The sequence below is a fragment of the Salmo salar genome, chromosome ssa18, assembly GCF_905237065.1.
Source record: "Salmo salar chromosome ssa18, Ssal_v3.1, whole genome shotgun sequence".
Classification (NCBI taxonomy): domain Eukaryota; kingdom Metazoa; phylum Chordata; class Actinopteri; order Salmoniformes; family Salmonidae; genus Salmo; species Salmo salar.
In genome coordinates this window covers 83,879,712-83,951,800 of record NC_059459.1, presented here as the reverse complement: position 1 = coordinate 83,951,800, position 72,089 = coordinate 83,879,712, and the positions used below count along the sequence as shown (strand labels likewise).

The 72,089-nt window shown below is 41.3% G+C and overlaps 3 protein-coding genes and 1 long non-coding RNA gene across 5 annotated transcripts; 3 read left to right on the top strand and 1 right to left on the bottom strand.

The window, feature by feature from the left end:
* Nucleotides 1–39,633: 39,633 nt before the first annotated feature.
* Nucleotides 39,634–45,278, top strand: LOC123728790 (uncharacterized). 2 transcript variants are annotated; one of them, XR_006760570.1, is made up of 3 exons: nt 39,634–39,812; nt 42,601–42,721; nt 45,127–45,278. It is a non-coding gene; the product is annotated as an uncharacterized lncRNA (long non-coding RNA). The 2 variants fall into 2 exon arrangements; XR_006760569.1 differs by lacking the exon at nt 39,634–39,812 and adding an exon at nt 41,135–41,200.
* Nucleotides 45,279–45,290: 12 nt separating this feature from the next.
* Nucleotides 45,291–46,510, top strand: LOC123728789 (endonuclease domain-containing 1 protein-like). Its single transcript, XM_045701749.1, has 2 exons — nt 45,291–45,384; nt 45,679–46,510. The coding sequence occupies exons 1-2, from the start codon at nt 45,370–45,372 to the stop codon at nt 46,396–46,398; spliced, it is 735 nt and encodes a 244-aa protein (XP_045557705.1). The 5' UTR covers nt 45,291–45,369; the 3' UTR covers nt 46,399–46,510.
* Nucleotides 46,511–59,541: 13,031 nt separating this feature from the next.
* Nucleotides 59,542–63,027, top strand: LOC123728678 (butyrophilin subfamily 2 member A2-like). The gene is made up of 3 exons (XM_045700626.1): nt 59,542–59,572; nt 62,074–62,232; nt 62,699–63,027. The coding sequence occupies exons 1-3, from the start codon at nt 59,542–59,544 to the stop codon at nt 63,025–63,027; spliced, it is 519 nt and encodes a 172-aa protein (XP_045556582.1).
* On the bottom strand, nt 62,997–68,504 carry LOC123728788 (myelin-oligodendrocyte glycoprotein-like). Its single transcript, XM_045701748.1, has 3 exons — nt 68,301–68,504; nt 66,589–66,915; nt 62,997–63,196 (listed from the first exon to the last, which is right to left on the bottom strand). The coding sequence occupies exons 1-3, from the start codon at nt 68,380–68,382 to the stop codon at nt 63,165–63,167; spliced, it is 441 nt and encodes a 146-aa protein (XP_045557704.1). The 5' UTR covers nt 68,383–68,504; the 3' UTR covers nt 62,997–63,164.
* Nucleotides 68,505–72,089: the final 3,585 nt, after the last annotated feature.

Genomic DNA, 72,089 nt, shown 5'->3' with positions numbered 1-72,089 from the left:
AAATACATAAACATAGAACATTGCCCAAAAAACCCGGAATAATAAATCAAACACACCACTAAACACACAACCACCCCAAACCACCTAAAACAAATACCCTCTGCCACGTCTGACCAAACTACCATAACAAATAACCCTATTACTGGTCATGACGTGACAACGTCCAGGAGGATTCATATTCAGTATAGCGTTTTTAGAAGTTTATATAGAGAAAGTTCAAAAGTAACAAAGTATCTAGATAGTCTGGGACTATTTGGGGTATATGGGAAGTAGTCTGGGACTATTAGGGGTGATATGGGGGAAGTAGTCTGGGACTATTAGAGGAATATGGGAAGTAGTCTGGGACTATTAGAGGTATATGGGAAGTAGTCTGGGACTATTCAAGAATATATGGGAAGTAGTCTGGGACTATTAGGGGTATATGGGAAGTAGTCTGAGACTATTTGGGGTATATGGGAAGTAGTCTGGGACTATTAGGGGTATATGGGAAGTAGTCTGAGACTATTTGGGGTATATGGGAAGTAGTCTGGGACTATTTGGGGTATATGGGAAGTAGTCTGGGACTATTAGGGGTATATGGAAGTAGTCTGGGACTATTAGAGGAATATGGGGAAGTAGTCTGGGACTATTTGGGGTATATGGGAAGTAGTCTGGGACTAGTTAGGGGTATATGGGGAAGTAGTCTGGGACTATTAGGGGTTATGGGGAAGTAGTCTGGGACAAGTAAAACATATGGGAAGTAGTCTGGGACTATTAGAGGAATATGGGAAGTAGTCTGGGACTATTTGGGGTATATGGGAAGTAGTCTGGGACTATTAAAATATATGAGAATAAGAGCACACACATAGATTGTAAGATTTAAGTATAAAAAACAGTACAAGCACACACATAGATTGTGAGAATAAGCATAATAACAAGGAAAGTAATTGAATAATATGGGTGGTAAATCCTCAAAGGAGGTCCCGGAATTAAGAGAGATATATTGAATCCAAGGATAATGGCCCAAAATGGAGAAATAAGTACGAATTTGATGGACGTTTAGATGTAGAAAAGCTAGAGTTAATGGTAGAACATAGACATGTTGATAGTGAAGAGGACAGGACAGTCAAAGCCCTGAGAAGTGTGGCGGATGAATCAGAATTAGTTGGGTAACATAGATAATTAAGATGTTGTATTTGCATAATATGCTTATGTGAGATGCTTGTCATTAGAATGTATCCCTTTGGATAATGAATGTTGGCAGTTGCACTTTGCCCTTAGCATTTTCTTGTTTGCTTATGGTGGAATACAGCTCATTCAATGCTATCTTGGTTCCAGCCTCTGACTGCTGTAGTATGTAAACAGCTGCAAAGAATATAGATAAAAACTCTCTCAGTAGGTAATGTGGTCTACAGCTCTTTCATGAGAAACTACCTCAGTAGAGCAATGACTCGAGACTTCCTTACATATCGTGCACCAGCTGTTGTTTTCTCTCCCTAATAAAATCAAATGTTATTTGTCACATGCGCTGAATACAACAGGTGTAGACCTTACAGTGAAAAGGGAGGGGAGAGAAAACATTGGATATTTACAGTATCTCGACAAAAGTGAGTAAACCCCTCACATTTTTGTAAATATTTGAGTATATCTTTTCATGTGACAACACTGAAAAAATTACACTTTGTTACAATGTAAAGTAGTGAGGCAAGGTTTACTTACTTAAGTAGTCAGTTGACAACAGTTAAAACGATAGTTCACTCATTTTGTTTCCAAAGAAACAGGTAATATGGTATTGCCTGAGCCAGAATGTCCCAAAGGGCAAGAGAGCCACTGGACACTGCAAAAACGCCTCTGTGGTGACTGGAGCAGTGTCAAGATAATACTGGTAAACCCAAGGTCTATGTGGTGACTGGAGCAGTGTCTAGAAAATCCCGGTAATCCCAAGGTCTATGTGGTGACTGGAGCAGTGTCAAGATAATACTGGTAAAACCCAAGGTCTATGTGGTGACTGGAGCAGTGTCTAGATAATACTGGTAAACCCAAGGTCTATGTGGTGACTGGAGCAGTGTCTAGATAATACTGGTAAACCCAAGGTCTATGTGGTGACTGGAGCAGTGTCTAGATAATACTGGTAAACCCCAAGGTCTATGTGATGACTGGAGCAGTGTCTAGATAATACTGGTAAACTCAAGGTCAATGTGGTGACTGGAGCAGTGTCTAGATAATACTGGTAAACCCAAGGTCAATGTGGTGACTGGAGCAGTGTCTACATAATACTGGTAAACCCAAGGTCAATGTGGTGACTGGAGCAGTGCCTAGATAATACTGGTAAACCCAAGGTCTATGTGGTGACTGGAGCATTTCTTAGATAATACCATACTACTCCCGGCGCCCGACAGAGATGGCCGCCTCGCTTCGCGTTCCTAGGAAACTATGCAGTATTTCGTTTTTTTATGTGTTATTTCTTACATTTTACCCCAGGAAATCTAAGGTTTTATTACATACAGTCGGGAGGAACTATTGGATATAAGAGCAATGTCAACGCACCAACATTACGACCAGGAATACGACTTTCCCGAAGCGGATCCTCTGTTTGGCCCACCACCCAGGACAATGGATCGGATCCCAGCAGGTGACCCAAAACAACGGTGCCGCAGAAGGGGCAGATGGAGCGGTCTTCTGGTCAGGCTCCGTAGACGGGGCACATCGCGCACCGCTCGAGCGTACTACTCGCCAATGTCCAGTCTCTTGACAACAAGGTAGACGAAATCCGAGCAAGAGTTGCCTTCCAGAGAGACATCAGAGACTGTAACGTTCTTTGTTTCACCGAAACATGGCTCACTCGAGACACGCTATCTGAATTTCAGTACAGCCACCTGGTTTCTTCATGCATCGCGCCGACAGAAACAAGCATCTCTCTGGTAAGAAGAAGGGCGGGGGTGTATGCCTTATGATTAACGAGACGTGGTGTGATCATAACAACATACAGGATCTCAAGTCCTTGTGTTCACCTGACTTAGAATTCCTCACAATCAAATGCCGGCCGCATTATCTACCAAGAGAATTCTCTTCGATCATAATCACAGTTGTGTATATTCCCCCCAAGCAGACACATCGACGGCCCTGAAATAACAATTCGACTCTATGTAAACTGGAAACCACATATCCTGAGGGTGCATTTATTGTAGCTGGGGATTTTAACAAGGCTAATTTGAAAACAAGGCTCCCTAAATTCTATCAGCATATCGATTGCACTACCAGGGCTGGCAAAACCCAAGATCATTACTAATCTAACTTCCGCTAAGCATATAAGGCTCTCCCCCGCCCTCCTTAAGGAAAAGCTGACCACGACTCCATTTTGTTGTTCCCAGCCTGTAGACAGAAACTAAAGCAGGAAGCAACAGCGCTCAGGTCTATTCAATGCTAGTCCAACCAATCGGATTCCACTCTTCAAGATTGCTTCAATCACGTGGACAAGGATATGTTCTGCATAGCGTCGAAAAACAACATTGATGAATACGCTGATTCGTGAGCGAGTTTATTAGGAAATGCATCGGTGATGTTGTAGCCACAGCATCTATCAAAACATTCCCAACCAGAAACCGTGGATTGGTGGCAGCATTCAGCGCAAAACTGAACGCGCAAACCACTGCTTTTAATCAGGGCAAGGTGACTGGAAACATGACCGAATACAAACAGTGTAGCTATTCCCCTCCACAAGGCAATCAAACAAGCTAAGCGTCAGTATAGCAACAAAGTAGAGTCACAATTCAATGGCTCACACGAGAGGTATGTGGCAGGGTCTACAGTCAATCACAGACTATAAAAGGAAAACCAGCCCCGTCACGGACCACGATGTCTTGCTCCCAGACAGACTAAACAACTTCTTTGCTCGCTTTGAGGACAATACAGTGCCACTGGACACGGCCCGCTACCAAAACCTGCGGGACTCTCCTTCACTGCGAGGCAACGTGAGTAAAACATTTAAACGTGTTAACCCTCGCAAGGCTGCAGGCCCAAACGGAATCCCCAGCCGCGTCCTCAGAGCATGCGCAGAACAGCTGGCTGGTGTGTTTACGGACATATTCAATCAATCCTTATCCCAGTCTGCTGTTCCCACATGCTTCAAGAGGGCCACCATTGTTCCTGTTCCCAAGAAGCTAAGGTAACTGAGCTAAATGACTACCGCCTTGGCACTCACTTCCGTCACTAGTGAAGTGCTTTGAGAGACTAGTCAAGGACCATATCACCCCTCCACCTTACCTGACACCCTAGACCCACTCCAATTTCTTACAGCCCCAATAGGTCCACAGACGATACAATCGCAATCACACTGCACACTGCCCTAACCCATCTGGACAAGAGGAATACCTATGCAAGAATGCTGTTCATCGACGACAGCTCAGCATTTAACACCATAGTACCCTCCAAACTCATCATTAAGCTCGACGCCCTTGCCCAGACCCTGGGTCTCGACCCCGCCCTGAGCAACTGGGTCCTGGACTTCCCGACGGGCACCCCCAGGTGGTGAGGTAGGTAACAACATCTCCACCCCCGCTGATCCTCAACACTGGGTCCCCCACAAGGGTGCATTCTCAGCCCTCCTGTACTCCCCTGTTCACCTACGACTGCGTGGCCATGCACGCATACAACTCAATCATCAAGTTTGCAGATGACACTACAGTGGTAGGCTTGATTACCAACAACGACGAGGCGGCCTACGGGTAGGAGGTGAGGGCCCTTGGAGTGTGGTGTCAGGAAAATAACCTCACACTCAATGTCAACAAAACAAAGGAGATGATCGTGGACTTCAGGAAACAGCAGAGGGGAGCCGCCCCCTATCCACATCGGTGGGACAGTAGTGGAGAGGGTGGAAAGTTTTAAAGTTCCTCGCGTACACATCACGGACAAACTGAATGGTCCACCCACACAGACAGCGTGGTGAAGAAGGTGCACTAGCGCCTCTTCAACCTCAGGAGGCTGAAGAAATTTGTCTTGTCACCAAAACACTCACAAATTTTTTACAGATGCACAATCGAGAGCACCCTGTTGGGCTGTATCACCGCGCCTGGTACGGCAACTGCTCCGCCCATAACCGTAAGGCTCTCCAGAGGGGTAGTGAGGTCTGCACAACGCATCACCGGGGCAAACTACCTGCCCTCCAGGACACCTACACCACCCGATGTCACAGGAAGGCCAAAAAGATCATCAAGGAAATCCACCCGAAGCCACTGCCTGTTCACCCCGCTATCATCCAGCAGGAGAGGTCAGTACAGGTACATCAAGCGGGGACCGAGAGACTGCAAAACAGCTTCTATCTGAAGGCCATCAGACTGTTAAACAGCCATCACTAACATTGATTAGCGGCGGCCAACATACTGACTCAACTCCAGCCACTTTAATAATGGAAAAATTGATGTAATAAATGTATCACTAGCCACTTTAAACAATGCCACTTCATATAATGTTTACATACCCTACATTACTCATCTCATATGTATATACTGTACTCTATAGCATCTACTGCATCTTTGCCATCTTGATGTAATGTATCACTAGCCACTTTAAACAATTCCACTTTTTATATGTTTACATATCCTACATTACCTCATCTCATGTGTTTATACTGTTACTCTATACTATCCACATGCATCTTGCCTATGCCGTTCTATACCATCATACATATATATAATTTTTTTAATGTACATATTCTTATTCATTCCTTTACACTTGTGTGTATAAGGTAATTGTTGTGAAATTGTTAGGTTAGATTACTCGTTGGATATTACTGCATTGTCGGAACTAGAAGCCCAAGCATTTCGCTACAAATAAAATTGTGATTTGATTTGATTCAAGGCAACACTGTGTTGTATGGTATTGAAGCTAGTTTGGTTGAAAAGCATGCATTTGGTTTTACTAGTGTTTAAAAGCAGTTGGAGGTTCACGGAAGGAGTGTTGTACTTGGCATTGAAGCTCGTTTGAGAGGTTAGTTAGCACAGTGTCCAAGGAAGGGCCAGAAGTTATACAGAATGGTGTCGTCTGCGTAGAGGTGGATCAGAATCGCCCCGCAGCAAGAGCGACATCATTGATATATACAGAGAAAAGAGTCGGCCGGAGAATTGGAACCCTGTGGTACCCCCATAGAGACTGCCAGAGGTCCGGACAACAGGCCCTCCGATTTGACACAGTGAACTCTGTCTGAGAAGTAGTTGGTGAACCAGGCGAGGCAGTCATTTGAGAAACCAAGGCTGTTGAGTCTGCCGATGAGAGTACGGTGATTGACAGAGTCAAAAGCCTTGGTCAGCTTCGATGGAAGACGGCTGCACAGTACTGTCTTTATCTATGGCGGTTATGATATCGTTTAGTACCTGAGTGTGGCTGAGGTGCACCCGTGACCAGCTCAGAAACGGATTGCACAGTGGAGAAGGTACGGTGGGATTCGAAATGATCATGATCTGTTTATTAACTTGGCTTTCAAAGACTTTAGAGAGGGCAGGGCAGGGATGGATATAGGTCGAAGTAACAGTTTGGGTCTAGAGTGCTCAACCCCTTTGAACAAGGGGATGACCGGCGGCAGCTTTCAATCTTTAGGGATCTCGGACGATACGAAGAGAGGTTGAACAGACTGGTAATAGGGGTTGCAACAATGGCGGCGGATAATTTTAGAAAGAGAGGGTCCAGATTGTCTAGCCCAGCTGATTTGTACGGGTCCAGGTTTTGCAGCTCTTTCAGAACATCTGCTATCTGGATTTGGGTGAAAGAGAAGCTGGGGAGGCTTGGGCAAGTAGCTGCGGGGGGTGCGGAGCTGTTGGCTGGGGTTTGGGTAGCCAGGAGGAAGGGGCATGGCCAGCCGTAGAGAAATGCTTCTTGAAATTCTCGATTATAGTGGATTTATAGGTGGTGACAATGTTACCTAGCCTCAGTGCAGTGGGCAGCTGGGAGGAGTGCTCTTATTCTCCATGGACTTTACAGTGTCATCAACATTTTTTGGAGTTAGAGCTACAGGATGCAAATTTCTGTTTGAAAAAGCTAGTCTTTGCTTTCCTGACTGACTGCGTGTATTGGTTCCTGACTTCCATGAACAGTTGCATATCGCAGGGACTATTTCGATGCTAGTGCAGTCCGTCACTGGATGTTTTTGTGCTGGTCGAGGCCAGTCAGGGTCTGGAGTGAACCAAGGGGCAATATCTGTTCTTAGTTCTACAATTTTTGAAAGGGGCATGCTTATTTAAAGATGGTGAGGAAATTACTTTTAAAGAACGTCCAGGCATCCTCAACTGACAGGATGAGGTCAATATCCTTCCAGGATACCCGGGCCAGGTTGATTAGAAAGGGGCCTGTTCGCAGAAGTGCTTTAGGGAGCATTTGATAGTGATGAGGGTGGTCGTTTGACCGCGGACCCATAAGCGGATGCAGGCAATGAGGCAGTGATCGCTGAGATCCCTGACTGAAAACAGCAGAGGTGTATTTGGAGGGCAAGTTGGTCAGGATAATATCTATGAGGGTGCCCATGTTTACAGGTTTAGGGTTGTACCTTGTGGGTTCCTTGATGATTTGTGTAGAGATTGAGGGCATCAAGCTTAGATTGTAGGACTGCCGGGGTGTTAAAGCATATCCCGTTTAGGTCACCTAACAGAACGAACTCTGAAGATAGATGGGAAATCAATTCACATATGGTGTCCAGGGCACAGCTGGGAGCTGAGGGGGTCTATAACAGGTGGCAACAGCGGTGACTTATTTCTGGGAGAGATTCATTTTTAAAATTATAAGATCAAACTGTTTGGGCAGATAGACCTGAAAGTATGACCCTTTGCAGGCTATCTCTGCAGTAGATGTGCAACTCCTCCCCCTTTGGCAGTTCTATCTTGATGGAAAATGTTGTAGTTGGGGATGGAAATCTCAGAATTTTGGTGGCCTTCCTAAGCCAGGATTCAGATCACGGCAAGGACTCAGGCTTGGTGGAGTGTACAAAGCAGTGAGTAAAACAAACTTAGGGAGGAGGCTTCTGATGTTAACATGCATGAAACCAAGGCTTTTCGATTACAGAAGTCAACAAATGAGAGTGCCTGGGGACATGCAGGTCCTGGGTTTACCTCCACATCACCCGAGGAACATAAGGGTACGGCTAAAGGCTATCAAAACTGGCCGTCTAGTGCATTGGGGACAGAGAATAAAAAAAGGAGCAGATTTCTGGGCGTGGTAGAATAGATTCAGGGCATAATGTGCAGTGGAGGTAAGCCCAGGCACTGAGTAATGATAAGAGAGGTTGCATCTCTGGGTGAGCTGGTTATACTGGGTGAACTTTGAAATATTGTTGTCAGGAAATACAATTTTTAGGGAAAGCGAATATGAACTGGAACTGGTGTGACAAATTAAATAAACCTACAGTAGGTCTACTTCCTGGAACTGGTGCGACAAATCAAATGTAAACCTACTGTAGGTCTACTTCCTGGAACTGGTTGCGACAAATCAAATGTAAACCTACTGTAGGTCTACTTCCTGGAACTGGTGTGACAAATCAAATGTAAACCTAATGTAGGTCTACTTCCTGGATCTGGTGTGACAAATCAAATGTAAACCTACTGTAGGTCTACTTCCTGGGACTGTGGTGATCAGTCCTTTTAACAAGAACCATCACAGACGTGTTTGAGGAATTAAAAATTGGCCCTAACTCTGTCATTGTAAAAGTAATTTCCCCAACCCCCTGCCCCCTCCTTGATTTTTCTTAAAAATAGTGTTTTTTAACATAGGTTTTAGAATTTCAAAATCAAACAACACAGTTTATAAGGAATTTTAGTTTATCTTTAATGTCCCCCTCTCCTTCCCCCGACAGTTGCCTGCTCACCCAAGTATTCCATAGTAACATCTGACAAAAATATCTAAAGACACTGAGGCAGCAGACTTTGCTTTGGGAAAATTTAAATTCGGTGTCATTCTCAAATCTTTTGGCCACGACTGGGCAGGAGGTGAGTCACATGTTATTTGTTACAGCAGTTTCCATGGAAACATACAGAAGAGTTTGTGCAAATCAACCCTTTCTGTCTCACATGAAGGAGGAGTCTCTGAAAACCTATTTAAAGCAGCCAGTCTGACTCAGCTCAACAGTCTCAGTCTACCAACTGGTCTCTGTAATAACTATTTAAAGCAGCCAGTCCTGACTCAGCTCAACAGTCTCCAGTCTACCAACTGGTCTCTGTAACTTCATCTTTGTCTCTGTGGTGTACAGTCTTCAGGTGATGATGGGGTATTGAATCACTCTCTCTACTCTCCTCCTTCTCTCTCTCCTTCCTCCTGCTCTCTCTCATGTAGTGGAGAAGTTCAGTGATGTTCCACAGTGCCAGAATTTCTTCCTGGAGGACAACTCCAAATCTGACCTGGTATTTTGGTTGATGGGACGGTCCAGAACCAGAACCGCTTACAAGCCGATTTGCCAGTTGTTCAACAACATCTACAGGTTTGCAACTCTCCGACCGACCAAAGGATCCCTGTGTTCTCAGCCTACACCTTCACTGGTCCTCCTACAGACCCCAGACCACATCAACCCTGGATGATTGAGCCCCAGGTAGGACTAATGTTTTCTCATATAACATAACATTTGTATTTGTTTACTGCTATAAATCACAGACAGTTATGTTACAGAATATAGAACTACCACTATGGAGGTACTAGAGACTTCGATTTAATCTTGATTGTGAACACCCCCAGAAGAGGGTTTATTGTACAGAAAAGAGGGTTTATTGTATAGAAAGGAGGTTTATTGTACAGAAAACTTGTAAATGAATGTATGACTGTTGTTTCCTGCAGCTCAACGGGAAAACAGTACAGCCCTGAAATGCAGAAGGATAGTAAAGAGATTGAATATCAAAAGCAGGCTGGGGACAACGACTATAAGAACTCAATACCAATTAAAGGGGTGAACAGAGGTCACCTCTTCCCATGTTCACATGCTCATGACCTTGATACTCAGAAGTCCACCTTTACCCTGACCAACATCGTTCCCCAGGTGGTGTCCTTCAACAATGGCAGGTGGATGAATATGGAGTGCAAAGTCAAACGACTCTTAAGCTTAACTGTAAGGATGCTAACGACCAGATAAAAGCCTATGTGGTGACTGGAGCAGTGCCCAGTAACAACAACACACTGAAGAACCGAGTGAACATCCCAGATCTCATGTGGACAGCCTACTGCTGTTACAACAACAACCTGAAACAGTGGGTGGCCTTTGTGCAAGCACACTGGGGGGAGAACCAAAAGGAGGACAATAAAACATTGCCCTCCAAATACCTTGCTTAGAACTGTGATGACATGCTGGACAGGCATTATGGTGGTGAGTGGTGATGTCAGGTGTTCCCAGATCAGTGTCCAAAAGGTGATATTCTGAGAGAGCTTCTCCTCAAGGATGGGGATGTACATGATCATTGTGTCTATGATGATGACTGTGTCTGTTCCTCTGTTAGGGTCAAAGGTTATTACCTACCTGTTGTATTAGTTTCTGTGCTGGTGATGATGATGTAGTGACATAAACCACCAGGAACCTGATGTATTTTCCTTTTTTGACTTTTAAATTAATAATAATGTATCCCCCCATTGATTCTTAAAGAAATATGAGCAGTGCTAGTAGACTATTGACCTGCTTTAGTAGACTACTGACCTGCTTTAGTAGACTACTGACCTGCTTTAGTAGACTACTGACCTGCTTTAGTAGACTACTGACCTGCTTTAGTAGACTACTGACCTGCTCTAGTAGACTACTGACCTGACCTGCTTTAGTAGACTACTGACCTGGACACCTGCTTTAGTAGACTACTGACCTGACCTGCTTCAGTAGACTACTGACCTGACCTGCTTTAGTAGAGACTACTGACCTGACCTGCTTTAGTAGACTACTGTAAAACTGACCAGCTTTTAGTAGACTACTGACCTGCTTCAGTAGACTACTGACCTGACCTGTTTAGTAGACTACTGACCTGCTTTAGTAGACTACTGACCTGACCTCTTTTAACTACTACCTACCTGCTTCATACACTACTACCTACACCTCTTTATTAATACTACTACCTTTTATTAATCTGACTGCTTTAATAACTACTGACCTACACTGCTTTATAACTACTATCTTTTCTACGCTCTTTATACTGAACTTTATAACTACTGTACTACCTGCTTTATAACTACTACCTGACTTTAGTAATACATATTTTATTAATACTACCTACCTGCTTTATTACTACTACTACTCTTTATAACTACTACCTACCTGCTTTAGTAGACTACTACCTGCTTTATTAACTACTACCTGCTTTATTAGACTACTACCTACCTGCTTTATAGATTCACTCTGTATATTATTTATAAGTCTATTTCTCTTGTTAAAGGGGCAATCTTAATATTGATATGTACCCATTGATTCTTGAAAATATAACATAGCTGATTTGGTTAGGGTTTGGTTTGGTAAAGGGAATATTAAAATGTGTATTTCCTGGTTCAAGTGAGGGTTGAACAGGATTAAATTGATCATTGTTAGACAATATGAGTCTTTACATAAACAACGGTCCCTAATCTTTTCTCAAACTTTGTTCCGTTCAGTGGGTCTGCGGGTGTGGATTGAAGCTTTTTTTTAAGGGCAACATGCATCTTGAACCCACAACCTCCCCATTTCTTCAGCTGGTTGTTCAGTACGGCACCATTTCTATACAGTAAACAAACGGTGAGAAGTTCGAACACCATTACCATGTTAATGGTATCGTTGTCCAGTGTTCCCAAATAGCGCCGAAAAGTCATACTCGGCGCTTCCCCTCAAGAGATGGGGATGTACTTGTGATCATTGTGTCCTTGATAATGACTGTGTCTGTTCCTCTGTTGGGTCAAAGTTTTATTACCTACCTGTTGTCTTTGTATCCTTTTTTGACTTTTAAATGTTGATATGTAGCCATTGATTCTTAGAGTCGTAGCTGTTTGGTTTTGGGAATTAATTTGACCTATCTAAATTCCAATGTAATATCATATAATTCAATAACACATCTTTAATCTCAGATCAACTTCCTACAATTACTTTGAAACAAATCTCTAATATTACTGCTTCCCAACCTGACTCACTTTGCTTTTACAATGTTTATTTTTAATGTATATTTCATCCTTGTTATTAAAAATAATAAATAACATTTGAATGTATGTGTGAAAAGAGAATACCTTTAGTCAGCAGCAGGTAAAGTGGACATTAACCTGCTACCCTGGTAATGAGGATCAGCTCTGTCTTTATGTCTTCCACTGAAGTGCGAACAAATCTATTTCATTTAGTTGTTGCTGGATAGCAGCTCAACAATGGGAGCTCTTTATTGTCTTTGGACTTGGAAAAAAAGGGAATATTAAAATGTGTATTTCCTGGTTCAAGTGAGGTTGAACAGGGATTGAAAATGTGATCATTGTTAGACAATATGAGTTTTGTACAGTAAAACAAAGCAGGTCCCTAATCTATCGAAGTAATGATCAGATTTCAAGAATCTTAGTTAACAAATAAACAAAGCAAGTTTGAAGTTTGGCTTCCCATCCATCTTTGTATTTCACTCGATAATCTTTTCTCTTTCTCTGTTTCACTCAGTCAAATTAGGCTGTTTTTACACAGGCACCCCAATTCTGATATCTTTTACCAATCACATCAGATCGTTTCACATCTGCTCTTTTTAAGAGCTCATCTGATTATTCTAAATCCAATTTTTAAATATCAGGGAATTGGTCTGTCTTTGTGTAACCACCTATCACCCTTACAGTTCACCAGGGTCGTTCAGTTTGCTGGAACGTTTGCTGTTGCGAAATGGTTTGTGCTGAAAAACAAGTTCTCAAAATGTTCTTGTACTTTCTTGAACAGACTGAGATAAATTTCTTCCGTTCAGTGGGTCTGCCCGCGTTAACGGCTGGAAAGCATTGAGTGACGTATTTAAACTCCATTTCTATTCAACGACGCTCCACTACGTTTTAATGTACTGAGCAGTACTGAGGTTTATTTTTTTATATACTGACGTTCTATTTAGTTTTAATATTCTTGAACGTTCTATTTAGTTTTAATGTACTAACGTTCTATTTTAGTTTTCCCAATATACTAAACTTCTATTTAGTTTTAATTACCTGACGTTCTATTTAGTTTTTAATATACTGAGCTTTCTATTTAGTTTCAATATACTACGTTCTATTTAATTTTAATATACTGAAGAGTTCTATTTAGTTTTATGTGCTGAGCGTTCTATTTAGTTTTAATGTACTGAACTTCTATTTAGTGTTAATGTACTGAAACGTTCTATTTATTTTCAAATTACTAACGTTCTATTTAGTTTTATATACTGACTTCTATTTATTTTTATGTACTGACTTCTATTTAGTTTTAATGTACTAACGTTCTATTTAGTTCTTATTTAATTCTAATTTTATTACTGAGTCGTTCTATTTAGTTTTAATATAAACGTTCTATTTAGTTTTTATCTACTCGACGCATGCCCTGCATTTGTCTGGAATAATAACCATTCTTAGTCGGGTCACTAAACTATTCTTAGTTTGGACACTCCCAAATGGCACCCTATTCTTATGTAGTGCAGTATGATCTAACGTACTGCACAACATAGGGAATATTCAAATATCCTCTAAGTAGACTTTCTAAAGAATGGGTTTGCAATAGGGTTCAAATAGGTCCTGGTTAAGTAGTTGCACTACATAGGGAATAGGGTTCTTTGACAACAATACATTACTGACCTGGGAAAAACATGAAACCCTGTACTCACCATGTTACCAATCAATCACCAATCACTTTGCTGATCCATCAATACCAATAAATATCTCGAGGTCTGTTGAACAAGGAGTATTTTCATTGTAACTGGAGTCATGCTGTGTCCCACACACACACACACACACACACACACACACACACACACACACACACACACACACACACACACACACACTTTCTGCAGTGATTGCATTATAATATCCAATTTATATATTCATGTTCTATTATTCAGAGTAGTCTACTGTTGTCTTCCCCCCCCTAGTGGTACTTTGTTGTAATTACAAACTTATTTCCTTCCCAAATGGTACCCTATTGTAGTCCTCCTTTATACTGAATATATTGTTTGCACTACTCCTATGATTAGCTCCTGGTCCAGGGTGTACGTGCATCTTGATGGTGCTAACCTCTTGATATATATCCCAACCTATTTTCTTTAATACGCACTCATAATAAGTCCTGTCATCTGATATTCTGAATAATGTTATATTTTATACGTTGTTAAACTGATAAAAAACCAACCCTCCTCCTATCCTGCTCTTTATTCAGTATCACTATCGGCCTCAAGGCCTTCACTCAGAGCTGTGTGAGTGTTTTGTCGTTTACTATTAACATTACATCGAATGGGGTTGGAGTCGAGGGGAAATAAACATGTTTACAATATAACAATGTGTATTTCATAAGTATTATAATAGTGTGTACATAAAACGTATTAAACACTTCCAGGACCGGTCCTGACGTTCTGCCCCCCAAGGTGTTTGGGTCCATTTTTTCTCACTAAAAGTCGGAGGAACAAAACTAATAGCAGCCCAATTAATAGTCCTCTGCTACAAATTAAACACATTTAACACATCTGTATGGTTTATCAGTTCAATGTCATCACATTTTGGCCTGACATATCCGATTACATTGATAAAATCTCCAATGTCATCTGGATGTTCTCCACTCAAAAATATTAACATCTTTCCTATATCCCATACTTTTCCAAAGTGACCTTTTCCATACCCAGACAGAGCTCTATGTCACCTAAATAAGCTTCAACTGCTGGCTTCTCATCTATTGTAAGCCCATCAACAAGAAGTGCTTCCTTAAAAGCTGCCTGGGTTTAAACAAAAATCTTCTCTTTCAAAAATCAATTAATAGGGACGAATGCAATCCATTTTTTGTACCTCTAAAATAATATAGGCTGCCTCCAAGCTTCAATTTCATAGGAGGAATCAATTTACTTATTTTTTCTTAGGTCATCAAGTTAAGCATTATTACGCAGACCGCTGGATATAATCTGAATATTTTATTGTTCCATATAAAGCAAACAATAAATATTCATTTTTGCTATTTTCTTTAACAACAGGACACGTTATACCACTCAGTCAATTGGAACCTGGTTTTATCCAACACACACCCTTCCCAGAGCACGTGAGGTATTTAATCAACCAAACACACCAAGCACCTTCCCGAAACACGGAGGTATTTAATCAACTCAAACACACACAAGCCCTTCCCAGACACGGAGGTATTTTCCAACACACCTTAAGCCCTTCCCAGACAGGGGTATTCTAATCACCCACACCACCTTCCCTTTTAATGTTCCACCCGTTAGACACGGAGGTATTTAATCCACTTCCCCTTCCCACTCTATTTAATCAGAACCAACACCCCCTTCCCCCAACATACACTATTTGTTATATGTCTCTTTGAAACCTACATCTATGGAAGGATATTGTGTCCGTCAACATCTCACCACTTATTTTTGATAAAATAGCTCCAATTATCTTGTATTTTTATACTTTACCTTGCTGACGCGATATACATATAGGAGGTTCCTTCCAGAGGGATTACTTAACCGCTGCATCGAGTTACATGTTGCTGTCACTATGCAGCCTACTACCTACAGTAGGAAAAGGGTTTCTATTAATAATATCACACTATTATACACACTAACCCCATATTTACAATTACAATAAAAATAACTTTTATTAAACATATTATTATTATTCCTTAGAGACTTTACTAATACAGACTAATTTGGCTTTGGAAGCGCTTTCGGCAAATGCATGGCTCGTTTTACGTGTAGCATCAAAATAATCTTTCTGTCATGGCCCGACCTTAATGAACTGATGTTTATTTTCCATATCGATGTGATGATCCTCGCCAATTTATTTATTTAGTAACAGTGCCTCTTTCCTCTCTTTGCTGCATTCAATTTTTTTCTCCTTAGCTGTCCCATGACTAATCATCATGGAGGTTTGCTTGGACCCCTATCTATCCTTCCACCTCTGGAAACTATCTGGGTGATCATACACTTCTCACTCGAGGGCTGAGGAGAGACACTGATTCCTCCAGTCCCTGGTTCCATCCACCGTTTACCTCTTTACCAAAAGTTTGCATCAAGAAGGCTGCATCATTTTTCTTCAGACCAAATCAAGCCTTTCTCTCCACTCTCTCCCCGTTCACCGTCACTCCTATTGTAGTTGGCCACCAAGCTGTCGTTTGCCCCTCATCTCTTGGTAAATTCCCCTCTTATCCTGATGTGCCCATCCTAACCTATCCCTAAAGATCCATTCATTTGCAACTCACCGGGATCTTCTTATTTGTCTGTTTTTGCACCTGTGCACCCGGGACGAGGAGCGGCGAATCTGAGTCTGGGTCCATATAGGATCTTCTCCGGCATTATTTGGAGTCTGCTGGGTCTGGTGCGACCCCTGTTCTTATCCTAGTAGCTGTCATCATCGGTGGAATTTTACTCCTCCGGTTTGTCTTCTTCGCTGTAAATCACAAAGGGCACGCCGTTCTCGGTGAATGAATCCTGTCCTCGTAGGTTATTCCCCACAAGCTGATGACGTTGCTGCACACTATACATTTCCCGTATTTCTTTGTTTAGATTGTGCCTCTTTTCTCATTGTTTTTTTTTATATAGTGTGGCTGGGTGCGGGCTTAGTACCGAACAGGGCCACCGGGCGGCACATGTGTCAAAAAATTCCTCAAATTCAATTTCTGCCACAGGCGACGGTTGGCTACCACGTCTTAACCCACAATAACATCAGTAAGTTTCAAATCATTGGGTTCCTTCCAAGAAAAAAACATCAGAGCGGGCACAAGTAACATTAATTCACATGCTCACCTTACACACATTGACATTTCATCATTAAACCTTTTGAGAATCAATGCTCTGTAAATCCCAAAACATTCTCATTAGCTCAGTGTTCTATCCTTGTCTCAGTATCTTACTTTCTCTATTCTCACTAATCTAAAGGTAAAATATCATGTTTTAGGTCATTACATTCTGCACTATAATCCTGTCTTTAGCTCCTGATTTAACTTCTATGTTCACTCATTCTTATCGGTTTACCTACATAACACACTCAATACATTAATAATGCTAAACTGGGTGGTGGACCGGTAATGATGTCATTTATTTGACTTTTCCTGTATGTGGGTTCACATTCTCTATTGTTGTACTGAGCTCAGCATCTGCATTTATATCTACCACGTTCAAAAGGGGCTAAAGAGCCTGGCTGTTTTCTTTTTTGGCTGGAAGTTTGAATGACCAATTTGTCTCTCCTATCTTTGCAATAATTAGGTTGTCACAAGTCACTATCAGCTGTCTATAACATACGATTTCTGTCTATCTCGCTCCATGCACTTCTCTCATCTGCAACGTCTCTCCCCTCGGTCTTTATCTTCTTCTCCCAATATTATATCTTATATCTATTTTTATTAATTTTTTATCAATTCTTTTTTTCTTTTATTTCATTCTGTTATTATTTCTTTTCTCTTTCTATCTTCTCCCCATTCTCTTATCTATTACTTCATTTATTTTCTATCTATCATTCAATCTATTTTCCTGTCTCTCTGTCATTCTTTGTATATACATTCTTTCTATCATTCTATATATTTTCACATAAATCATGTCATTCTATCTGTTTCTATCTGTCTTTCTTCTGTCTATATTAAAACATTTTACTATAATCTGTCATACTTATACATCTGTAGATACATTCTGTCTTATTCTGTTTCTCTATATCCATGTCTATCTGTATCACTTCTTCATTCTTACACCTATCTATCTTTTCTGTCATTCTGTCTGTGTATCTGTCTGTCTGTCATTCTTAATAGCATCTGTCATCTCATTTGTCTTTCTCTGTCTTCTTCATGCTCTTATCTTACTTCCATCTGTTGTTATCTGTTTTTCATCCATCGTATCTGTATATTAATCTTTCATTTTTGTTTAATTTTTTTGTATTTTCTTGTCATTTATCATGTTATCTATCACATATCTTCATAAATTTCTAATATCTTTACTGTCATTACATATTTTATCTATACAATATCTCATATATTTATCTATCATTCTTTTCATTATCTTTCTCTTCAAACAACCTCTGATCTTACTCTTTTTTTTTTGTATTTTTACATTTATTTTTTCTTTTTTAACTAAAGTTTTGTTATTATTTTTCTTCTTTCAACCCCTACAAACATGTCCTTTTATAAACAACATAACAATTACAATTTCCTGTTCTGGATCATTTTCTTGTTTGCAACTGTCAAATGAACAGATTCTCTCTCTCTCCTCCTTTCTCCCTTATCTATCTTTCCTCTCTCTTAAGACAACTACTCATATTTTTTTTTTGTTCACAATTTTAATGAAAATGCATCTGATCTTCCATAATAATCCATTAAGGAATCCAGGCAGATAATTAATCCAAAACTAAATATGTCCTTTTTATATATACTGCTCCAAAAAATAAAGGGAACACTTAAACAACACATCCTAGATCAAATAAAATAAATAATCTTATTAATTTCTTTACATAGTTAGAATGTGCTACAACAAAATCACACAAAATAATCCAATAATCCATTTATCAACCCATGGAGGTCTGGATTTGGAGTCACACTCCAAAATTAAAATTGAAAACCCCTACAGGCTATCCACTTTGATTAATGTCCTTAAAAAAAAAAAGTCAAAATGAGGGCTCGTAGTGTGTGTGTGGCCTCCCGTTGCCTTATACCTCCCTAACGCCTGGGCATGCTCCTGATGAGGTGGCGGATGGTCTCCTGAGGGATCTCCTCCCAACCTGACTAAAGCATCCGCCAACTCCTGAACAGTCTGTGGTGCAACGTGGCATTGGTGGATGGAGCGACATGATGTCCCAGATGTGCTCAATTGGATTCAGGTCTGGGAACGGGCGGGCCAGTCCATAGCATCAATGCCTTCCTCTTGCAGGAACTACTGACACACTCCCAGCCACATGAGGTCTAGCATTGTCTTGCATTAGGAGGAAGACCCCAGGGCCAACCGCTCCAGCATATGGTCTCACAAAAGGGTCTGAGGATCTCATCTCAGTACCTAATAGCAGTCAGGCTACCTCAACATGAGACACTTGGAGGGCTGTGCGGCCCCCAAAAATGCCACCCCCACACCATACTTCTCTATATTCCACTTCTCCACGCGTCTCCAACTCTTCCGTCTTCACGTGCTCAGTGTAACCTGCTTTCATCTGTAGAAAGAGCACAGAAGCGCGATGGCGAATTTGCCAATCTTGGTGTTCTCTGGCAAATGCCAAACTCCTGCAGGTGTTGGGCTGTAAGCCAAACCCCCACCTGTGACGTCGGGCCCCTTATACCACCCTCATAGTCTGTTTCTACCCGTTTGAGCAACACATGCACATTTGTGTGGCCTGCTGGAGGTCATTTTGCAGGACTCTGGCAGTGCTTCTCCTGCTCCTCCTTGCACAAGGCGGAGGTAGCGGTCCTACACTGTGGGTTTTGCCCTCCTCGACCTCCTCCACGTCTCCTGATGTACTGGCCTGTCTCCTGGTAGCGCCTCCATGCTCTGACACTTACGCTGACAAGACACGCAACATTCTTACACAACAGCTCGCCTTGATGTGCCATCCTGGATGAGCTGCACTACCTAAGCCCTTGTGTGGGTTGTAAACTCCGTCTCATGCTACCACTAATAAAGCACACTTTCAGCATTCAAAAGTGACCAAAACATCAGCCAGGAAGCATAGGAACTGAGAAGTGGTCTGTGGTCCCCCCCTGCAAACCTCCCCACTTCTTTATTGGGGTTGTCTTGCTAATTGCCTATAATTTCCACCTGTTGTCTATTCCATTTTGCACAACGGCATGTATGTATTGTCAATCAGTGTTGCTTCCTAAGTGACAGTTTTATTTCCAGAAGTGTGATTACTTGATTCTTATTTTTTAAGTGTTCCCTTTATTTATTATATCTAAATACCGTGTTTTCCCAAATGTTATGATATAACTCAACCATTTCAAATTTGGGACCCACCGAATATGACTACTTTCACAGAGTATTACTGAAATCACCTACATTGGCTCTCCCCTTTCATCCCCCCCAAAATCAGCATCTGTCTGCTCTCTTACCTCAGCATCAGGTCAGTCTGTCTCTCTTACCTCAGCGTCGGAGTCCAGTCTGTCTCTCTTACCTCAGCGTCAGGTGATCTATCTCTCTTACCTCAGCATCAGGTCAAGTCTGTCTCTCTTACCTCAGCATCAGGTCAGTCTGTCTCTCTTACCTCAAAGCATCCAGGGTCAGTCTGTCTCTCTTACCTCAGCGTCAGGTCAGTCTGTCTCTCTGACCTCAGCGTCCAGGACGGTCTGTCTCTCTTACTCAGCGTCAGAATCGATCTGTCTCTCTTACCTCAGCTTCTCTGTCTCTCTTACCTCAGCGATCAGTCATCCCATCTCTCTTACCTCCAGCGTCCAGGTCAGTCCTGTCTCTCTTACCTCAGCATCCAGGTGTGTCTTTGAATTTGCCTTCCACTGAATGCAGGGACTTTTTTAATACAGCAACTCAACCAGTACATTTATATATTTATTTATTGTTTAATTGACAGAGCATTTCTTTGTTATTGTAAATGATGAAATTTCTCACATCTTTTTTATCTGCATGTTTCGCGTAACTGAATCAAAAATACTAATTATCAGTGATATGGATAATAGATCTAAAACACAGATATGACTAATTACATTATCAATCAATCAAAAGTATAAAATATATATATCAATCTTCTTACCTGTTCTCTTCACAGAGCTCCTGAGTGGGTTTAAAACTGACAGGCTGCCACCTGCTGGTGAGATGATTCAAAACCGGTTGAAAATCCTTCTTGACCAGCTCCAGGTATGTTTAGAACATGGTAGCTTCTTGACCAGCTCCAGGTATGTTTAGAGACATGTAGCTTCTTGACCAGCTCAGGTATGTTTAGAGACATGGTGGTAGCTTCTTGACCAGCTCCAGGTATGTTTAGAGACATGGTAGCTTCTTGACCAGCTCAGGTATGTTTAGAGACATGGTAGCTTCTTGACCAGCTCAGGTATGTTTAGAGACATGGTAACTTCTTGACCAGTCGGTTGTTTACTTAGTTCTTGACCAGCTCCAGGTATGTTTAGACATGGTAGCTTCTTGACCAGCTCAGGTATTATTAAACATGGTAGCTTCTTGACCAGCTCATTTTAACTTTTTTCTCTTTTTACATTGTAGCTTCTTGACCAGCTCCATATGTTTAGAGACATGTAGCATCTTACCATCTCCAGGTATGTTTAGAGAACTTAGCTTCTTGACCATCTCCAGGTATGTTCAGAGACATGAAAACTTCTTACAGCTCCAGGTGTTTAGAGACATGGCCCAGCTAGCTGGTATACTGGAGCTGGTTGGACACATAGTTCCCTGGCAAAGTTTGAATCAATTCAACTCTAAAAAAGTTTTTAATTTATATTTTTAGCTCAATTAAATGTGTCTAATGTTGAATTGACATTTTTCACTAATCATTTAAACCATAACTTACACACCAACTCTCACAGGCTTCATTTTCTATTTATTTCACCTTTATTTAACCGTTAGTGTTGAAACAAGTTCTCATTTTACAACTGCGACCTGACCAAGATAACGCAATGCAGTTTACACATACAACAACACAGAGTTACACATGAATAAACAAAACATACAAATCAATAATAATAAACTCTATATACTTGTTCAAATGATAAGATAAGGGAGGTAAGGCAATAAATAACCATAGTGGTAAAATAATTACAATAAAGCAATTAAACACTGGAATGGTGAAGAAGATGAATGAGCAAGTAGAGATACTGGGTTGCAAAGAGCAAGATAAATAGATAAATAACAATATGGGGATGGGTGTTGGATGGTTATTTACAGATGGGCTATAACAGTGCATATCTGCTGCTCTGACAGCTGGTGCTTAAAGCTAAGTGAGGGAGATATGAGTCTCCAGTTCAATGATTTTTGCAGTTCGTTCCAGTCATTGGCAACAGAGAACTGGAAGAAAGGCAGTCAAAGTAGAATTGGCTTTGGGGGTGACCAGTGAGATATACCTACTGTGTTCTTGTATTGCCTTTACCTACAAAGACTTATATACTGACCAGTGGGTTTGCACTGAGCCAGTGGGTGACGAGGGCCCAGCCACTGAGGCGTGCAGGTCGCGGTGGTGGGCAGTATATGGGGTTTGGTGACAAAGCGGGTGGCACTGTCGATAACTCATCCAATTTGTTGATAAAGTGTTGAGGCTATTTTATAATTGACTCGCCAATGTTAATTCTTTTTGTGTTAGCAGCACTGTATGCTTTGTTGCAAATAGAATCTAGATTTATTTTGGATTGGTGATGCTTAATGTGAGTTTGAAGGAGTTTACAGTCTAACCAGGCACCTGTATTTTTTTGTCCACATATTCTAAATCACTCAATTGATGCTGACAGATGGGCAGTCGGGCCATCGTTGAAACATAAATTTTTTTACTTTCATTTAAAAGCAGTTTGACCAGTTGTATGGCATTGAACTCGTCTGGGGGTTGTTACAGTGTCCAAAGAACCAATATACGAATATAATTGTTTTATTCCTTCAAACCCAGACTCTCACAGGCTTCATTCATTATATGTTTATTCCTTCAGATGGGAAGAAGATGATACTACAGTGATAGTTACATTCAGAACATTTTATCTCTATGTAACAGTGATAGAATTACATTCAGAACATATAATAGTATCTCTATGTAACAGTGATAGAATTACATTTCAGAACATATAATAGTATCTCTATGGTAACAGTGATAAATTACATTCAGAACATATAATAGTATCTCTATTAACAGTATAAATTACATTCAGAACATATAATAGTATCTCCATGGTAACATTGATAGAGATTTACATTCACTATAATTATCTCTATGGTAACAGTGATAATTACATTCGAACATATATAGTATCTCTATGGTAACAGTGATAGAATTACATTCAAACATATAATTAATCTCTATTAACTTAGTGATAAAATTACATTCAAACATATAATAGTATCTCTATCAAGTAACAGTGATAAATTACATTCAAAACTTTTTTCTCCATGGTAACAGTGATAGAATTACATTCAGAACATATAATAGTATCTCTATGGTAACAGTATGATAGAATTACATTCAGAACATATAATAGAATCTCTATGGTAACAGTGATAGAATTACATTCAGAACATGTAATAATATCTCTATGATAACAGTGATAGAATTACATTCAGAACATATAATAGTATCTCCATGGTAACAGTGATAGAATTACATTCAGAACATATATTATCTCTATGTAACAGTATTGATTTACATTCAGAACATATAATATATCTCTATGGTAACAGTGATAGAATTACATTCAGAACATATAATAGTATCTCCATGGTAACAGTGATAGAGAATTACATTCCAGAACATTAATATATCTCCATGGTAACGGTAGTAATATTACATTCAGAACATATAATATATCTCTATGGTAACAGTGATTGAGATTACATTCAGAACATATAATAGTATCTCTATGTAACAGTGATAGAATTACATTCAAAACATATAATAGTATCTCTATGTAACAGTAGTAGAATTACATTCAGAACCTTATAATAGTATCTCATGCAGCTTATTGATAGAATTACATTCAGAACATGTAATGAAATATCTCTATGGTAACAGTGATAGAATTACATTCAGAACATGTAATAGTATCTCCATGGTAACAGTGATAGAATTACATTCAGAACATATAATATTATCTCCATGGTAACAGTGATGATTTACACTGAACAACATATACACAACATGTAAAGTGTTGGTCCCATGTTTCATGAGCTGAAATAAAAGATCCCAGAAATATTCCATACACACAAAAATATAATTTATCTCAAATGTTGTGCGTGGGTGGTTAAATTGCAAACAGAGTGCCCCATGGTGGAGGTGGGGTTGTGGTATGGGCCCCATGGTGGAGGTGAGGTTATGGTATGGGCCTCATGGTGGAGGTGGGGTTATGGTATGGCCTCATGGTGCGGGGTGGGGTTATGGTATGGGCCCCATGGTGGAGGTGGGGTTATGGTATGGGCCTCATGTGGAGGTGGGGTTATGTTATGGCCTCATGTAGTGGGGTTGTGGTATGGCCTCATGTGGGTGGGGTTATGTATGCTCATGGTGGAGGTGGGGTTATGTATGCCTCATGTGGGTGGGGTTATGGTATGGGCCTCATGGTGGCGGTGGGGATATGTATGGGCCCCATGGTGGAGGTGGGGTTATGGTATGGGCCTCATGGTGGCGGTGGGGTTATGGTATGGGCCTCATGGTGGAGGTGGGGTTATGTATGGCCTCATGGTGGAGGTGGGGTTATGTATGGGCCACATGGTGGCGGTGTGGGGTTATGGTATGGGCCCCATGGTGGCGGTGGGGTTATGTATGGGCCCCATGGTGGAGGTGGGAGTTATGTATGGGCCTCATGGTGGAGGTGGGGATGTGTATGGCCTCATGTGGCGGTGGGGTTGTGTATGGCCCCATGGTGGAGGTGGGGTTATGTATGGGCCCCATGAGTGGAGAGTGGGGCTATGTATGGGCAGGCATATGCTACAGACAGCTAACATAGTTGCATTTTATTGATGGCAATTTTGATTGCACAGAAATACAGGACGAGATTCTGAGGCCGAATTCGGAGGCCCATTTTTTTAAGGTATCTGTCACCAGCAGATCCATATCACATGTTATGTGAAATCCATAGATTGGATCTAATAAATTCACCATTTAAATTACTATTTCCTCCTTATGAACTGTAACTCAGTTGAAACTTTGAAATTGTGGCATGTTACGTTTATAATTTAGTCATTTCAGTTCCAGAATTGAAATGGAATTACCTCAACTCTTCTCCAGCCCATATTGTTATTTTCAATGCAATTTTCATTTAGTGCAAAACTTAAAACTCTGAACACATTTCAATTGACTAAGTTCTAAGCACTATGCACCACGAGGAAGGCACAGTGGCCGAAAGCGTTGGTGAATTTAATACAATTGCTGGGAGTCTTCTTTATTTTGATAGTTTACAATTGACTAAGTACAACACACAAAATCACAGTCACTTTTTCAGTAAAGCGTATTCGTTGTTTCATCTCGAAATACATGTTTCACATTACAATACATGTTGATATAAAGTACAATGCTCACATTATGTTTTGGCTTGTCATTTGTTAAAATACATTTGACTATTACTTCATCTGCTCCAGTGATAATCGCACTTCTACCGTTTGGTACGCTCTACGGGTTTACACTGCTTTGTCTGCTACAGATTTTGAGAACTACATCCTTGAAAATGTATGTTTGTAGAAACATATTAAGTTTGATATATAGTGTAATGTACTGGTAGGATTTCCAAGTCACAATAAGTTGAAAGAAATCTGATATTGACCAGATCAGAGATGTACTGTATGTAAGGCATCCCCTATACAGTACATAAATAACAATATGTGCTATTTGCATAGCAGCCGTTTATATCAATGTAACAGTGAGTCCACACATTTTGGTGTATACCCCAGTGGAAATAACCCACCACTATGTTGCTAGTCCATGCTCTTACTAACTGAGCCTCACAGACCACTACAATACATGATTACAATACAGCACTGTAAAATACAATACATGATTACAATACTACATTCAATACATGATTACAATACAGCACTGTAAAATACAATACATGATTACAATACAGTACTGTACAATTCAATACATGATTTGCCCAGTACTGTACAATTCAATACATGAATTACAATACAGTAGTGTAAAATGCAATACATGATTACAATACATACTGTAAAATGCATGTCTTTTTGCATCAATGATTGTGATGTCTTCAACGACCACACCTTTGATCACACATTGGATATAAATGTTTTATCTGTCAGTTTTGATGGGTAGTGCACACGTATTACCTAATGTGATTAACAGTAACAAAGTGATGCACTGTGATTTACAGTACTGCTAAATACAATACATGGTTACAATACAGTACTGTACAATACAATACATATTACAATACAATTTATAAAATCATAGTTCAATACAGTACTGTAAACTTCTGTCTATGGTTACAAGACAGTACTGTACAATGATACATGATTACAATACAGTACTGGAAAATACATGATTTCAATACAGTACTGTAAACTCTGTGTGGCCATTACTGTAAAATACAATACATGATTACAATACATACTGTAAATACAATACATAATTTACTTTACTGTAAAAATACAATACATATTATATACATACATACATATTACATTCAGAGGGAAATTTAAGCTGTGTCTTTGTTGTAGTCTAAATTGCTAAGATATAATGATGTTGTGTTTTGGTTTAAATCAATGTCCTCATGGTCCACTGCTAAATACAGCGTATGTGACACCCCTTCGAATGATGATTCTGCTATTTCACCCACATCCATTGCTGACAGGTGTGTAAAATCCAGACACACAGCCATGCAATCTCCATAGACAAACATTGGCAGTAGAATAGCCTTACTGAAGAGCTCACTGACATTCAACATGGCACCGTCATAGGATGCCACCTTTCCAACAAGTCAGTTTGTGAAATTTCTACCCTGCTAGAGCTGCCCCGGTCACTGTATGTGCTGTTGTTGTGAAGTGGAAATGTCTAGGAGCAAAAATGGCTCAGCCTGCAAAGTGGTAGGCTACACAAGCTCACAGAACAGGACTACTGAGTGCTAAAGCGGCAAGCATGTAAGAAAACATCTGTCCTCCTTTGTGGCCTCACTACTGAGTTCCAAACTGTCTCTGGAAGCAACGTAGGCACAAAATGTTCGTTGGGAGTTTCATGAAATAGGTTTCCTTATTTGAGCAGCCACACACAAGCCCTAAAGTCCCTGTGCGCCAATGCCAGCGTCGGCTGGAGTGGTGTAAAGCTTATGCGACCATTGGACTCTGGAGCAGTGAAACCACGTTCTCTGGAGTATAATCCCACTTCGCAAATGGCAGTCTGATGACGAATCTAGGTTTGGCAGATGCGGAAAAACCCAATTCCTGCCCAATGCGTAGTGTCAACTGTAAAGTTTGGTGGATGGGGAATAATGGTCTGGGGCTGTTTTTCATGGTTCAGGCTTGGCCCTTAGTTGCCAGTGAAGAAACCTTAACCTGCAGCATACAATGACATTCTAGACAACTACAATGCTTCATTTGCAACAGTTTGGGAAGGCCCTTTCCTGTTTCAGCATGTCGTTCGTACTCGCGAGGTCCAAGCAAGATCTGCAGGATTATTTACACAAGAAAAATGTTGTTCTGCAGAGATCTACATCTTTTGCAACTCTCTAAACCACACACCAACAGGATCCCTGTGTTCTCATACCACACCTTCACTGGGGTGGTTTGAGCGAAAACCAGATAAATGGATGATTGGATGCATGATAATATAAGCATATTTTCAAATCGGCATTTGTCAGTAACACCCCTTCAATAGACAACAACTACTGTCTGTTCTAGCAAGATTACATGTCTATGTCTACTTAATGGGACAGTTTCTAAAACCAGCAGAAATACTTATTTGCATGTATTCTTGTTTGTCATTATGTGGTATTTTAGATTGATTAATACAATTTAATCAATTTTAGAATCAGTCTGTAACGTAACAAAATGTGAATATTCAAGGGTTAATTACTTTTTAGAATGGAATATACTTATTCTTAGAACTAATATACAGGTCTTGTGCTTGGGTCTGATAACAGGTCTGATATACAGTTCTAATATGATGGTCTAATATACAGGTCAGGTCTAATATGCAGGTCTGATATACAGGTTTAATATACGGGTCTGTATGCAGGTCTAATATGCAGGTCTAATATACAATTCAGGTCTAATATACCAGGTCTAATATACGTTTATATACGGTCTGATATACAGGTCGTGCCACCCAGGTCTGATATACGGAGTCTAATATACAGGTCTAAGGGAATTCATGTAGGTCTGATATACGGTCATATACATTTGTTATACAAGTCTAATATTACGGGTCTGGATATACAGGTCGTACATGGGTAGTCCCGGATACAGTGCAAAATACAGGTTTGATATACAGGTCTAATATATACAGGTCAGGTCTGAGTATACAGGTCCAAATACCAGGTCTAATATACAGGTTTCAATATACAAGGTCTAATATACAGGTACATGATATACAGTGCATATACAGGTCTAATACAGGTCTAATATACAGGTCTATACAGGTCTACTATATACAGGTCGGTCTGACTTATTAAGGTCTAACCATACAGGTCTGATATACAGGTTCTGGATATACGGGTCTGATATACAGGTCGTGGGGCTCTAATATACAGGTCGGTCTAATATACAGGTCAAAAATACAGGTCAGGTCTAACCTACAGGTCTAATATACAGGTCAGGGTCTAACCTACAGTCATTAGCCATACGGGTCATCACAGGTCAGGTCTAAGTAATATCCACAGGTCTAATATACAGGTCTAATATATACAGGGTCCAGGGTCTATTCTACGGGTCTAATATGCAGTGTCTATTATACAGTTCCATATTACAGGTTCGTGGTCCCAATATACAGGTCTATACCTGGGTCTAACAGCTGCGTCTAATACTGGGTCAGGTCTAATATCAGGTCTAATATGCAGGGTCTGGTCTAACCTACAAGTTGGGTCTAACCTTACAGGTCCTAATATCGGGTCAGGTCTGATACGGGTCTAATATACAAGGTCAGGTCGATATGCGGTCCTGGATATACGTCTAATATGCAAATCTGATATATCGGTCTGATATAGCGGTGTCTGATATACGGTTCAATATACAGGTCTGTTATCAGGTCAGGTAGTAGCTGATATACAGGTCTAACTTTAAGGTCTGATATACAGGTCTAAAAGATGCAGGTCTGATATACAGGTCCTAAGAAATGCAGGTCATTTAGAGTAATACTGGTCAAATACAGGAGTTCTAATATGGCAGGTCTGATTCCCAGGTCTAAGATGCAGGTCTGGATATACAGGTTCTGATATACCGTTCTAATATACAGGTCTGATATATACAGGTTTGATATTACAGGTCTGATATATGGAGGTCCAATATAACAGGTCTGGAAATACAGGTCTAATATACAGGTCTGATATACAGGTCTAATATGCAGGTCGATATACAGGTTAATATACAGGTCTGATAGGTAAAGCAGGTCTACTTCTGCGGGTCTGGATATACAGGTCAGGTCTAAATTCCACAGGTCGTGGGTCTAATATACAGGTCTAATATATACAGGTTCTAATATATAGGTCTAATAAGGCCGGGTCGGTCTGATATACAGGTCGTACATACAGGTCTAATACAGGTCGGGTCCGAATACAGGTCTAACCATGGGTAAGGTCGATATTCAGGTCTAATATGCGGGTCTGTACCTGGTCTGATATAGAGCACAGGTCCTATATACAGGTCATTTAAGCAGGTCTAAGCCATACAGGTCTGATATACAGAGGTCTATATACTGGTCTAATACCCAGGTCAAGGTCTCGATATACAGGTCTAATATACAGGTCTGAACCTACAGGTCTATTACACAGGTCTGATATACAGGTCATATACAAGGTCTAATAGCCACAGGTCAGGTCCGAATACAGGTCTTACAGGTCCCATATTCGGTCTAATATACAGGTCTGATATACTAGATCGGGTATACTTGGGTCTGATATACAGTATGTCTAATATGCGTCTGATCAGTGTGAGGTCTGACATACAGGTCTCTAATCCATACAGGTCTAATGTGCGAGGTCTAATATGGCAGGATTCAGGTCTGATATACAGGTCTAATATACTGGTGGCTTACAAGGTACTCCAATACTTATTACAGTAGTACAGGTCGATATAAGCAGGGTCTAATATACAGGTCCTGATATAGGTCTAATATACAGGTCTGACATACAGGTCAGGTCAATACACAGTTCTGATATACAGGTCAGGTCTAACTTAAAGGTCTGATATACAGGTTTAATATGTTCAGGTCTGATATACAGGTCAGTCTGATATACAGGTCTACAATATACAGGTCCGAAATAAGGTCAGGTCTAATATACAGGTTCAATATACAGGTCTCAATATACAGGTTCTAATATACGGGTCTAATATACGGGTCGATATACAGGGTCTAATTTAGGTCAGTTCGTGTTGCGCTACACGTATAACTGAATTATGAATATTGTTCCTACAGCTGGATGGAGGAGTTGAGTTATTGAGTCTGGAGGAAGACAGAGTGACTTACACACACCAGGCTGTCAATCAAGATTATGATATAGATGGTAACAACAAGAAGGTGAACAAAGGTCACATGTTTCCTAAAAGCTTTTGCCACTCAACCTGTTAATCGAACTCCACCTTACCCTTGGACAAAACGCCGTTCCTCAAGCAAAGACATTTTAATGAAGGCAGCGGGGAACGATGGAGTGTAAAGTTAGAAAGATTCTCACGAAGCAGTGTCTAGAAATACCCGTAGGCCTATGTGGTGACTGCGAGCAGTTTCACAGTAAGACGCAACACACTGAACAACCGAAGAGTGAACATCCCAGATCTCATGCTTGGACAGCCTACTGCTGTTTACAACATACAAGATGAAAAGTGCGATTGCCCAAGCACACTGGAGTGAGAAAGAAGAGGAACCGAACAAAAGTATTGAACCCCCATACCTTGGCAGATCTTAACACATGTCTGCAGCACTACCCAGGTGGTGATATCCAGGTGTTCCAGAGCAGTGTCCAAGAGGTTCTTCCAGAAAGAGAGAGAGAAGAGCAGAGAGAGGAGGTAGGAGTGGGGTGTTAGCAGGAAACGGTTAATGGAATGTGATGAGGGATTGTAAATGTGTCTCTTTGTAGGTGCATAGATCATTTCCTGTCCCAGAGTTTGGTCCAGTGAAACACAGACAACATAAAGTACATTCCCTCATGGGGAGACCGGGGTTCAAGTCAAATCTTTACTATACTGACTTTCACTGCTATGTCTATATATCAGATGAAATTCTGAAGAAAATAAAGTTTAATTCAGTTATGATATAAAGACATTACTGCTTGTTAACATAGTCCAACAGTATGTCAGGGTTCTGACTACTATGTAACTGTTACCATGGAGATACTATTACATGTTCTGAATGTAATATTACTCACTGTTACCAGGAGATACTATTATATGTTCTGAATGTAATTTATCACTGTTACCATGGAGATACTATTATATGTTCTGAATGTAATTCATCACTGTTACCAGGAGATACTATTATATGTTCGAATGTAATTCTATCACTGTTACCATGGAGATACTATTATATGTTCTGAATGTAATTCTATCACTGTTATCATAGAGATACTATAAATGTTCTGAATGTAATTCTATCACTGTATGTATCCATCTTCTTCCCCATCTGAAGGAATAAACATCTATAATAAATGAAGCCTGTGAGAGTCTGTTTTTGTCTCATAGTGTTTAAATGTAACCACAGGTAGTGTATACACACTAATAACAAACCAGGGAACGATTGGGAGAACTCAGCCCTGGCCATTCTATCCACACCAGCCCAGATCAATGCAACTCATCCACTCCTGCTGTCCCTGTGCTGCTTCTTGATTTCTGTCTGTCTGTCTGCTTAAACCCTTATCCGTTTTTAAAAGCTAAGCTAATGACTTTGGCTATGTTGCAAGTAGTGCCTGTGATATGTGTTCCCCTGAATCAACACCTACCCTAAGTGTTGGTTACTACAGGGTCCAGACTAACATGTTCCCCGAAATCAACACCTACCCTAAGTGTTAATACTACAGGGTCCAGACTAGCATGTTTTTCAACACCTACCACTAAGTGTTAATACTACAGGGTCCAGACTAACATGTTCCCCTGAATCAACACCTACACTAAGTGTTAATTACTACAGGGTCCAGACTAACATGTTCCCCTAATCAACACCTACACTAAGGCTAATTACTACAGGGTCCAGACTAACATGTCCCCTGAATCAACACCTACCAAGTGTTAATTACTACAGGGTCCAGACTAACATGTTCCCCTGAATCAACACCTACCCTAAGTGTTAATACTACAGGGTCCAGACTAACATGTTCCCCTGGTGTCACTGCTGCACTTCCTTTACAGTTGATGTCATCAGTCCAACATTTGTTTGGACCCAAATAATGAGTAATTATGTTATACAGTCATTCATAGTGTTTTATTAAGAAGTGTAATAAAATACACTGCTGAGGTATTCAAGAAATAAATTGTTCCATCTAACAAATCAAGCAGGAATTCATGACTCAATATATTTTGGGGACCAACTTAATCCATTGATTGTCATGAATTTTGGGTTGACAATTGGACTTTTGTTATAATTTACTGTCAAAATAGGACTCCAGAATTTCCAGACTATATATTTCAATAGAGATGAGTTACAATATTGATGTGGACTAACTAATATCATAGGTTCATTCATTTGAAGTTCAACATCTTCAAAATAGCCTGTAAAACAGTTTATATTGAGCTCAATATTGAGAGTTTACAATTTAAAATGACACCTCCAGAACGTTGAGACCTCCTCTTTTCAACGGGTACAAGGGGACAAAGCATCCGACGCTGTGTTTTTCCCACAATTGCATTTTGGAAAGTGATCAGAACACATTTCTCTAGCGTGTCGTGGGGAGAGGAGAGTGGCTCACTCATCACAGCAGCAGGCCCCAGCAAGGGCGGCAGGGCAGACACTTTCATTACAGGAATCATGAGGACTATGTACTTTTTCGACCAAATCACGGCTTTAGCCGCTCAAATAATAGGACGTTTTGAGTGAGGTGACAATGTAGAAGATAATCTTTAAGTTTTTCATGATCCATGATCTTGGCAGTCTTACTGATGACAGAGTCAGAGAGGTCTCTCTGCCACGTTTGATTTTGAATGTGAGATAACTGGGAACAGCATCTGATCAACAAAGGCTCATTATAGATTAGTATAACAGAGAAATGTAAAACACATTTTAACAGGCCCATGGACAGCTGGCCATGTCACCCCTTAAGTATTTAAATGTCCCAACCCCCCAAAAATTGTCCGGGCCCATCTGGCATTTTCCAGAATTGCCAGTGGTCAATCTGCCCCTGCATGCACGAACGCACACACACAGCCCGTCATCTCATAGTAATTCATAGTGCTTTATTAATAAATACACTACTGAGGTATTCAAGAAATAAGTTGTTCCATCTAACAAATCCAAGCAGAATCCATGACTCAATATATTTTCGAGACCAACCTAATCCAATGATTGTCATGAATTTTAATTTGACAATTAGACTATAGTTTTTATATTTTACTGTCAAAATAGGACTCAGAATTTCCATATTTTTGTTTTCTTAGATAGAGATGAATCTTTACGGTCCTTCCATTCGGCAAGATTAGGCGGTTGCCCTATAGCGGCAGTTGAATTTGGGTCGGCATTTTGGCAATTGGCTGCCTCCTCCTCCCTCCGTTCCCGCCTTGATGCTAGTGGTTGTATTAATTTGGGATCCTATTGCATCCCACAACTGTCCCAGACAACGTTTGGAATATTTATTTCTCACACAGAATAGGTCAACTTTTGAACTATGGGGGATAGTAGATTGACATAGGCTAGTGCTTTTGCCGTCCGTTAGTCCACTCATCTTTTTGGCTGACGAAAAGTAAATGTGGACAGATGGGGACTTCCAATTTCTTCAATATGCACCTCGGAACTGGATTCGCGTTCTGATGTGTCTGTCTTCACTTGAAGCCTGTGAGAAAGACCCGAACACATGACTGAGAGCCATGCAACTGAGAGGTGCTTCAGCAACGCAGGGGGAGAAGGGAATTAATTATTATATTCAGCCCAAGGGCACAACGACCACTTGCCGAAAAAGGCATGGATTTTTTTAGGGGGATTGTGGCCTAACAAAGGGGATGCCGCCAGGAAACTCAAGGCATTATCAAGCGCTTGACAAATTGTGAATGAGAGCTGATGATGTACAGCCTTCGTAAAACAAAACAGAGCAGAGCTTCTGCCTTTATGTGTCTTTTCCCAAATCATCATTTGTCTCATTATGCAGCCTTACAATGTGTTAAATCTAAACATATAGCACAACATTTTTATCACAACTAAAGTTACATTAATAACTCTAAATTAACGTATAGGAGGACTTGTTTCTTTCTTAATTCACCATTCAACAAGAATAGCCGCACGTGCCACTCCCTCAAATCATTTGGAGAAAATATCCTTTCTATTTTATTCAGCTATGTTTAACTTGTATTATTCATACTATAAAATAATGCCATGGAATTCTAAACAACTCTTTCTGCTAAAACTAGTGTATCCCACAACCATACGGCATAGCCAGATCAGGGGCCTAACATAAGGACATCTCAGGTATGCTGTTCTGTTCTTCTGAAATAGACTGCATTTTCTTCATGTTTACTTTAGACTTGTGTAAATAAATAATGGATTTATTGTGATGGTGTAGCCTATATTACATGGATTTATTAGACTTTTTTAAACGTCGATGTTCCAGAGGTCAGCATCAGTGGCTTGTAGGCTATGTGTGGAAGACAGGAGATGCTAAATGTGTTAATGAACATAAACAGCTATTTACCAGTGAGGCTGGCAGTTATTTTCTGACAATCACCGACTGACGAAATGTATAACCGCCACAGCCCTAAGAGTGAACATGGCTTGCCTGTTCCAAGAAAACTATGCAGCCTTCTTCTTTTGCTGAAAACTTTTCACACAAATGCAAATCTGCGTTGGTCAGGTATAGAACCAGGGACTGGAGGAATCTGTGCTACCTCCTCAGCACACATGAGAAGTCACTGACCACCCAGATAGTTTCCAGAGGTGGAAGGAGCTGGAGATCAGGCTGGTGGTCCAAGCAAACTGTCGATGTTTAAGCCCAACGGGCTGTTGGACGGAGAGACTCTCCACTGGCAGCCGGCGCTGCAGAGGCTCATATCCCTGATACGCATAATGGCCACCCAGAACTCACGCAATGTGGGACCAACGACAGGCTGAACGAGCCAAATAATAGGAACTTTATGAAGTGTGCGGAAATGCTGGGTGTCTTTGATGGTACATGAAGGGGCCGTCCAAAGAAACACATGAGCACTACCTCTGTAAAAGAATCCAGAATGTAATCATTGACATGTTGGCAGAAGACTGAGATCCAGCAGACAGTGTGCAGTGAGCTAAAAGCAGCCAAATATTTTGAACCCTGGTTCTCTCTGATGCAGCATCGTGTTGCTTGGAGGCGGCTGAGTTTTTAATACCTTCCAAGAGATTTCTAAATTTTTATCTACATTTTTATCTACATGATCTACACACCGCTGGGACCATGTTGAAAGAGCACGTAAAAGATGGACTCACAGTGAAACCCCTCATCACCACGAGATGGGAGAGCCAGGTGGAGGCTGTGAAACCCCTCATCACCACAAGATGGGAGAGCCTGGTGGAGCTGTGAAACCCCTCATCACCACAAGATGAGAGAGCCTGGTGGAGGCTGTGAAACCCCTCATCACCACAAGATGGGGAGAGCCAGGTGGAGGCTGTGAAACCCCTCAGCACCACAAGATGGGGAAGAGCCTGGTGGAGGCTGTGAAACCCCTCAGCACCACAAGATGAGAGAGCCTGGTGGAGGCTGTGAAACCCCTCATCACCACGAGATGGGAGAGCCTGGTGGAGGCTGTGAAACCCCTCATCACCACAAGATGGGAGAGCCTGGTGGAGGCTGTGAAACCCCTCAGCACCACAAGATGGGAGAGCCTGGTGGAGGCTGTGAAACCTGCATCTCAGTGCTAGAGGCGTCACTACAGACCCTGGTTTGTTTCCAGGCTGTATCACAACCCGGCCGTGGTTGGGGAGTCCCATCAAAATCAACCAAATGAAGGCACCTTAGAAGGCAGCATTTTAAATTTTGTCGGGATTGAGATGCCTCAAAAGGCAGCATCCTTGTCGATTGGGACACAACTGTCTGACTTGATTTAGGTTTAGTTCAGCCGTCCTGTTGAACTTACCCAACATGCCACTATAGGGTAGCGAACATCCACAGAAGTGCCTGTTTTCTCCACCACACAGTGAACAGGTCTAAAAAAGGCAAAACTACCACCAGGGTGGGGCGGGGGCTAACCACAGGGGGGCAAAATAAGGAACGCTTCACATTTGCGTGTCATCTTTTGAGCCGTTCTTTGCGCATTATTTTCCTCGCAAGGCTAACCCGTTGTCTAGCGGATCTCAACTAGCAAAAAGCTACTAAAATCCACCAATGGGAATGCGAGACAGTCTCAACTAACCATATCCAACCACCATCGCCCGTTTGACGTGTGGTCCAATCATATTCGCCCGCTTTTGACTTTAGCCTCCGGCCCCATCTCGAATTTTCAAAAAACAAACGGCGGACATGACACTTCCCCTGAAAGCTGGAAAGATGGTGGAAGCAGATGATACAGTGGATTCTGAATACAATGGCTGTAGAATCAAGGAGAACCGCAGTATTATCCAAAGAATGGAAAACGGAGCAAAGTAGGTACAGTGATGAGAATGACCCTTTGTATCTAGTAGGAGTACGGTTTGTTAATGAGGAGCAGATGAGCAGAGTACCAATCTGGAAGAAACCATTTGAGTTCTCCGACCTGGTGGAGAGAGAGTTCTGGGTAAAGTGAAGGCTGTGGAGGATCACTAGAGGAGGGCTTGTTTAGATCTTGTGTTTCTGCGGATCAGAAGGAACGTGTGTCATAACCGACTTGACACGTTTGAAGTGTCGTGTGTGTCTCTTCGGATAGGCCTACAATGCAGGATGCGGGAGTTGCCATTAACCGGCAGCAATATTTTAAACGTTAAGAAGGTGGACTTTATGGCATTTATAGCTGTGGTAATGAATGGCACTGCCAAGGGAGAGAGAAGGTACGGGAAGATATACGTCAGAGTGATTATGGTGGAGCTGTTCCTGGGGCTGAAAGATTTCACAGCAAAGGAGTTACATGGAATATTGGCACAAGCCCCTCACCACCCTCTCAGATCCCAGAGCCGTACCACCCTCTCAGGTCCCAGAGCCGTACCACCCTCTCAGGTCCTAGAGCCGTACCACCCTCTCAGGTCCCAGAGCCGTACCACCCTCTCAGGTCCCAGAGCCGTACCACCCTCTCAGGTCCCAGAGCCGTACCACCCTCTCAGGTCCCAGAGCAGTACCACCCTCTCAGGTCCCAGAGCCGTACCACCCTCTCAGGTCCCAGAGCCGTACCACCCTCTCAGGTCCCAGAGCCGTACCACCCTCTCAGGTCCCAGAGCCGTACCACCCTCTCAGGTCCCAGAGCCTCACCACCCTCTCAGGTCCCAGAGCCTCACCACCCTCTCAGGTCCCAGAGCCTCACCACCCTCTCAGGTCCCAGAGCCGTTCCACCCTCTCAGGTCCCAGAGCCGTACCACCCTCTCAGGTCCCAGAGCCGTACCACCCTCTCAGGTCCCAGAGCCGTACCACCCTCTCAGGTCCCAGAGCCGTACCACCCTCTCAGGTCCCAGAGCCTCACCACCCTCTCAGGTCCCAGAGCCTCACCACCCTCTCAGGTCCCAGAGCCTCACCACCCTCTCAGGTCCCAGAGCCGTTCCACCCTCTCAGGTCCCAGAGCCGTACCACCCTCTCAGATCCTAGAGCCGTACCACCCTCTCGGATCCTAGAGCCGTACCACCCTCTCAGGTCCCAGAGCCGTACCACCCTCTCAGGTCCTAGAGCCGTACCACCCTCTCAGGTCCCAGAGCCGTACCACCCTCTCAGGTCCTAGAGCCCTACCACCCTCTCAGGTCCCAGAGCCGTACCACCCTCTCAGGTCCCAGAGCCGTACCACCCTCTCAGGTCCTAGAGCCGTACCACCCTCTCAGGTCCCAGAGCCGTACCACCCTCTCAGGTCCCAGAGCCCTACCACCCTCTCAGGTCCCAGAGCCGTACCACCCTCTCAGGTCCTAGAGCCGTACCACCCTCTCAGATCCTAGAGCCGTACCACCCTCTCAGGTCCTAGAGCCGTACCACCCTCTCAGGTCCTAGAGCCCGAGGAAGGGACATATAGAGAACTAAAAGAAGGAGGAAGTGGGAGTTTTGTTTGTTTTGGTAATGTACTATTTTATTAGGGCGGGTGGATTAAGTTAGTATCACTATTATGTTTGGAGTTATTCATTTTATTGTATTTTTTTGGTTTCAAACCGTCCAGTTGGTGGCGGCAAAGCACCTTTTTGTGTGTAGTCCGCCATACAACCTAGAAGAAGAAGAAGACACTTTCCCTTCATCGGATCATTGTTTAAATCACAAGGACAGAGAGTTACAGAGTAAGTATCTTTTATAAGGTTGAATGAAATCGATTGTAAATGTTATTGCTACATATGTGAAGTTGTTAGAAGAATGGAAAAGTGAATGTAAAACATACAGTGGTATCTCAGCAGTCATCTACCTATGATACCCGTAGCATTGGTTTGGTATCGGTAACTACCTGTACAATCACACACCACTTGTCTGCATTTTCAATACTATTTTTACAATCGGAAGCTATTTTAATTCATACTATCGCTTAAATTCCTGCTTTGTTGTGTGGTGTAAGACGTCTGTGAAGTTGTGAAATCGTGTGAACGTGATGCAGGCTACAGTTCAGTAACTTTAACATGCTACTGTACAGTAGTTTATTTTATGTTTCAGTGTAAAACAGTTTTATTCAACATGTATCAGTCATGGATTAGATAATACATGTATTATGTTGTCTAGTTTCATGGTGTCATAATCATGATATTTGCCTTGCATTTCAATCTACACATGAATATGGTTCTGCAATGTTAGATAGGCTATTCTGTTCCCTTGACATTCTGCAAGCATGAATACTTTACAATAATGGAAGATATGCATTGTGTTAATCTTACTATTTGTTCATGTATTGAATGTGTCACTCCTCAGCATCATGACACTCCCCTTCCTGTATCTGTCATGAAGGCCTATCCATTCTTTGTCCTTTAGTTACAGAACTAAATCTAGTATCTGTCACTTACCTTTCATGCTGTAGATTTACTGTCATGGTGCTGAGAATGCTTAGTACTGTATCTGTCTCTTACCTTTCATGCTGTAGATTTACTGTCATGGTGCTGAGAATGCTTAGTACTGTATCTGTCACTTACCTTTCATGCTGTAGATTTACTGTCATGGTGCTGAGAATGCTTAGTACTGTATCTGTCACTTACCTTTCATGCTGTAGATTTACTGTCATGGTGCTGAGAATGCTTAGTACTGTATCTGTCTCTTACCTTTCATGCTGTAGATTTACTGTCATGGTGCTGAGAATGCTTAGTACTGTATCTGTCACTTAGCTTTCATGCTGTAGATTTACTGTCATGGTGCTGAGAATGCTTAGTACTGTATCTGTCTCTTACCTTTCATGCTGTAGATTTACTGTCATGGTGCTGAGAATGCTTAGTACTGGATCTGTTTCTTATGTATTCTCTGTATGTATTAGGTATGAACCCTTGACATGCAGGTACCTCCTGGCAGGCAACTCTCAACAAGAAGCAGCAGCAGTGGATTGACCAGACGCTGTTTACCAGTAGCTGCCTACAGAGCTCACAGTTCATCACTGTCCTTTCCCTGGTGGGGTGAAGACCAGAAGAGGGTGATGTCCTTCCTGTCTTCAAGGCCTGCCTCAGAAAGTGCTGGGGTGAGTTTTTATAATAAATGAGCAGCTTAGAAATGGTAATTTCATATTTTCTTCTCTCATGATCTATAAATGCCTCAGGATGCCACTGGGTAAACATTATCTAACTGAATGATGAACCTTCCTGTGACGATATGTGGAAGAATATATGTCTGAAGTAAACAGAGGAACTGGCCTAGAGCGAGTCCTGTCTGGTATAATTAGTGGTCAGACTGGACAAGGAGGGTTGGATAAACTCCTCTGTATGAAGATGAGTCCTGTCTGGTATAATTAGTGGTCAGACTGGACAAGGAGGGTTGGATAAACTCCTCTGTATGAAGATGAGTCCTGTCTGGTATAATTAGTGGTCAGACTGGACAAGGAGGGTTGGATAAACTCCTCTGTATGAAGATGAGTCCTGTCTGCTAGTAATTAGTGGTCAGACTGGACAATGAGGGTTGGATAAACTCCTCTGTATGAAGATGAGTCCTGTCTGGTATAATTAGTGGTCAGACTGGACAAGGAGGGTTGGATAAACTCCTCTGTATGAAGATGAGTCCTGTCTGGTATAATTAGTGGTCAGACTGGACAAGGAGGGTTGGATAAACTCCTCTGTATGAAGATGAGTCCTGTCTGGTATAATTAGTGGTCAGACTGGACAAGGAGGGTTGGATAAACTCCTCTGTATGAAGATGAGTCCTGTCTGGTATAATTAGTGGTCAGACTGGACAAGGAGGGTTGGATAAACTCCTCTGTATGTGGAACAGGTGGAACTATTTAGGAATGTGTAACAATCAAACCTCCCTATTGGCTGTGTGTTCCACGTTCTAAAGTAGAACCATCATTTTACTTGCTGAAATATTGTCCAGAAATGACCTCATTGGACAGAAAGGGGAACTCCTCCCCACACGCATGTTGAACAAATATAATGTTTCCCTGAAACAAAGGATTCCTGTAGTTTCATGAAATAAGAAATGTATTCATAGTATATTATACATCATACAAGCCAACATTCAGTAGCAACACTGCTAAGAGGTTTTGTTTAAATCCATTGATGACTTGTAGTTTTATTGAAGAAGAAAAAAGGTTTTGAGGTCCTAAAGTAAATATTCTATCCTCCTGTCTTTTTTGTTAAATTATTGACCTGTGGAACATTCACCTACTGGGTCAATTAGAACATTTAATATCCTCCACTTGGTTGAATTGTAAATGACTGGTATGTCCTGGGAACATACTTAGTGTGTAATGGTAGCTGAGATATGTTTGTTTGTATAAAAATATGATGAATCTAACTTAAATAATATTTTCATAATAAACTAAAGTGTAAAAGTGTTAGTTTGTTCCCCAGTCTCCTCTACTCTGACTGAGAAAAGGCCTCCTCAACTGAAGAATCTACAGCTGCTGAGTCTGAGGTGTTAATCAGTCCAGTGCTGCTCTGACCACAGTGTTGTTAGGAACCACATTTTCTAATGCTACATACACAGCCTTGTGTCAACTCTTACTGTGAACTACTTCAGTTTCTGAAATAAACTCAGCAGAGGTCAGACCACAATACATCAACATAAACAACACCAGTAAATGAAACATCCATTATTAATATCTTCTGGTTTCCAATAATGAAAACTGAGTTCCTGTTAGTGAAGTCTCCACCCTCGCAAAAGTTACAAGTGAACAGAGGATAGAGAAGGGGGGGAGTAGGAGACATGGCTATGAGACAGCTGTATTCTTCAAGAATCACAGACGTGTTTGAGGAATTTAAAATCGACCCTAACTCTGACATTGTGAAGTCATTTCCCCCGACCCCCTCCTTGACTTTTACTAAATAAATGTTTATAACATCAGTGTTAGAATTTCAAAGTCACAAACAAAACATTTATAAGGTATTTTGGTTCAAAAACATTCCACCTGCCCTTCCTTCTCCTGATAGTTGCCTGCTCAGCCAATAGCCACATTCTCCATATTAACCTTTACCTGTTGGTTACAATGTTTACTGATATTCATTATTATACAACAGAAATGTGTATTTATACTACCACAGTACCCTCTGATATGTGTATTTATACTACCACAGTACCCTCTGTTATGTGTATTTATACTACCATAGTACCCAACCCTCTGATATGTGTATTTATACTACCACAGTACCCTCTGATATGTGTATTTATACTACCACAGTACCCTCTGATATGTGTATTTATACTACCACAGTACCCTCTGATATGTGTATTTATACTACCACAGTACCCTCTGATATGTGTATTTATACTACCACAGTACCCTCTGATATGTGTATTTATACTACCATATTACCCAACCCTCTGATATGTGTATTTATACTACCACAGAACCCTCTGATATGTGTATTTATACTACCACAGTGCCCTCTGATATGTGTATTTATACTACCACAGTACCCTCTGATATGTGTATTAATACTACCACAGTACCCTCTGATATGTGTATTTATACTACCACAGTACCCTCTGATATGTGTATTTATACTACCACAGTACCCTCTGATATGTTTATTTATACTACCACAGTACCCTCTGATATGTGTATTTATACTACCACAGTACCCTCTGATATGTGTATTTATACTACCACAGTACCCTCTGATATGTGTATTTATACTACCGCAGTACCCTCTGATATGTGTATTAATACTACCACAGTACCCTCTGATATGTGTATTAATACTACCACAGTACCCTCTGATATGTGTATTTATACTACCACAGTACCCTCTGATATGTGTATTTATACTACCACAGTACCCAACCCTCTGATATGTGTATTTATACTACCACAGTACCCAACCAGGAGCTGCCTACAGAGCTCCCAGTTCATCACTGTCCTTTCCCTGGTGGGGTGAAGACCAGAAGAGGGTGATGTCCTTCCTGTCTCCAAGGCCTGCCTCAGAATGTGCTGAGGTGAGTTTTTATAATAAATGAGCAGCTTAGAAATGGTAATTTAATATTTTCTTCTCTCATAATCTATCAATACCTCAATGTTCACCCCAGTGGCATCTTTTCTAACTATATTATTATATATTCTGTGATGATATCTGGGAGAAGATGAGTCCTGTCTGGTAAAATTAGTGGTCAAGACTGGACAAGGAGGGTTGGATAAACTCCTCTGTATGAAGATGAGTCCTGTCTGGTATAATTAGTGGTCAGACTGGACAAGGAGGGTTGGATAAACTCCTCTGTATGAAGATGAGTCCTGTCTGGTATAATTAGTGGTCAGACTGGACAAGGAGGGTTGGATAAACTCCTCTGAATGAAGATGAGTCCTGTCTGGTATAATTAGTGGTCAGACTGGACAAGGAGGGTTGGATAAACTCCTCTGTATGTGGAACAGGTGGGACTATTTAGAATGTGTAACAATCAAACCTCCCTATTGGCTGTGTTCCACATTCTAAAGTAGAACCATCATTTTACTTGCTGAAATATTGTCCAGAAATGACCTCATTGGACAGAAAGGGAACTCCTCCCCTACACGCATGTTGAACAAATATAATGTTTCCCTGAAGCAAAGGATTCCTGTAGTTTCATGAAATAAGAAATGTATTCATAGTATATTATACATCATACAAGCCAACATTCAGTAGCAACACTGCTAAGAGGTTTTGTTTAAATCCATTGATGACTTGTAGTTTTATTGAAGAAGAAAAAAGGTTTTGAGGTCCTAAAGTAAATATTCTATCCTCCTGTCTTTTTGTTAAATTATTGACCTGTGGAACATTCACCTACTGGGTCAATTAGAACATTTAATATCCTCCACTTGGTTGAATTGTAAATGACTGGTATGTCCTGGGAATATACTTAGTGTGTAATGGTATCTGAGATATGTTGTTTGTATAAAAATATGATGAATCTAACTTAAATAATATTTTCATAATAAACTAAAGTCTAAAAGTGTTAGTTTGTTCCCCAGTCTCCTCTACTCTGACTGAGAAAAGGCCTCCTCAACTGAAGAATCTACAGCTGCTGAGTCTGAGGTGTTAATCAGTCCAGTGCTGCTCTGACCACAGTGTTGTTAGGAACCACATTTTCTAATGCTACATACACAGCCTTGTGTCAACTCTTACTGTGAACTACTTCAGTTTCTGAAATAAACTCAGCAGTGATCAGACTACAGAATACACCAAGTTGTAAACATCTTCATCCATTTCATTCAGTTGTACACATCTTCCTCCATTTCATTCAGTTGTACACATCTTCCTCCATTTCATTCAGTTGGACACATCTTCATCCATTTCATTCAGTTGTAAACATCTTCCTCCATTTCATTCAGTTGAACACATCTTCCTCCATTCCATTCAGTTGGACACATCTTCCTCCATTTCATTCAGTTGGACACATCTTCCTCCATTTCATTCAGTTGGACACATCTTCCTCCATTTCATTCAGTTGTAAACATCTTCCTCCATTTCATTCAGTTGTAAACATCTTCCTCCATTTCATTCAGTTGTAAACATCTTCCTCCATTTCATTCAGTTGTAAACATCTTCCTCCATTTCATTCAGTTGGACACATCTTCCTCCGTTTCATTCAGTTGTAAACATCTTCCTCCATTTCATTCAGTTGTACACATCTTCCTCCATTTCATTCAGTTGTAAACATATCTGTAATGTATGTTAATTCTTTGAGACATCATACTAAATATGTTGACTAGCTGGTCATGGGAAATGCAAGTGTTACTTCTTTGAGTTTTTGAGTCAGAGTCGCTTAAGCCTTGTGGGATATTAATGAATGTGAACTCAGCAACCGTAATTCCAGAACAGTCCCTCTGTTGTAATAGTGTGATATGTATCTTCTGACAGACTCTATGCTGAGTAAAGTCATGTTTTTATCCTAAAAAGGTTTTTCTACCAGAACCAAAGTGTGGATGCAGTCACTATTTAGAGCAGTCTAATCTCATTAACCCAGAACTATAATATTGTGTGATTCAGTTCTGGGTCCATACCTGTTAGAAACTACAGGAGGTGAGTCACATGTTATTAGTTACAGCAGTTTCCATGGAAACATACAGAGGGTTTTATGCAAATCAACCCTTTCTGACTTGACATCTGAAGGAGGAGTCTCTGAAAACCTATTTAAAGCAGTCTGTCCTGACTCAGCTCAGCAGTCTCCAGTCTACCAACTGGTCTCTGTAATAACTATTTAAAGCAGTCTGTCCTGACTCAGCTCAACAGTCTCCAGTCTACCAACTGGTCTCTGTAACTTCATCTTTGTCTCTGTGGTGTTCAGTCTTCAGGTGACGATGGGGGTATTGAATCATCTCTCTACTCTCCTCCTTCTCTCTCTCCTTCCTCCTGCTCTCTCTCATGTAGTGGAGATCTTCAGTGTTGTTGAACAGTGCCAGAATTTCTTCCTGGATGGGACAACTCCAAATCTCCCAGGTATTTTGGTTGGTGGGACAGTCCAGAACCACTACAAGCTGATTTGCCAGTTGTTCAGCAACATCTACAGGTTTGCAACTCTCTACGACCACGACCAACAGGATCCCTGTGTTCTCAGCCTACACCTTCACTGGTAATGTTGTTGGTAGCAAGAGACCAAAAAATCAAACCTGGATGATCGAGCCCCAGGTAGGACTAATGTTTTGTCATATAACATAACATTTGTATTTGTTTACTGGTATATATCACAGACAGTTATGTTACCAAGTCAGTCCTGGATGATAGAGCCCCAGGTAGTTCTAATCTCTATTCATTCAACATGTGTATTTGTTTACTGCTATAGACATACAGTATCTTTGAGACATTACTTTTTGGTGCAAACGCTTTCAGCTTAATTCTGGATTGTTAAATTGTGAACTTGTTAATGAGTTATTAATGTCTAAACTAGTTAATGATTTTAATGTCTGACTGGTGTTTCTGCAGCTTGAAGATATAGATATAAAAGAGATGAAAACCCAAGATGATGATGAGGTGAAGGAGCTTAATAATAATAACGTTTTAAGAGTCAACCACCAGGCTGCGGACACAGACTACAAAAATAACAGACTGGATCTGGACAGAGGTCACCTGTTCCCATGTTCGTACGCACCTGATGATGATGCCAAGAGGTCCACTTTCACCCTGACAAACGCCGTTCCCCAAGAAAGATCCTTCAACGGGGGCAGCTGGAGGAGAATGGAGTGCAAAGTCAGAGACGCTCTTGAGCTTAACTGTAAGAAGAACAACAAGATAGAAGCCTATGTGGTGACTGGAGCAGTTCCCAGCTTCAACAACACACTGAAGGAACGAGTGAACATCCCAGATCTCATGTGGACAGCCTACTGCTGTTACAACAACAACCTGAAACAGTGGGTGGCCCAAGCACACTGGGGTGAGAACCAAAAGGAGGACAAGGGGAAAAAATTGCCCTCAAATACCTTGGTAGATCTGTATAACATATTGAACCAGCTTTACCCAGGTGGTGATGTCCAGGTGTTCCCAGATCAGTGTCCAACTGCTGATATTCCCAGAGCGCTTCCCCTCAGGGATGGGGATGTATATGATCATTGTGTCTATGATGATGACTGTGTCTGTTCCTCTGTTGGGGTCAAAGGTTATTACCTACCTGTTGTATTAGTTTCTGTGCTGGTGATGATGATGTAGTGACATAACCACCAGGAACCTGATGTAGTTGTATTTGTTTCCTTTTTTTGGACTTTTAAATTAATAATATGTACCCATTGATTCTTAAAGATATAACTGAGTAGCTTGTAGACTACTGACCTGCTTTAGTAGACTACTGACCTGCTTTAGTAGACTACTGACCTGCTCTAGTAGACTACTGACCTGACCTGCTCTAGTAGACTACTGACCTGACCTGCTTTAGTAGACTACTGACCTGCTCTAGTAGACTACTGACCTGCTCTAGTAGACTACTGACCTGCTCTAGTAGACTACTGACCTGCTCTAGTAGACTACTGACCTGCTCTAGTAGACTACTGACCTGACCTGCTTTAGTAGACTACTGACCTGCTCTAGTAGACTACTGACCTGCTTTAGTAGACTACTGACCTGCTTTAGTAGACTACTGACCTGCTCTAGTAGACTACTGACCTGACCTGCTCTAGTAGACTACAGACCTGACCTGCTTTAGTAGACTACTGACCTGCTCTAGTAGACTACTGACCTGACCTGCTCTAGTAGACTACTGACCTGACCTGCTTTAGTAGACTACTGACCTGACCTGCTTTAGTAGACTACTGACCTGCTCTAGTAGACTACTGACCTGACCTGCTTTAGTAGACTACTGACCTGCTTTAGTAGACTACTGACCTGACCTGCTTTAGTAGACTACTGACCTGACCTGCTTTAGTAGACTACTGACCTGACCTGCTATAGTAGACTACTGACCTGACCTGCTTTAGTAGACTACTGACCTGCTTTAGTAGACTACTGACCTGACCTGCTTTAGTAGACTACTGACCTGCTTTAGTAGACTACTGACCTGACCTGCTTTAGTAGACTACTGACCTGACCTGCTTTAGTAGACTACTGACCTGCTTTAGTAGACTACTGACCTGACCTGCTTTAGTAGACTACTGACCTGACCTGCTTTAGTAGACTACTGACCTGCTGTAGTAGACTACTGACCTGACCTGCTTTAGTAGACTACTGACCTGACCTGCTTTAGTAGACTACTGACCTGACCTGCTTTAGTAGACTACTGACCTGACCTGCTTTAGTAGATTACTGACCTGACCTGCTTTAGTAGACTACTGACCTGACCTGCTTTATTAGACTACTGACCTGACCTGCTTTAGTAGACTACTGACCTGACCTGCTTTAGTAGATTCACTCTGTATATTATTAATAAGTCTATTTCTCTTGTTAAAGGGTCAATCTGTGATTGTTGTATTCTTTTTGTTGGACTTTTAAATGAATGATATGTAGCCATTGATTCTTAGAGAATATAACAGAGTAGCTGATTTGGTTTTGGGTGTTGAGATTAGATTTGACCTGATCTGAAATTCAAGCTGTGATCGACATCATACCTGATAATTCAATAACATACATCATGTTAATCTCAGGATCAACTTCCTACAAATGTACTTTGAAACAAATCTCTAAAATAATTACTGCTTAGCCTGGACTCACTTTGCATATGATTACAATGTTATTTTTGAATGTATATTTCATCCTTGTTATTAAAAATAATGAAATAACATTTGAATGTGTTGTGAAAAGAGAATAGACCTTTAGTCAGCAGCAGGTAGTGGACATTAACCTGCTACCCTGGTAGTGAGGATCAGCTCTGTCTTTATGTCTTCCACTGAAGTGCAGACAAATCTATTTCATTTAGTTGTTGCTGGATAGCAGCTCAACAATGGGGCTCTTGGTTGTCTTTGGACTTGGAAAAAAGGGGAATATTAAAATGTGTATTTCCTGGTTCAAGTGAGGTTGAACAGGGATTGAAAATGTGATCATTGTTAGACAATATGAGTTTTGTACAGTAAACAAAGCAGGTCCCTAATCTATCGAAAGTAATGATCAGATTTCAAGAATCATTAGGTTAAAAAACAGAAATGACAAAGCAAGTTTGAAGTTTGGCTTCCCATCCATCTTTGTATTTCACTCAATCTTTTCTCTTTCTCTGTTTCACTCAGTCAAATTAGGCTGTTTTTACACAGGCACCCAATTCTGATATCTTTTGACCAATCACATCAGATCGTTTCACATCTGCTCTTTTTAAGAGCTCATCTGATTGTTCAAAATAACAATTAGTGTAAAAAATATCAGAATTGGTCTGTCTGTGTAAACGCAGCCCTTGTGTCCTACACACAGTTCACCAGGGGTACGTTCAGTTTGCTGGAACGTTTGCTACGTTGCCGAAATGGTTTGTGCTGAAAAACAAGTTCTCAAAATGTTCTTGTACTTTCTTGAACAGACTGAGATAAATTTCTTCCGTTCAGTGGGTCTGCCCGCGTGTGGCTGGAAGCATTGAGTGACGTATTTAAAGCTCAGCATTTCTATTCAACTGAACGCTCCACTACGTTTTAATGTACTGAACGTACTGAACGTTCTATTTAGTTTTTATATACTGAACGTTCTATTTAGTTTTAATGTACTGAACGTTCTATTTAGTTTTAATGTACTGAACGTTCTATTTAGTTTTAATGTACTGAACGTTCTATTTAGTTTTTATGTACTGAACGTTCTATTTAGTTTTAATGTACTGAACGTTCTATTTAGTTTTAATGTACTGAACGTTCTATTTAGTTTTAATGTACTGAACGTTCTATTTAGTTTTAATGTACTGAACGTTCTATTTAGTTTTTATGTACTGAACGTTCTATTTAGTTTTAATGTACTGAACGTTCTATTTAGTTTTAATGTACTGAACGTTCTATTTAGTTTTAATGTACTGAACGTTCTATTTAGTTTTTATGTACTGAACGTTCTATTTAGTTTTAATGTACTGAACGTTCTATTTAGTTTTTATGTACTGAACGTTCTATTTAGTTTTAATGTACTGAACGTTCTATTTAGTTTTAATATACTGAACGTTCTATTTAGTTTTAATGTACTGAACGTTCTATTTAGTTTTAATGTACTGAACGTTCTATTTAGTTTTAATATACTGAACGTTCTATTTAGTTTTAATGTGCTGAACGTTCTATTTAGTTTTTATGTACTGAACGTTCTATTTAGTTTTAATGTACTGAACGTTCTATTTAGTTTTTATGTACTGAACGCAGCCCTGCATTGTCTGGAATAATAACCATTCTTAGTACGGGACACTAAACTATTCTTAGTTTGGGACACATCCCAAATGGCACCCTATTCCTTATGTAGTGCAGGTATGGTCTAACGTAATGCACAACATAGGGAATAATGGTCAAATAGGTCCTGGTCTAAAGTAGTGCACTTCATAGGAATAGGGTTGGAATAGGGTTCAAATAGGTCCTAGTCTAAAGTAGTGCACTACATAGGGAATAGTGTTCAAATAGGTCCTGGTGTAAAGTAGTGCACTACATAGGGAATAGGGTTGGAATAGGGTTCAAATAGGTCCTGGTCTAAAGTAGTGCACTACATAGGGAATAGGGTTGGAATAGGGTTCAAATAGGTCCTGGTCTAAAGTAGTGCACTACATAGGGAATAGGGTTGGAATAGGGTTCAAATAGGTCCTGGTGTAAAGTAGTGCACTACATAGGGAATAGGGTTCCATTTGGGACAAAGCAATACATTACTGACCTGGGAGAAAACATGGAGAACCCTGTACTCACCATGTTACCAATCAATCACCAATCACTTTGCTGATCCATCAATAACCAATAAATATCTCCAGGTCTGTTGAACAAAGTGATTTTCATTGTAACTGGAGTCATACTGACACACACACACACACACACACACACACACACACACACACACACACACACACACACACACTTTCTGCAGTGATTGGCATTATAATGTAATTTATATATTCATGTTCTATTGTACAGAGTAGTCTACTGTCTGTCGCCCCCCCAGTGGTACTTTGTTGTAATTACGAACTTATTTCCTTCCCAAATGGTACCCTATTGTAGTGCACTATAAAGGGAATAGGGGGCCATTAGGGACGTATCAAACTGGAATATGTTGTTGCACTACGTCCTAATGATTAGCTCTGGTCCAGGGTGTGACGTGCATCTTGATGGTGCTGAACCGTCTTGATGGATATAACACCCTGGACCAGAGCTACCTAACAATACGCAGCTGGATAATAAGTCCTGTTATCTGATATTCTGAATAATGTTGTATTTTATACGTTGTTAAACTGATAAAAAGGAGAAACCAGCCCACTGCTCTTGCTAGTATCACTGCTCTTTATTCAGCTGTCCGTATCGGCCTCAAGGCCTTCCTCAGAGCTGTGTGAGTGTTTTGTCGTTTGGACCCTTATGTAGACATTACATCGAATGGGGTTGGAGTCGAGGGGAAATAAACATGTGTTACCAAATATAACAATGTGCATTTCATAAGTATTATAATAAAGTGTGTACATAAAACGTGTTAAACACTTCCAGGACCGGACCTGGACGTTCTGCCCCACAATGTGTTTGGGTCCATTTTTTTCTCAGCTAAAAGTCGGAGGAACAAAACATAACAGCAGCCCAATTAATAGTCCTCTGCTACAAATTAAACACAATTTAACACATCTGGTTAGTAGGCTATATAATCAGTTCAATGTCAATAACACAGCCTGGTATATCTGATTACATTGATAAAATCACCAATGGCCCGGATGTTCTGCCATCCTAGACGAGAGAAAAATAATGACATCTTAGACATCCTGATGAATCCAAGCATGGCACTTTCAAAAGTGACCTTTCCACCCAGACAGAGGCTCTACTGTCGCAGAAAACTGTAAGCTTCAACTGCTGGCTTCTCGTCCGTTGTAAAACCCAACAACAGAAGTGCTTCCCTAAAAGCTGCCTGGGTTTAAACAAATATCTTCTCTTTTCAGAAAGAGAAAAGCTCAATTAATAGGGACAGAATAGCAAAGTCCATTTTTTTGTACCTCTAAGAATAATATAGGCTGCAGCTCAGCTTCAGATTGTCATAGAGAGGAATCAGTTTATCTCCATATGCATCGGAGTCCCGTCTTTCTCGGCATTTTAGAGGTTGTTTCTACCATAAGACGTCACAGAGTTAAGCATTGTTATAGACCGCTGGATATAATCTGGATACGTTTTATTTATTCACAAATGTAAAGCAAACAATAGATATCATTTTTGCTATTTTCTTTAACAAAGGATACGTGACACCCTCAGTCAATTGGAGCCCTGGTTTTAGTCCAACACACCAAGCCCTTCCCAGACACGGAGGTATTTAATCAGAACCAAACACACCAAGCCCTTCCCAGACACGGAGGTATTTAATCAGTACCAAACACACCAAGCCCTTCCCAGACACGGAGGTATTTAATCAGAACCAAACACACCAAGCCCTTCCCAGACACGGAGGTATTTAATCAGTACCAAACACACCAAGCCCTTCCCAGACACGGAGGTATTTAATCAGAACCAAACACACCAAGCCCTTCCCAGACACGGAGGTATTTAATCAGTACCAAACACACCAAGCCCTTCCCAGACACGGAGGTATTTAATCGGTACCAAACACACCAAGCCCTTCCCAGACACGGAGGTATATAATCAGAACCAAACACACCAAGCCCTTCCCAGACACGGAGGTATATAATCAGAACCAAACACACCAAGCCCTTCCCAGACACGGAGGTATTTAATCAGAACCAAACACACCAAGCCCTTCCCAGACACGGAGGTATTTAATCAGAACATGCGACAGTATTGGAGTATATGTCTATACCGACATCTATGGAGGATAATTGTGTCCGTCAAACAGGGAGTCTCACCACTTATTTATTGGAGGATGAAGAAATAAGCTCCAATTATCAGTGTAGTTGTGTGTTTATGACCGTTAACATGTTGTGTGGACGCGTGTACATATAGGAGGTTCCTTACCAGGCAGAAGGGAATTTAACTTGAACCGCTGCATCGGAGAGTTACAATGTTGCTGTCACTATGCAACCTACTACCTACGGTAGGAAAACGGGTTTCTGATTAATAATATCACACCTGTTATCACACATGGAACGACCCCATAAATGTTACAATTACAATAAAAATAACACTTTTATATAACATATTGAACATATATTTAATATTCCTGTAGAACTGTAAAATACAGTAAGATCATTTGAGTTTTGGAAACAAGCGCTTTCATAAATGCATGGCGGGCCTCGTTTCGCTGTAGCAGTGTAAAATAAGCTTTCTGTCAATGACCCAGCCTTAATGAATGATGTTTATTTCCATATCGAATGTGATGGTCCAACATCAGCATGTATTTATTGTGTAGAGTGGCCTCTTTCCTCTGCTGTGGTGCTGCATTGCAGTCAGCGATGTTTTCTCTCGGTAGCTGTCCATGGTCCTGAAATCAAATCATGTGAGTTTGCTTGGACACCAGCCTGATCTCCAGCTCCTTCCACCTCTGGAAACTTCCCCTCCTTATCCTGATGTGGCCCAGCCTGCACTAACATATCCCGTAAAGATCCATTTAATCATTAAGACCTTTGGGAATAATGTCTGGAGGGTGAAAATCCCAAAACATTCTCATTAGCTCAGTGTTATATCACCTCCCCTGTCTGATATCTTGACTTTCTCTATGTCACACAACCTAAAGGTAGAAATGTCATGTTTTAGGTCATTACAATGTACTGCGACTGGATAATCCCTGTCTTTACTCCTGATTTAACTTCTTTTTGACTTTGTCTCAGGGTGGAATCTGTCTCTCTGTAATATAGTAATGTCTCAGGGTGGAATCTGTCTCCCTGTAATATAGTATTGTCTCAGGGTGGAATCTGTCTCCCTGTAATATAGTATTGTCTCAGGGTGGAATCTGTCTCCCTGTAATATAGTATTGTCTCAGGGTGGAATCTGTCTCTCTGTAATATAGTATTGTCTCAGGGTGGAATCTGTCTCCCTGTAATATAGTATTGTCTCAGGGTGGAATCTGTCTCCCTGTAATATAGTATTGTCTCAGGGTGGAATCTGTCTCCCTGTAATATAGTATTGTCTCAGGGTGGAATCTGTCTCCCTGTAATATAGTATTGTCTCAGGGTGGAATCTGTCTCCCTGTAATATAGTATTGTCTCAGGGTGGAATCTGTCTCCCTGTAATATAGTATTGTCTCAGGGTGGAATCTGTCTCCCTGTAATATAGTAATGTCTCAGGGTGGAATCTGTCTCCCTGTAATTTAGTATTGTCTCAGGGTGGAATCTGTCTCTCTGTAATATAGTATTGTCTCAGGGTGGAATCTGTCTCCCTGTAATATAGTATTGTCTCAGGGTGGAATCTGTCTCCCTGTAATATAGTAATGTCTCAGGGTGGAATCTGTCTCCCTGTAATTTAGTATTGTCTCAGGGTGGAATCTGTCTCTCTGTAATATAGTATTGTCTCAGGGTGGAATCTGTCTCTCTGTAATATAGTAATGTCTCAGGGTGGAATCTGTCTCCCTGTAATATAGTAATGTCTCAGGGTGGAATCTGTCTGTAATATAGTAATGTCTCAGGGTGGAATCTGTCTCCCTGTAATTTAGTATTGTCTCAGGGTGGAATCTGTCTCTCTGTAATATAGTAATGTCTCAGGGTGGAATCTGTCTCTCTGTAATATAGTATTGTCTCAGGGGGGAATCTGTCTCCCTGTAATATAGTATTGTCTCAGGGTGGAATCTGTCTCCCTGTAATATAGTAATGTCTCAGGGTGGAATCTGTCTCTCTGTAATATAGTAATGTCTCAGGGTGGAATCTGTCTCCCTGTAATATAGTATTGTCTCAGGGTGGAATCTGTCTCTCTGTAATATAGTAATGTCTCAGGGTGGAATCTGTCTCTCTGTAATATAGTATTGTCTCAGGGTGGAATCTGTCTCCCTGTAATATAGTATTGTCTCAGGGTGGAATCTGTCTCTCTGTAATATAGTATTGTCTCAGGGTGGAATCTGTCTCTCTGTAATATAGTATTGTCTCAGGGTGGAATCTGTCTCCCTGTAATATAGTATTGTCTCAGGGTGGAATCTGTCTCTCTGTAATATAGTATTGTCTCTGGGTGGAATCTGTCTCTCTGTAACATAGTATTGTCTCAGGGTGGAATCTGTCTCTCTGTAATATAGTATTGTCTCTGGGTGGAATCTGTCTCTCTGTAATATAGTATTGTCTCAGGGTGGAATCTGTCTCTCTGTAATATAGTATTGTCTCAGGGTGGAATCTGTCTGTAATATAGTATTGTCTCAGGGTGGAATCTGTCTCTCTGTAATATAGTAATGTCTCAGGGTGGAATCTGTCTCCCTGTAATATAGTATTGTCTCAGGGTGGAATCTGTCTCTCTGTAATATAGTATTGTCTCAGGGTGGAATATGTCTCCCTGTAATATAGTATTGTCTCAGGGTGGAATCTGTCTCCCTGTAATATAGTATTGTCTCAGGGTGGAATCTGTCTCCCTGTAATATAGTATTGTCTCAGGGTGGAATCTGTCTCTCTGTAATATAGTATTGTCTCAGGGTGGAATCTGTCTCCCTGTAATATAGTAATGTCTCAGGGTGGAATCTGTCTCTCTGTAATATAGTATTGTCTCAGTGTGGAATCTGTCTCTGTAATATAGTATTGTCTCAGGGTGGAATCTGTCTCCCTGTAATATAGTAATGTCTCAGGGTGGAATCTGTCTCTCTGTAATATAGTATTGTCTCAGGGTGGAATCTGTCTCTCTGTAATATAGTATTGTCTCAGGGTGGAATCTGTCTCCCTGTAATATAGTATTGTCTCAGGGTGGAATCTGTCTCTCTGTAATATAGTATTGTCTCAGGGTGGAATCTGTCTCTCTGTAATATAGTAATGTCTCAGGGTGGAATCTGTCTCTCTGTAATATAGTAATGTCTCAGGGTGGAATCTGTCTCTCTGTAATATAGTATTGTCTCAGGGTGGAATCTGTCTCTCTGTAATATAGTATTGTCTCAGGGTGGAATCTGTCTCCCTGTAATAGAGTATTTCTGTTTGTTTTCTATACAGAGTTGTAAACAGGGTACCATGTGATTTCTCAATCCACATATCGAGGTAATGAACAAGTCTGGTGTCACATTCAATAGTGAATTTCAGATTGGGGTCAATGTCATTGAGAAATGCCATGAAGTCTGACAGCTCTTCTCCCGTTCCTCCCCATATGCAAAACATGTCATTAATATATCGATACAACTTCAGGATTTTTTATTTAAAAAACGATTTTAATTTTCATTGTTAACAAAATGTTCTTTAAAAATGACCCACATAAAGGTTAGCATTGCTTGGAGCAAATTAGGAGCCCTTCAACGTCCCATTCGTTTGGAGGTAGAATTCATCATCAAACCTGAAATAGTTATATGTCAAAACATATTCAACTGTAGAATAAAGTTTGTTGGTGGGTATTTGTTAGTTTCTCGTTCTCTCATATAATGAGCCAGGGGCTGCCAGGCCCCGTGTGGGGAATGCTGGTATATAGACTCTCAACATCTAATGTGACCAAAATACATTGTTAAAAGTATTTTAGTTGAACTTCTCTCTGACAGGGCTTGTGATTAGTGTGTGTACACTACCTGTGGCTCCATTTAACACCATACAGACAAACCTTTAAACTCTCAAACACTTAAATCATTACAGTTTTTATTCCTTCAGTTGGGAAGAAGATGGATACATACAGTGATAGAATTACATTCAGAACATATAATAGTATCTCTATGGTAACAGTGATAGAATTACATTCAGAACATATTTACATTTACATTTAAGTCATTTAGCAGACGCTCTTATCCAGAAGCGACTTACAAAATGGTGCATTCACTTTTATGATATCCAGTGGAACAACCACTTTACAATAGTGCATCTAAATATTTTAAGGGGGGGGTTAGAAGGATTACTTTATCCTATCCCAGGTATTCCTTAAAGAGGTGGGGTTTCAGGTGTCTCCGGAAGGTGGTGATTGACTCCGCTGTCCTGGCGTCGTGAGGGAGCTTGTTCCACCATTGGGGTGCCAGAGCAGCGAACAGTTTTTGACTGGGCTGAGCGGGAACTGTGCTTCCTCAGAGGTAGGGGGCCAGCAGGCCAGTGGTGGATGAACGCAGTGCCCTTGTTTGGGTGTAGGGCCTGATCAGAGCCTGAAGGTATGGAGGTGCCGTTCCCTTCACAGCTCCGTAGGCAATCACCATGGTCTTGTAGCGGATGCGAGCTTCAACTGGAAGCCAGTGGAGAGAGCGGAGGAGCGGGGTGACGTGAGAGAACTTGGGAAGGTTGAACACCAGACGGGCTGCGGCGTTCTGGATGAGTTGTAGGGGTTTAATGGCACAGGCAGGGAGCCCAGCCAACAGCGAGTTGCAGTAATCCAGACGGGAGATGACAAGTGCCTGGATTAGGACCTGCGCCGCTTCCTGTGTGAGAAGGGTTGTACTCTGCGAATGTTGTGGAGCATGAACCTACAGGATCGGGTCACCGCCTTGATGTTAGTGGAGAACGACAGGGTGTTGTCCAGGATCACGCCAAGGTTCTTAGCACTCTGGGAGGAGGGACACAAGGGAGTTGTCAACCGTGATGGCGAGATCATGGAGCGGGCAGTCCTTCCCCCGGGAGGAAGAGCAGCTCCCGTCTTGCCGAGGATTCAGCTTGAGCTGGTGATCCGTCATCCACACTGATATGTCTGACAGACATGCAGACATGCGATTCGCCGCCTGGTTATCAGAAGGGGGAAAGGAGAAGATGAATTGTGTGTCGTCTGCATAGCAATGATAGGAGAGACCATGTGAGGATATGACAGAGCCAAGTGACTTGGTGTATAAGCGAGAATAGGAGAGGGCCTAGAACAGAGCCCTGGGGGACACCAGTGGTGAGGCGCATGGTGTGGAGACAGATTCTCGCTCACGCCACCTGGTAGGAGCGACCTGTCAGGTAGGACGCTAATCCAAGCGTGGGCCGCGCCGGAGATGCCCAACTCGGAGATATAATAGTATCTCTATGGTAACAGTGATAGAATTACATTCAGAACATATAATAGTATCTCTATGGTAACAGTGATAGAATTACATTCAGAACATATAATAGTATCTCCATGGTAACAGTTACATGGTAGTCAGAACCTGACATACTGTTGGACTATGTATTAACAACAGTAATGTCTTTATATCATAACTGAATTAAACTTTATTTTCTTCAGAATTTCATGTGATATATAGACATAGCAGTGAAAGTCAGTATAGAAAGATTTGACTTGAACCCTGGTCTCCCATGAGGGAATGTACTTTATAGTTCTCAAACTCTGGGACAGGAAATGATCTGTGACAACTACAAAGAGACACATTTACAATCCTCATCACATTTCATTAACCTTTTCCTGCTAACATCCCCCCCTTCCTACCTCCCTCTCTCTACTCTTCTCTCTCTCTTTCTGAGAAGAACCTTTTGGACACTGCTCTGGGAACACCTGGACACCATTACCTGGGTCGTGCTGCTTCAACATGTTATACTGTAACACCCTGATCTGTTTCACCTTTTTTTGTGCTTGTCTGTATTTTTCTTAAAACTCAATTGTTGGTTCAGTGCTTGTAAGTCAGCATTTCACTGTTAGGTCTACACCTGTTGTATTCAGCATTTCACTGTTAGGTCTACACATGTTGTATTCAGCATTTCACTGTAAGGTCTACACATGTTGTATTCAGCATTTCACTGTTGGGTCTACTACACCTGTTGTATTCAGCATTTCACTGTTAGGTCTACACATGTTGTATTCAGCATTTCACTGTAAGGTCTACACATGTTGTATTCAGCATTTCACTGTAAGGTCTACACATGGTGTATTCAGCATTTCACTGTAAGGTCTACACATGGTGTATTCAGCATTTCACTGTAAGGTCTACACATGTTGTATTCAGCATTTCACTGTAAGGTCTACACATGGTGTATTCAGCATTTCACTGTAAGGTCTACACATGTTGTATTCAGCATTTCACTGTTAGGTCTACACATGGTGTATTCAGCATTTCACTGTAAGGTCTACACATGGTGTATTCAGCATTTCACTGTAAGGTCTACACATGTCGTATTCACAACATAAAAACATGTTGTGAACCTGGTGTGACATTATTGAAACTGTGCTGACACCTGGTGGACATCAAGAGGAACTACACCACACACACAATCACCTTAAAACAGATGGGATGCTTTACATACGTTGCTCTTCTCACTAATATATATGTCCAATAAACAGACATGCAAAGTCGGAATGTAAAGTCGGAATGTAAAGAACAAACGACTGGAAAGTTCTTCAGAAGCAGCTGTAGTGAGTCAAGCATCTTGAGGTTACCTGAAATAGGTCAAAGCATATATTACATTTAACTCAACATCTTGGACACAGACACCGTTACCTGCTATATTTGGGCAACAGGATTAAGACAGAGAAAACTTGGTAAAATACAATGTATGCTTCTGTATTTGGAGTAGGCTGGTATATACAGTATCATCGGTAACAATTATGTACAAGCCACCTAGTTAATAAAATATTGGAGCAGGCAGTCATTAGTGAAGTTACATGTTAACCATAGAGGAGCCTAATAGAGGAGCCTAATAGAGGAGCCTAATAGAGGAGCCTAATAGAGGAGCCTGATAGAGGAGCCTAATAGAGGAGCCTGATAGAGGAGCCTAATAGAGGAGCCTAATAGAGGAGCCTAATAGAGGAGCCTGATAGAGGAGCCTGATAGAGGAGCCTAATAGAGGAGCCTGATAGAGGAGCCTGATAGAGGAGCCTAATAGAGGAGCCTGATAGAGGAGCCTGATAGAGGAGTCTAATAGAGGAGCCTGATAGAGGAGCCTAATAGAGGAGCCTGATAGAGGGCCTGATAGAGGAGCCTAATAGAGGGAGCCTGATAGAGGGAGCCTAATAGAGGAGCCTAATAGAGGAGCCTGATAGAGGAGCCTGATAGAGGAGTCTAATAGAGGAGCCTAATAGAGGAGCCTGATAGAGGAGCCTGATAGAGGAGCCTAATAGAGGAGCCTAATAGAGGAGCCTGATAGAGGAGCCTGATAGAGGAGTCTGATAGAGGAGTCTAATAGAGGAGCCTGATAGAGGAGCCTGATAGAGGAGCCTAATAGAGGAGCAGTAGAGTTTACCTGCCGAATGCCGACACACGGGAAATAATAACTAAAACAACGAACGAGAGACGGTGGAGGATACCAGAATGAAGACAGACATGTTTCTGAATAAACGTGGTGAGTAATAAAACGGAATTACATAGGCCACTTCCTGCCCGGTATCTTATTCCGCCGCTATACAACTTTGTTTTGCGTTATTTGTTGGCAACCTTGTTATTTACAAAGTTTTTGGAACAGATTCCCTATTGGACCGTTCCACAAATTATACCCACCCTGACAGGCTGACCATGTGTATATGACCAATACAATCTGACTTGACAGGCTGGTGGGTGTTGTGGTTGTGTGTGTGTGTGTGTGTGTGTGTGTGTGTGTTGAGAGACCACTAGTTATTGGCTCCCTTCGTGTACACTAACACGCAGTGAAACACCGCTTCCCAGTCAGTACTGACCGCTGGGCGGTGATCAGACATATCCAGTGGTTCCTGTGGCGAGTTTGACGCAATGCGACTTTCTTCAGCAAGAGGGGGGTTACTTGGGAGGGAGTGGCCGCTGGAGGAGAGTGTGTTTGCAGCAGACAGCTCAGCGGTTTCAGGTCACTGTATCGTATTGCAGATAGACACGATCCTATAGTTCTATCTAACGATACACTTGTACCCAGGGGCGGAAATCCCGGGGGGACGGGGGACACGACCCCCCCATCCTGGGAAAAAATATGATTTGTCCCCCCCAATATATCACTGAAACATAACTATGTAATTTAAATAATATTAATAATACGCAATGAAAGCAATTGTGCTGATTATTGACACTTAATAAGCGCGTTTTTAAGTTTCAAAGATTGCGACCCCTTTGCCTCACAATGGTTTGATCCACTGCCAGTTCCTTAGCTTGCTCCGTAACTGCCGTGAGGTTCATCCAGTCAATCGCGCACACACACTAGCTGAATATGCAGAGCTAGCGCGCAAATATTAACTATTAAGCTAGCTAGTACCTATTCCATTTATGTGGCGTCGTCAAAGATGGAATCAGCATGCAGATGATGTAAGTTAGTGCTTCAAAGTCCCTGTGATAAGGTTAGCGATAAACTGAAGTCCAAACTGAACAGAACTACACTCTCATCTACCATTGTCTTAAATATATTTAATGGTCTCGTTGCAAAAGCTAAATTGTCGCAAGGGAACTTTTATTTATTTAATCTCACCTTTATTTAACCCGGGTAGCAAAGATTATAGCAAACACCACTGAAACTGAATTGGTGCTCGCTAGCTTTGCAAATTCAGCTATTGTTGGAAGCCAGCCAATATGAAACAAACTATTAAAATTACAAAAGGTTGCAGCATATGTTGTGTAAATGGTGAACTCATACAGCTGTCAACTCTTGTCATTTTAATCCGTTTCACATTTGCTAGCTACCTTTTAGATCGAAGCCCATATAGAATGATTGAAGATGATAGAAGCCCATCTCCTACTGTAAATAACCTACACACTGTGTGTGTAGCCAGCCAGCCAGCCAGGTAGAAAAATGGCAGAAAAATAAAAGAGTATTTTTCAATACACCAAAACACATAGTAAGAACCCTAGTAGCCTAATATCTCAAAGACTAGTTGATAAAATGTTCATAAGAAAGAAATGAAATTCTAATGGAAATGTTTCACAATGATGTCATTAGGCAGAGCAGGCAACAGATGGCACACAGACAGCAGAGTTGGGGACAGATATGCAGGGACAGACTGGCAGAGACAGGGAGTCTCAGGTAAGTTTGTTGAGTCTTTGTTTGGCAACATTATGAAAGGTTCTCAATTTTTTTTACTTGTAAAATAGGAACATAATTGGAAAATGCCATGGATACCCCCACTCTCAACTTAAACTGGTGACTGAACTAAGATTTGTTAAAGGCAATGGTATTGCTGTTGTGATTAGTTGTGTAGTTTTGGGTACCGGTAGTTAGGAGTACGGCAAACACCTTATTTCTTTGGTTCCTCAATATGCATTTACCATATTACAATGTAGGCTATGTGTTACAGCACTACTTTTGGTGTCCCCCTCAGGAATTGCTCTTGAGAAAATGTAATGTAAATGTCCCCTCCAAAGTTGATATCAGATTTTTGCCCCTCGCGCGCACACACACACACACACACACACACACACACACACACCCCACCAGCCTGTCAAGTCAAATTCACACTCCCACTCCCTATAAAAAAAACTTTGAAAAACACACTGCCTCCTTTCACCTCTTTGCTGTTGAAAGTCGCATTACGTCAACACTGCGTGTTAGTGTAGACGAAGGGAGCCAATAACTGTAGTGCTCTCTCAACACACACACACACGCACACACACTGGCACACACACACAGGCACACACACAGACACACACACACACACACGCACACACACCCACCAGCCTGTCAAGTCAGATTGTATTGGTCATATACACATGGTCAGCCTGTCAGGGTGGGTATAATTTGTGGAACGTTCCAATAGGAATCTGTTCCAAAAACTTTGTAAATAACAAGGTTGCCAACAAATAACGCAAGCAAAGTTGTATAGCGGCGGAATAAGATACCGGGCAGGAAGTGGCCTATGTAATTCCGTTTTTTTACTCACCACGTTTATTCAGAAACAGTACCGTCTCAACTGTTCTCGGGTATAAACGAAAACGTAGGTTACATTCCACTGCTGGACCACCAGAAAACCATCATTCAACTCATTGTTGGTGAGTCAACACACCTGCTGACCACCCAAACCCCCTTAGGAGACAGATCTCATGAAATCAAGGGTGAGTTCAATGTCATGTCCATAGCATGAGTATTAGTTACATACTGTACATTGGTTAGACTACATCCTTACCTTAACCCCAGCTAAGTCCATGTACAATGCTGTGATCACTTGTTAGTTCCTCTATTAATTTAAAGGTCCAAGAATATCAACAAACCCTTGTGTTATATTTAAGCAATAAGGCACGAGGGGGGTGTGGTATATGGCCAATATATCACGGCTATGGGCTGTTCTTATGCACGACGCAACCTGGATACAGCCATTAGCCGTGGTATATTGGCCATATACTACAACCCTGAGTTGCCTTATTGCTGTTAAACTGGTTACCAAGGTAACAGAACAGTAAAAAGTATTGTTTTGTCATACCTGTGGTATACAGTCTGATATCACAAACATTATAAACTAGGTGGTTTGAGCCCTGAATGCTGATTGGCTGAAAGCCGTGGTATATCTTTGTATCTGTATAGGTGCTGCGTCTAGACCAGTTATCATCATTGAGGGAAACGAAGGCGATGAGGTGGTCCTGCGGTGTGAGGCTGAAGGCTGCTACCCAGAGCCTGTCATGGAGTGGTGTGATGCTCATGGACGTGTCCTCTCTGCTGCTGGACCTACAGAGACATCCAGAGACCGTGAAGGCTGCTACACTGTGACAAGCCATGTCATCGTCCAGAACTCTGACAACAACACCTTCACCTGTCGGGTTCAACAGTTGGAGATCAAACACATGAAGGAGAGACGGGTTCATGTTCCAGGTGAGGGTCTGTTTTGGATATTTGAAAAAAGGCACTATCTGTAAAAAAATGTCCTGTTTAAAAGTCATTTCATGTGTATTAAGCATTAGGTATTGTAATAATTCTACATCCTGTGTTTCAGATCAAATGTTTCCTAAGACGTGTCATTCCTGCTGGCTGACAGTTGTAGTAGCAGTTCTTGTTACAGTTCTTGCTGGAGCTGGAGGTCTCTACCTGTTGATAAAAAAAGGGATATTGACTATCAGAAAGGTAAGTCACACTTCCTGGTGTGGTAGTGTTATCTGGTGGAGTTACTTCCTGGTGTGGTGGTGTTATCTGGTGGAGTTACTTCCTGGTGTGGTGGAGTTACTTCCTGGTGTGGTGGTGTTATCTGGTGGAGTTACTTCCTGGTGTGGTGGTGTTACTTCCTGGTGTGGTGGAGTTACTTCCTGGTGTGGTGGTGTTATCTGGTGGAGTTACTTCCTGGTGTTATCTGGTGGAGTTACTTCCTGGTGTTATCTGGTGGTGTTACTTCCTGGTGTGGTGGTGTTATCTGGTGGAGTTACTTCCTGGTGTGGTGGTGTTACTTCCTGGTGTGGTGGTGTTACTTCCTGGTGTGGTGGTGTTACTTCCTGGTGTGGTGGTGTTATCTGGTGGAGCTATAATATATTAAACAACCTAAAGAGAGAGGAAAGTCATGTCTGTCTACATCAGTGGTCACCAACCGGTCGATCGTGATTGACTGGTCCATCTCCAAGCCATTCCTAGTTTATCACCAAACATTTCTGTAAAACATCCAACGATAAAGCCTCGCGTTCCTATTTTTTTTGTTTGTTTTTGTGCTGTTTGCAGTAGGTACATTTGATTCAGCAGCCCTGGTACCAGGAAGGCAAAGTGTTCCTATTTAGAACCATTTCATAGAGTTGAAGTCGGAAGTTTACATACACTTAGGTTGGAGTCATTAAAACGACTTTTTCAACCACTCCACAAATTTCTTGTTAACAAAGTATAGTTTTGGTAAGTCGGTTAGGACATCTACTTTGTGCATGACACAAGTAATCTTTCCAACAATTGTTTACAGACAGATTATTTCACTTATAATTCACTATCACAATTCCACTGGGTCAGAAGTTTACATACACTAAGTTGACTGTGCCTTTAACCTGTTGGGGGTAGGGGGCAGTATTTACACGGCCGGATAAAAAAACATACCCGATTTAAATCTGGTTATTACTACTGCCCAGAAACTAGAATATGCATATAATTATTGGCTTTGGATAGAAAACACCCTAAAGTTTCTAAAACTGTTTGAATGGTGTCTGTGAGTATAACAGAACTCATATGGCAGGCAAAAACCTGAGAAGATTCCTTACAGGAAGTGCCCTCTCTGACCATTCCTTGAGCTTCTTGACTCTGTTTATTGAAGACTGGGGATCTTTGCTGTAATGTGACACTTCCTACGGCTCCCATAGGCTCTCAGAAAGCGGGAAAAAGCTGAATGATGTAATTCCAGCCCCAGGCTGAAACACATTAGCACTTTTGGCAAGTGCTCTATCAGAGGACAATGGGATGAGGCGCGTGCACGAGTCGACCCCATGTTTTTATTTTCTATCGTCTTTGAACCTAAACACAGATTCCCGGTCGGAATATTATCGCTTTTTACGAGAAAAATGGCATAAAAATTGATTTTAAACAGCGGTTGACATGCTTGAAGTACGGTAATGGAATATTTAGATTTTTTTTGTCACGAAATGCGTCGTGCGCGTCACCCATATTTACCATTCGGATAGTGTCTTGAACGCATCGAACAAAACAGAGGATATTTGAACATAACTATGGATTATTTTGAACCAAACCAACATTTGTTATTGAAGTAGACGTCCTGGGAGTGCATTCTGATGAAGACAGCAAAGGTAATAACATTTTTCTTATAGTAAATCTGATTTTGGTGAGTGCTAAACTTGGTGGGTGTCTAAATAGCTAGCCCTGTGATGCCGGGCTATCTACTGAGAATATTGCAAAATGTGCTTTCACCGAAAAGCTATTTTAAAATCGGACATAAGCGAGTGCATAGAGGAGTTCTGTATCTATAATTCTTAAAATAATTATGTTTTTTGTGAACGTTTATCGTGAGTAATTTAGTAAATTCACCGGAAGTTTGCGGGGGTATGCTAGTTCTGAACGTCACATGCTAATGTAAAAAGCTGGTTTTTGATATGAATATGAACTTGATTGAACAAAACATGCATGTATTGTATAACATAATGTCCTAGGGTTGTCATCTGATGAAGATCATCAAAGGTTAGTGCTGCATTTAGCTGTGGTTTGGGTTTATGTGACATTATATGCTAGCTTGAAAAATGGGTGTCTGATTATTTCTGTCTGGGTACTCTGCTGACATAATCTAATGTTTTGCTTTCGTTGTAAAGCCTTTTTGAAATCGGACAGTGTGGTTAGATTAACGAGTCTTGTCTTTTAAAATGGTGTAAAATAGTCATATGTTTGAGAAATTGAAGTAAAAGCATTTCTAAGGTATTTGAATAACGCGCCACGGGATTCAACTGGCTGTTGAGTAGGTGGGACGATTTCGTCCCGCCGACCCTAGAAGGTTAAACAGCTTGGAAAATTCCAAAAAATGTCATGGCTTTCGAAGCTTCTGATAGGCTAATTGACATCATTTGAGTCAATTGGAGGTGTACCTGTGGATGTATTTCAAGTCCTACCTTCAAACTCAGTGCCTCTTTGCTTGACATCATAGGAAAAATCTAAAGAAATCAGCCAAGACCTCAGGAAAAAAAATGGTAGACCTCCACAAGTCTGGTTCATCCTTGGGAGCAATTTCCAAACGCCTGAAGGTACCACGTTCATCTGTACAAACAATAGTACGCAAGTATAAACACCATGGGACCACGCAGCCGTCATACCGCTCAGGAAGGAGACGCGTTCTGTCTCCTAGAGATTAACGTACTTTGGTACGAAAAGTACAAATCAATCTCAGAACAACAGCAAACAACCTTGTGAAGATGCTGGAGGAAACAGGTACAAAAGTATATTTTTCCACAGTAAAACAAGTCCTATAACGACATAACCTGAAAGGCCGCTCAGCAAGGAAGAAGCCACTGCTCCAAAACTGCCATAAAAAAGCCAGACTATGGTTTGTAACTGCACATGGGGACAAAGATCGTACTTTTTGGAGAAATGTCATCTGGTCTGATGAAACAAAAATAGAACTGTTTGGCCTTAATGTCCATCGTTATGTTTGGAGGAAAAAGGGGGAGGCTTGCAAGCCGAAGAATAAATGGCATCATGAGGAAGGAAAATGATGTGGATATTATGAAGCAACATCTCAAGACATCAGTCAGGAACTTAAGCTTGGTCGCAAATGGGTCTTCCAAATGGACAATGACCCCAAGCATACTTCCAAAGTTATGGCAAAATGGCTGAAGGACAACAAAATCAAGATATTGGAGTGGCCATCATAAAGCCCTGACCTCAATCCTATAGAAAAAATGTACAGTATGTAACTAATACTCATCATGCTATGGACATGACATTGAACTCACCATTGATTTCATGAGATCTGTCTCCTAAGGGGGTTTGGGTGGTCAGCAGGTGTGTTGACTCACCAACAATGAGTTGAATGATGGTTTTCTGGTGGTCCAGCAGTGGAATGTAACAGGTGTAGTTTCCAGCATCAGAGAGTTCCACTCTGGTCAACTTTAAACTAGCGTTGCCGTTCTCTAGTTCTTCTTTAAACAGTGACGTTCTTCCCCTGAAGACTGGATTCTGGAGCACAAGATCGTCCTTCTCATCTCTGTAAAGATGGACCTCTTTTGGTTTTAGGTCTGGTCTCTGCCACTCTACTGACTGATACACAGCACTGACAGTGCTGCTCAGGGTGCAGGGCAGGATGGCATCATCACCAACTAAGGCCACAATGTGCTGAACTGTACCTGAAAGAAACAGATTACAGATTGATATACTTTGAGACAAAGCCAGATATACTCAGCAAAGAAAGAAACGTCCCTTTTTCAGGACCCTGTCGTCGTCCTACAAATGTGAACTTTACTCTCATAGACAATTCAATAAATCATCTCACTAAATAGTAGGGATCAGTTAGAATAATCGGTTTATTGATTAGTTGATCGGGGGCGTTTGAATCAATCACAGATATGAAAAAGGCTGCATTTCCACAGACAGCTGATCTCTCTTTAGTGAGAGCTTCCACATTATGCTAGGCTTCCTCAGGAGACACGGTTAAAAGATCCAATGTAGCCGTTTTTATCTCAATATCAAATCATTTCTGGGTAACGATTAAGTACCTTATTGTGATTGTTTTCAATTAAAATGGTCAAAAGAAACAAAAATAGAATCTTAGCAAAGACACTTTTCTCAAGCAATAATTTATCTGGGACTTGTCTGGGGCTGGTCTGGGAGTGGTATGGGACTGGTCTGGGACTGCCTGAATGTAGCATTGACATTGTCCATATGTTGCCTTTCTAGATCCATGGACCTTATCCGTATATCAGCTCTGCTGCACGGCAGGTCTCCACTGCCAAGACCAGCAGCAAACGTCTGTGGGTTCCCTCATCAGTTATGCCAAGCACTAGCTTATCTCTGATCAGTTCATCTATTAAAGCACCATAGTCACATGTAGCTGCCTTTTCCCTTCGCCTAGTGACACAGCTGTCAATGGACTCCCCGTCCTCTGGTTTGCAACAACTGAAAACATAACGCTTCGTAGATAAACGTACTTTGCTGGCTTAAAGTTCAAGAGCATCGAGAATAGCTGTAGCGTTACCATGCTGAGCTGCTGTTAGGTTCAGGTTGTGTTTGAAGCTAACTAGCATAGTCCTCCCATCCACCTCTAAACGTATCCCAGTTTGTGCTGGATGTCTAACCGCTGCTAACAACACTGAAGCTAACTAGCAAACTCACTCTAGCTAAGGACAAGTTTTACTCAAATAAGCATGTTTTTGGGGCGGTAAACCAGAACAGGTGACTCTAATTTGCGGAAAGCATGGTTAGTTATCCGACTCTGACACCATGTTTGAATGTTAAATAACGAGACAGAGGCATTGATGCGAGTAACCAGTCTTGTTCAGTATATTACAATACATCCGGGTATTTCAAGCACATCGGTAAAAACACTGGAGTTGCAGTAATTAACATTGACCACCAGATGGCGGTGCCACCTTACAGCCATAACAATAGGATCCAATCTGATGATTTGGGGAAACCGGTCCCTAACCCTGTTCCATTCTACAGATCCTGTGTTTAAGAAAGTAACGTTACAACTGCAAAACCCACATTATCACTAGTTATCAAACGTACTTACCGTCTGTGTCACTTGATGTTGATGATATACTAATGATGTACATTAAAAGTGTCCACAACCCGCAGACTGAATAAGTCTTCATATTGTCCGGTTAAAGACAGAAGTTATGTAGAACCTGCCTCTCTCCTAAACCGGTTAAAGACAGAAGTTATGTACAAATATAGGATCGTGTCAATCTATCTTCTACACGATACAGTGACCTGAAACCGCTGAGCTGTTGCTGCAAACACACTCTCCTTGATGAAGAAAGTCGCATTGCGTCAAACTCGTCACAGGAACCACTGGATATGTCTGATCACCGCCCAGCGGTCAGTACTGACTGGGAAGCGGTGTTTCACTGCGTGTTAGTGTACACGAAGGGAACCAATAACTAGTGGTCTCTCAACACACACACACACACACACACACACACACACACACACACACACACACACACACACACACACACACACACACACACACACACACACACACACACACACACACCCCCACCAGCCTGTCAAGTCAGATTGTATTGGTCATATACACATGGTCAGCCTGTCAGGGTGGGTATAATTTGTGGAACGGTCCAATAGGAATCTGTTCCAAAAACGTTGTAAATAACAAGGTTGCCAACAAATAACGCAAGCAAAGTTGTATAGCGGCGGAATAAGATACCGGGCAGGAAGTGGCCAATGTAATTCCGTTTTATTACTCACCACGTTTATTCAGAAACATGTCTGTCTTCATTCTGGTATCCTCCACCGTCTCTCGTTCGTTGTTTTAGTTATTATTTCCCGTGTGTCGGCATTCGGCAGGTGAACTCTACTGCTCCTCTATTAGGCTCCTCTATCAGGCTCCTCTATCAGGCTCCTCTATTAGGCTCCTCTATTAGACTCCTCTATCAGGCTCCTCTATCAGGCTCCTCTATCAGGCTCCTCTATTAGGCTCCTCTATTAGGCTCCTCTATCAGGCTCCTCTATCAGGCTCCTCTATTAGGCTCCTCAATCAGGCTCCTCTATTAGACTCCTCTATCAGGCTCCTCTATCAGGCTCCTCTATTAGGCTCCTCTATTAGGCTCCTCTATCAGGCTCCTCTATTAGGCTCCTCTATCAGGCTCCTCTATCAGGCTCCTCTATTAGGCTCCTCTATCAGGCTCCTCTATTAGACTCCTCTATCAGGCTCCTCTATCAGGCTCCTCTATTAGGCTCCTCTATCAGGCTCCTCTATCAGGCTCCTCTATTAGGCTCCTCTATCAGGCTCCTCTATCAGGCTCCTCTATTAGGCTCCTCTATTAGGCTCCTCTATTAGGCTCCTCTATCAGGCTCCTCTATTAGGCTCCTCTATCAGGCTCCTCTATTAGGCTCCTCTATTAGGCTCCTCTATTAGGCTCCTCTATTAGGCTCCTCTATGGTTAACATGTAACTTCACTAATGACTGCCTGCTCCAATATTTTATTAACTAGGTGGCTTGTACATAATTGTTACCGATGATACTGTATATACCAGCCTACTCCAAATACAGAAGCATACATTGTATTTTACCAAGTTTTCTCTGTCTTAATCCTGTTGCCCAAATATAGCAGGTAACGTGTGTCTGTGTCCAAGATGTTGAGTTAAATGTAATATATGCTTTGACCTATTTCAGGTAACCTCAAGATGCTTGACTCACTACAGCTGCTTCTGAAGAACTTTCCAGTCGTTTGTTCTTTACATTCCGACTTTACATTCCGACTTTGCATGTCTGTTTATTGGACATATATATTAGTGAGAAGAGCAACGTATGTAAAGCATCCCATCTGTTTTAAGGTGATTGTGTGTGTGTGTAGTTCCTCTTGATGTCCACCAGGTGTCAGCACAGTTTCAATAATGTCACACCAGGTTCACAACATGTTTTTATGTTGTGAATACGACATGTGTAGACCTTACAGTGAAATGCTGAATACACCATGTGTAGACCTTACAGTGAAATGCTGAATACACCATGTGTAGACCTAACAGTGAAATGCTGAATACACCATGTGTAGACCTTACAGTGAAATGCTGAATACACCATGTGTAGACCTTACAGTGAAATGCTGAATACAACATGTGTAGACCTAACAGTGAAATGCTGAATACAACATGTGTAGACCTAACAGTGAAATGCTGAATACAACATGTGTAGACCTAACAGTGAAATGCTGACTTACAAGCACTGAACCAACAATTGAGTTTTAAGAAAAATACAGACAAGCACAAAAAAGGTGAAACAGATCAGGGTGTTACAGTATAACATGTTGAAGCAGCACGACCCAGGTAATGGTGTCCAGGTGTTCCCAGAGCAGTGTCCAAAAGGTTCTTCTCAGAAAGAGAGAGAGAAGAGTAGAGAGAGGGAGGTAGGAAGGGGGGATGTTAGCAGGAAAAGGTTAATGAAATGTGATGAGGATTGTAAATGTGTCTCTTTGTAGTTGTCACAGATCATTTCCTGTCCCAGAGTTTGAGAACTATAAAGTACATTCCCTCATGGGAGACCAGGGTTCAAGTCAAATCTTTCTATACTGACTTTCACTGCTATGTCTATATATCACATGAAATTCTGAAGAAAATAAAGTTTAATTCAGTTATGATATAAAGACATTACTGTTGTTAATACATAGTCCAACAGTATGTCAGGTTCTGACTACCATGTAACTGTTACCATGGAGATACTATTATATGTTCTGAATGTAATTCTATCACTGTTACCATATTATATGTTCTGAATGTAATTCTATCACTGTTACCATGGAGATACTATTATATGTTCTGAATGTAATTCTATCACTGTTACCATGGAGATACTATTATATGTTCTGATTGTAATTCTATCACTGTTACCATAGAGATACTATTATATGTTCTGAATGTAATTCTATCACTGTTACCATAGAGATTCTATTATATGTTCTGAATGTAATTCTATCACTGTTACCATGGAGATACTATTATATGTTCTGAATGTAATTCTATCACTGTTACCATAGAGATACTATTATATGTTCTGATTGTAATTCTATTACTGTTACCATGGAGATACTATTTATGTTCTGAATGTAATTCTATCACTGTTACCATAGAGATACTATTATATGTTCTGAATGTAATTCTATCACTGTTACCATGGAGATACTATTATATGTTCTGAATGTAATTCTATCACTGTTACCATAGAGATTCTATTATATGTTCTGAATGTAATTCTATCTCTGTATGTATCCATCTTCTTCCCAACTGAAGGAATAAAAACTGTAATGATTTAAGTGTTTGAGAGTTTAAAGGTTTATCTGTATGGTGTTAAATGGAGCCACAGGTAGTGTACACACACTAATCACAAGCCCTGTCAGAGAGAAGTTCAACTAAAATACTTTTAACAATGTATTTTGGTCACATTAGATGTTGAGAGTCTATATACCAGCATTCCCCACACGGGGCCTGGCAGCCCTGGCTCATTATATGAGAGAACGAGAAACTAACAAATACCCACCAACAAACTTTATTCTACAGTTGAATATGATTTGACATATAACTATTTCAGGTTTGATGATGAATTCTACCTCCAAACGAATGGGACGTTGAAGGGCTCCTAATTTGCTCCAAGCAATGCTAACCTTTATGTGGGTCACTTTTGACAAACATCTTGTTAACAATGAAAATTAACAAAAAAATCCTGAAGTTGTATCGATATATTAATGACATGTTTTGCATATGGGGAGGAACGGGAGAAGATCTGTCAGACTTTATAGCATTTCTCAATGACATTGACCCCAATCTGAAATTCACTATTGAATGT

What these genes read in the sequence shown, in the direction of transcription:
- LOC123728788 (XM_045701748.1), bottom strand. Translation starts at nt 68,382, where the DNA reads ATGAAGACTTATTCAGTCTGCGGGTTGTGGACACTTTTAATGTACATC. An exon ending in AACATCAAGTGACACAGACG is followed by an intron (nt 66,916 to 68,300) that starts GTAAGTACGTTT and finishes TGTTTCTTTCAG; the next exon opens with GTACAGTTCAGCACATTGTG. An exon ending in CATCATTCAACTCATTGTTG is followed by an intron (nt 63,197 to 66,588) that starts GTGAGTCAACAC and finishes TTTTATCAACAG; the next exon opens with GTAGAGACCTCCAGCTCCAG.
- LOC123728678 (XM_045700626.1), top strand. Translation starts at nt 59,542, where the DNA reads ATGAAGACAGACATGTTTCTGAATAAACGTG. An exon ending in CATGTTTCTGAATAAACGTG is followed by an intron (nt 59,573 to 62,073) that starts GTGAGTAATAAA and finishes ACGTTTATTCAG; the next exon opens with AAACAGTACCGTCTCAACTG. An exon ending in CAGATCTCATGAAATCAAGG is followed by an intron (nt 62,233 to 62,698) that starts GTGAGTTCAATG and finishes GTATCTGTATAG; the next exon opens with GTGCTGCGTCTAGACCAGTT.